General features: G+C 44.9%; 1 protein-coding gene across 1 annotated transcript; it reads left to right on the top strand.

Moving 5' to 3' along the window:
• Nucleotides 1-53,608: 53,608 nt before the first annotated feature.
• Nucleotides 53,609-59,316, top strand: Smim23 (small integral membrane protein 23). Its single transcript, XM_027424818.1, has 4 exons — nucleotides 53,609-53,695; nucleotides 56,052-56,103; nucleotides 56,229-56,296; nucleotides 59,104-59,316. The coding sequence occupies exons 1-4, from the start codon at nucleotides 53,609-53,611 to the stop codon at nucleotides 59,314-59,316; spliced, it is 420 nt and encodes a 139-aa protein (XP_027280619.1).
• Nucleotides 59,317-72,089: the final 12,773 nt, after the last annotated feature.

Raw genomic sequence — 72,089 nt, 5'->3', positions numbered from 1 at the left:
TCAAACAAGGTGGAAACAAGAGCCAACAGCTAAAGTTATCATCTACTTTGCACATACATGCAGACACATTCATGCACCTGCACCCCCCCCCTCTCTCTCTCTCTCTCTCTCTCTCTCTCTCTCACACACACACACACCTAATCCAAAATGGAATGGTGGTGCACGCTTTTAATCGACGGATCTCTATGAGTTCAAGGCCAGTCTGGTCTACAAATCGAGTTCTAGGACAACCAGGGCTGTTGCACAGAGAAACCCTGTCTCAAAAAACAAACAAACAAACACCTAGTCAGAAGTAAAATAATATGTGTCTGTAAACCCTAGATACATTAAAAGGACAATAATGGCTGGGTATGCCGTTCAGCGGCAGAGTGCTCGCCTAATTTGTGTAAACCCTGCAGTTTGATTCCCAGCAGTATGTAGACCCAGTGTGGTGGCACATGCAGTTCCAGAACTTCAGATGTGGAGACAGGATTGGAATTCAAGGTCTTCCTTGGCTATATAGGGAGTTTAAGGCCAATTTAGACTACTTGAGATACTGCTTCAAAAATAAATAAATGATGTGAGATGTCCTTCTGTATGAGAATATGCATTGTTTTTATTGGTTGATGAATAAAACTGTTTCTGCCAATGACCAGGAAAAATATAGCTAGGCAGAAAATCCAGGTAAAGATGCAGAGAGGAGGAAGGGTGGAGTCAAGGAGACACCATGCAGTCACTGAAGGAGTGACATCCCAGAGCATCACCAATGAGCCATAGACTTGTGGCAATGCACAGATTAATAGAAATTGATTAATTTATAGGTAGAGCTAGCCAGTAAGAAGCCTGAGCCATTGGCCAGACAATTATACTTTAATATTAAGCCTTAGAGTATTATTTCATAAATGGCTTCGGGGACCAGGTGGGCGGGAGAGAAACTGGCTCAATGGGACCAGGCAAGACAGAGGAAAACATTCACTACAAACAAGTGCTAATAAAATAGTATTTTGAAAACCTTTATTATAATACATTTCACAGTCCCAGAGATGAAACTGAACAATTATTTAAAAAAAATAAACAGTTACCCAAACTTCCACAGAATGCAGTAGAATATCTATATCCTTATATGTACATGAAAAGGTTTAATCCTGTCAAAGCCCTTCACACAGGCGCTGTCATGGGTACACTAATAGCCACGTAAAGAAAATTCATCTGTCACAAACTCTAGTTGGATAAAACTGAATAATCCTGATAGCCAAATCTACAAAATATTCTAAGGTTATCACTGACCACTATCTTATCTCTCATGAGCATAACCCACATATCTTTATAAAAAAACTAACAAGTGGAATCCAGCAATACAGGAAGACAATGTCACACAATAGCAGATCTGCATTAGGAAAGGAAATTTTAAAGTCTGTGTTTATGTTCTAATTCTAGCTCCATTTCTGTGGTTGTGAGAAAATACCCTGACCAAACACAACTTTAAGGACAAAAGTGTGAGACGAATAATAAAAGACCCAGTGACTGATACTGGGGTTCAAGCTTCAAGCTGAAGATCAGAGAAGTGAAGCAGCCACCTGCTAGCTCTTCCCTCTACCTCAGGCTGAAAGGGCTGTTCTGTCTCCACAGATCCTCAGAGACAATGTTTTATCCACAAATCCTCAGAGGCAAAAGCTCTGCGTTCCAGTCTCCTCCTGCTTTATATTCCTCTCTCCACCCAGCCCTGTCACTCCTGTCTCCACCTCCCTAGTGCTGGGATTAAAGGCGTGTGATCCCAAGTGCTGGGATCAAAGGTGTGAGCTCTGTTACTCTTCACTCTTGTGTAGGTCAGGGTGGCCTTGAACTCAGAGAGATCCATCTGCCTGTCTCCTGAGTCCTGAGATTCAAGGTGTGTGCCACCACCACCTGGCTCTATGGCTAACCAGTATGGCTGCTGGAATTAAACGTATCACCACTGCCTCACCTCTACGACTTGTGGCTAGCTTTGCTTTCTGAACCCTCAAGCAAGCTTTAATAAATCATAAATAATATATCACCATATAAAGGGTTTATTTGGCTTGCAGTTGTCATCCATCTCTGAGAAGTCAAGGCAGGAACTCAAGCAGCTAATCACACCACACCCACAATCATTAGCAGAGAGAAACAGATGCACCCAAGATACCTACTGCTTACAAAATAGCTTTCATCCAGTGTTCTCCTATCTCATCATGTAGCTCAAGAACACCTGACTAGGGAATGATGCTACCCACCATGGACTCAGGCTTCCTACATCATAAACCAACAAGACAAAGGCCCCCAGACATGTGCACAGGCCAACCTGATCTGGGCAATCCCTCCATTGAATCTTTTCTTCCAGGCAATTCCAGGCTATGGCAAGTTGACATTGAAAACTAACCATCACATCACAGAATGGATAAAATTACACGATCAAAGGAAACTGGCAAAATTAAACATTCATTTGATATTGAAACCTTTAGCAAATGAGGAACAGAAAAGGACTTTTGGAATCTGACGGCCATCTATGAAAACTTTACAAGCAAAATTCCTGCTAATGGGCAAATATTAAGCATTTTCTACTTGAAGTCAGGAATTGGGCAAAGATGTTTGCCACAGTATCATGTTCATCCTGTTTCTGGATATCTTCACCACAGCCATAAAGCAAGAAAATAAAAGACATAGGGAAGAAACAGGACATTATAGCTATCCAGAGATGATGATTTGTTTAGAAAATCCTAATAAAAACACCAAATGACTGTGACCACTGAGTGAATTGAATAAGGCCAACAGCATGAAAGATGAATATTCAAAAATCAATTGAATTTCATGTGTGAATGATAAGTATCAGATGTGAACACGATAAGAACTGTTTACAACAGTCCAAAAATTGAATACTTGGGGACAGTCTTGAGGACATGTATACCAGACTGTTACACTGATGACAATAACCAAGCATTGGTGAGAAACATTTCCAACTAAGTGATGGAGAGAGATGTCACATTTATAGATCCCGGGTTCAATCCCCGGGTCATCAAAATGTCAGTATATCATCTGGTCATTGATTTGACATAACTTCAATAACAAAATAGTGACATCATCATATTTTTCAGACTGCATTGTTAATTCATTAACTGCTGAGTAACTGTGTGTAAGCAAAATAAAGACATAAAGTTTTAAGTAATCTCAATCTTAGAGAAAAGCCATAAGACTAAAAACAGTATGTGGTGTCTTCATGTACCCCATGTACCCTTTCCTGTACTCACTCTCCTTTGTCCTCCCTTCCTCCCCACCAAATTTCCTCTAGAAACACTCTGAGTATAGGTTGCACACATACCTACATTATGGCTCTCTAACCCTAAATATTTCCATGTTCTTTCCCACGTCGAGTCTTATATTACATTTTAGTACATTTAAAATTGGTGAATTACAGGCCGGGCATTGGTGGCACACGCCTTTAATCCCAGCACTCGGGAGGCAGAGGCAGGCAGATTTCTGTGAGTTTGAGGCCAGCCTGGTCTCCAGAGCGAGTGCCAGGATAGGCTCCAAAGCTACACAGAGAAACCCTGACTCGAAAAACAAAAACAACAACAACAAAAAAAACAAACCAAAAAAAAAAAAAATTGGTGCATTACCTGTGTTTCACTAGTCCTAACTTGGCCTTGATAGAAATCTTTTGTCTCACTGATTGACTCAGTAGGGAACTTAGTGCATTTTCCCCTCAGTTTGGGATACAGAATGGAGTGAGGGATTGCACTTTAATTGTCTATTTTAATATGAAATATACATCATCTCCTACCTTCTTGTAACATTTATATTCTTCTCTTCAAAAACAAATGTTCCTTTTAAAATTGTCTCCCATATCTCCCCATGGTTGGATCAGACTTAGGACCCTGGGCTGTGATGCTGTACCCTTGTTATGGGAGGGGAACAGTGCCCAGCTCAGTGATGACAGGTGCTTTGATCACAGATAGATGGTGTTCCCAAGTTCTTGCAGTTATAACTGTTTTCCTTTCCAAGCAGTGTTATGATGGGGAATGTTTTTCTGTGTATATTTGTTTCTCTTATTGGCTAATGAATAAAACACTGAAAAGAAGATGGGCATTGAAGAAACTCTTTATGGAATTGGCTTTCAATATGGTGAGACTAGTCATTTGGGCAAGAAACTGTTCTTTCTTAGACTGACTGTATGCTGTATAAAGTGGACATACAGGACTCATAGGAAAGTGACTGCTGAACTTGCAAAACAAAATGGAACAGTCCCTGAAGGGTTCCTGCTTCATGGAAGAGTCTTCCAGACAGGACACAGAGAAAAAATGACTGACTAACTGCCAATACAGGTGGGACAGTTTCAAATTTCCTGCTTTGCTGAGAAGTCTGTCAGATACACTGTGGCCTATGGACTGAAGATGGATTCTCCAACGTTACAGAGGAACTTTGGGTGACTGTCCAGGCAGCAAGATGTCTCTGTCAATTCTATAGTTTATATATTATCCTTCTGTTGTCTTTGCCTGAGTTGAAGATAGATAGTTATGGTTATAGTTTCATTAGTTATGATATAGATAAGTTACATATAAGACTTTAGACTCACAAAGATAGGATAGATGATAAAATATTTTCTTTAAATTTTGCTAAATGTTAATGGACTAAATATTGTAACTATAGTTCCTACTTGATAACTGTTTTGTTATATATAATTTTACTATGTTAAAGTTAAAACCCTTCTTTTTGGTTTATAAATAAAACACTGATTGGCCAGACAGGAAGTGACATAGCTGGGCAGAATCAGGATCTAAGCAGGGACAAACAGGAAATTGCTCTCTTCTCTGCAGGGATGCTGAGCAGTCATCATGTAGTAGGCAAAGGAGTTGCAGGTCCAGCATTCCCAGGTAAGATAAGACAACCTTGAAAAACTTAGATTAATAGAAATGGGTAAATAATTAAGACAGAGCAAGCCAATAAGAAGCCCAAGCCACTGGCCAACAGTTCCATAATTAATATAAGTCTTGTGTGTTTATTTGGGCCTGGCTGTGGGACCAGGCTGGTGGGAAGAACCATCCGTAACAGTGCTATCTGTGGCGGGGCGGGGGGGGGGGGTAAGCTTAATACCCTGCTTTTCACCCAATAATAAATGTCTTCTGTACCTAGACCAGGCTATCCTAGAACCCACAGAGATCTGCCTATTCTGCCCTACCCCACCTCAAGGACAGAAACCAAAGGCATGCATCATCCCATCCAGCCTTGATAAAATATTCTTAAAAGCATCAGATGCATGAACAGGAGAGAAGATAGTGCTTTCTTACAAGAGGTCACTTAATTAGCATAAAGGGAATCAGAGCTGGGGAGCTAGGAATGATGACAAACCTATCCTCTGATGAGGGACAACAGGTGACTTATTAGGTGTAAAATGACAGAGAAATATAACCATGAAGAAGGGTAGATAGCACATCAGCCGTGCAGAGAAGTAACAAAGCCAAAACGGATGAACCCCAGGTAGCACACACTGGTGACCTCACAGACATGCAGCATGTTGACTGAGTGTCGGCCGTGAATGTGGGATGTGGGCCTATTCGAATCGTTAGAGAACATACTTCGCACACAATTGGGCCATTAGTCTTTAGCACAGTTACGGTCTTGAGAGACAAAGAAAGCCAGGGTCATTCTGTGTTAAAGAACACCAAAAGACCTGGTTACAAATGCAGTCTTGGTCCTGGACTGAATCTGGACTGGAAAAGTGCGTCTGCGAAGAACTAGGCTGTTTGGCAGGACATAGTTCATGTGATCTAGTCCCCATTACTCAGGAAGCTGACTTGCAAGGACTGACATCCAAGAATGTTCTTTGATCCCTAATGTACACTGTGGTGTGCACACTAGTACACACACACACACACACACACACACACACACACACACACACACACACACACGTTATACACCATACACTCACAAAACAAGGGCTGGGTTGCAGCTCAATATTAGAGTCTGTGTTTCCAGTGTATCAGAGGTCCTGCATTCAATCTTCAGTACCATAGGGGTAGAGGTTAGATTTTTAGGTCAACTGATAAAATTTGGCAATAGTCTGGATTAGAAATAGAATTAGGAGCTGGAGGGATGGCTCAGTAATTAATAGCTCTCCTGTAGAGAGCCCAGGTTCAGTTCCCAGTAGCCCACAACTGCCTATATCTCCAGTTCCACAGAATCAGACATCTTCTGGCCTCTGTGGGACTGCACATACATGGTGCATTTACAGCCAGATAGCTACACCCATACACATAAATGAAAATGAATTTTTAAAATAAGAAAATGAATTATGTTCCTATTCATTGTCCTGATTTTAATCCTTGTATTGTTGGTAGGTAAGAGTATGATTTTGGTCATAGGTGAGCTATGCTAAAATAAAAACTTCATTCACATAGTGTGTAAGGGCATGTATGCAATCAATATACGTATATACATGCAATGGATAGGCAAGGAATTAGTGACATATGGATTAATGAATGAACAGTAAGATACAAACAACTGAGGAATCAATCATGGTCAAGGATATTCAATAATTCTGTTGTTCAACCAACATTTCTACAGATTTGAAGCTATAAAAAAATGAAAAACATCCAGGTAGGGCTTGAGAGATGACTTAGCAGTTAAGAGCACTTGCTACTCTTGCAGAAGACCTAGGTTCAATTCCCAACACATACATAGAGGCTCACAACCATCTGTAACTCCAGTTGCAAGACATCTGGTACCCTCTTCTGGCCTCTGTGGGCTCTGCATGCACATGGCACACCTAAATGGCAAAACCTACACATAAAGTTTTAAAAAACTCAAAAAATAAAGTAAAAACATCCGGTCACAGTTCAATAATAACAATAAAGAGAAAATATATGGAAAGCACGGAGCCTGGGGCAAGTACACCATCACAGCTGTTCTTGTCCTCTATGAGACTAAATGGGAGGGAGTTGAGGGTGTAGACAAGTGTGACCCAGCTAGTTTTTCATTCAGCTCTTTCTTCACCAAGATGGCCACTATGACCAAAGACTTCTCTTTTCTAGGACCCAAACCCAGCAAGAGACCACCAATGGTTTGATTGTTTCAATTTAACGTGGTTCAAACCCCATTTCTGAATCAATTAATCTACCTAGAAACATAATGCCCACTATTTGGCTCAGGCAAAAATGAAATATCCTATTCTTAGAGTTGCTGAAGAGTCCACATCCAGTTTAAATGGATTGTCCAAACTCAAAATGGGAGCTGCCTGAAGAGTAAATGGATACAGCCGTTTCCAAGCCAGCCTGACTGAGTACCAGGTATCAGTGATTAACAAGGATGCACCTGTTTCTCTTCTCATGCTCCCTTTACTCTAGTGCACTCACCCAAACCTGGGTACCTGAACCAAAGGGAACCTGTCTACAGGCTTGGCTGAGAGAGAGAGCCAACGAGAATCTGCCTGTGACCTAGTAATGGCACAGGCAACCAGTTCTTCACACCCCGGTAGCTGGGCTCTCTTCAGTGTGACTTTATAGCTTATTTCCTTCTCCCCCCGATTCTGGGCTGGCCTGTGACCCAAACATGAAAACAGAATGCAGAAGCCATGGCATAATCCTCAAAGCCCCTCCTCCTCTGGTTGTTACGCTTTTCCTGGTGACCTGACCTCTACAACCTCTTGGAGCTGAGACACACAGAACAGCATCAGAACAGCCTGTCTAGCCCAGGAGAGGACCAGCACATGAAAGCCTGTCCCAGGCTCACAGAGCCACCCAGCTAGCCCAAATGACCAGGGCCTTGTGAGAGACCTGCTGTGCTCCACCAGCCCTCCCAAACTGCCTAGCAACCCAGGGGCTTTTTCACCCAGATTGGTGCTTCTCCTGCACTGTTACTGATTGCAGCACTACTGTGGTTTTAGATAGCTGATGCATATTCCCTGCCAAAGTCAAAGTCTCTGAGACAACAGCCTTTGGCAGGTGTTGTCCTGTGGAGAAGGGCTTGGAGGTGGTATTAAAATCCTGGTGTAAGCCAAAACTATGGGGAAACAGAAACTACAAAGTGGAAAAGGCTAGCCTGATCTTCCCATAGAAAGACCAGCCAGCCCATGAAAGGCAGAGGAAGAAGCCCTGTTGGCAGCCTCCTCCTGGGTTCTACAAGGGCAAATGTCACCTTGTGCTCTCTACCCCAAGCTTCCCTTATCAGTGCCCCATGCACTCCCTTGATTGGAGTCACTGTGAAGGGGTCCCTGTTCCTCCTGCACTTTGTCACTGTGAAGAAGCTAGATCTCAATGCATCCTGTGGCAAACAATGGATTTACGTGTGTATTTGTGAGCCCAAACTGTCCAGAGCTCAGTCATGTGGACAGAAGTATCAGGAGCTAGTACATCTAAGGTCAAGGCCATGTGGCCTCTGCAGAGGCACCTTTCACCCTGTCCCATCAGGCCTCCTGGGGACTCAGCTGCACACACAGCCAAGGCTTGTTACCATTCTTACCCTGGCCTGACTACAAATGCCTCAGCCAAGAGCCAAGCATCCACAGAAACTCAGATACTATCCCAGAAGTTGCTATTTCCTCCATCACGGTTGTGGATCCTTCCAGACCTGCAGAGGTGGAGGGGTTCAGACGGCTGCCCTTGAGAAAGCAAAAGACCAGAATCTGAATCCAACCAAAGAGAGTGGGACATAGTTTCTTTATCATGTGGTCGACAGCCTTACTTGGATGTATCCTGTTGAAAAACATAAACTTGGGGAGCCTCCAAAGAGGCAGAATGGAGAGGAGATTCAACAGGTCAGGTCTCTCGAGGCTCTGAACTCCCAAATTCCTGAATGTGTTGTATTCGTACTTCCTCTGGAGCAGAATGAACTGAAATGGTATCTTCACCAGCTCAAACATCCCCAAGTGTGACAGGATAAAAGGCACAAGGCTGACGATTTTGTCTCAGTCTTTCCCGTGAGTCACAGCCGCCTGGCCACAGCCTTTGCCATGGCCAGGGCAGGAGGCTGGTGCCTTCATTCTCTCACTGGAGGGAAGGGTTAAAACATGCTTCCCCTCCCCACAGGTGCTCCTCTGGGGCAAGTGAACTCAGCTTTTCCGTGTTTAGACCATACGCCTCAGATTCCAGCCTGGCAGGTGTTCGTGTGCATGAGCAAATTTTGACTCTGAAAGTTGTTTTTTCTTCCTGCCCTGAGTCTTAGGCCAGCAGTGCAGGTTGCAGGCTAGCTCTGGGTTAGCCAACACTGCCTCTCTGCGGCACTGCACTGCAAACCCGAGCAGATGAAAATACACAAGAAAAAAAAAGGTGGGATTTGGAATCAGAAGGTACTGGGTTAAGCACCATCACAGCCACTTGGCAGCTGAGCACATCCAGACACAGCTTGTGGCTTCCTGAGCCTCCGTGTTCACCTTTGGAAAATAGGTACAATGACCCTTTCTCACCAGAGTGTCAGTTGGTGCAAGGAGATGCCCCATGCCAGGATCTGGCTTGTTTAACAAATGGTTGTATGGCAGTCAAGATTCTTGATTGCAAGCCGTGTGGTAATCAGATGGAATTTACTGGAAGGCTATCAGGGGCTCATGGGATTGGCAGGGACTAGTGATGAAGTCTGGAAAATGGCCAGAGACCAAGGAATTGCAACAGGGCCCTTCTCGAGGTCATGGGAACGGGTGGCCTACACGCCACCCGCTGCCTCTGGCTTGGAGAGCCTCCCACCAGCCATCTTTCCCAAGCTCAAATCAATAACTCAAGGTTCCAGGCTGCTGGAGGTAGGATCTGGTTGCTTTGCCTGGGTGATGATCACTGTTTGCTAGCAGCTGGGGCAGAGAAGGGGGCAGAGGCTTCCACAGAGGAGGTGCCCATGGTGACCAATGATGGCACAAGGAGGGTAGCCATTGAAAGGTGAATGCCTTGAGGAAGGCATGGTGGCCCCTGAGGCATCCCAACCCACAGATGCTCAGCTGTGGGCACTGCTATTCTGATCAAGGAAGGAAAAACCCCTTATTGATTAGGCGGAACAGGACAGGCAGAGTAGCATGGGAACCAAGGGATAGGCTCAGGTTTCTGTCACTAAGGGCGTAAGGTTTTCATCACTAAGGGTGAGGGATGCTGAAGAGAGGCAAGCGCCCACACCTCACTGATCCCAACAGTGACCTTGAACAAACAACATCCCTCAGAGTTTCTGTTACAGTAAGACAGTACCTCTCGGGTGCACGTGGAGTGGAAATAGGGGCCTGCCAACGTATACAAGAGCCAATGTTGGTGATAGGGTGCCTTTTGCACATTAAAGAGGTGTCCCCTGCAGCCTGGGTCCCTGAAGCCAAGGATCAGAATAAGCAATAGGTCCTGAGTGGGGTGACTGCTGGGGAAACAGTTTTCTCAGTGAGGCACCACCATCCACTAAGGGAGTCCAATCCAGGATCCTCCAGGGCTTCCAGCAATAACACAGTTGTTAACCACTGGGCAGCCTGGGCTGTGTACTTCTCCCCTAACATAAAGATGGCTCCGCACCTAAAACACCCACCAATAACAGCCTTGTCCTCGGAGGCCTTCCAGGGACATTGAGCAACCTGCCCACTCTGCAGCTCCATACTACGTCTCACCCACTCGTGACTGTTGAAATGTCAGAGAAATCCCAGCCCAGCTTCAGTACCCGCCGGCTGCCAAGGGCAGCCACCCTCCGGAAAGGGAAGGTGGTTCAGGGAAAACATTCAGAGCCTGAGCAGACATACACATCTCTCTTTTTCTTTTTTCTGGAAGATGCTTTTCCATGGAGAGCCTCAAGATCCATTTTCTAAATGAGAAAATGATGACTTGTATGAAACGGCTGCAAGCCAGAGCATCTATCATTTATGAACTCCACAGCGTTTATTGGGCCCGTCGTCTAGAGAGAGCCCTGCATTACATGCCTTTAAGAGCTGGCAGGGGAAGGCCAAACAAACACAACTCTGCCACTGGCTTTCTCTGGATTTCCAGGTTTCCCACCCTCCCTGACCCTTCCACTGTAATACACTGATGACGTCAGTCTCGGTTTGGTCCTTTTGCTGATTTTCCAGTTCTTTCAGGAGCCCCTCAGCACCACAAAGCCCTGCAAGGCCCGGCTCCTGCCCCCTTTTCCAGCCCATCTTCTCTCTTCCCACATCCCTTCTGGGCTCTAGCCGTCATTCATTCATTCCTTTTTCATTCATTCCCCCAAATACTTCCTAGGCGACAACTCCAAATCAGATGCCAGGGACACTGCCAGAGGGACAAGATGAATGAGGTTCCCTTCTCGTCAGAAGTCCCAGACATAAATGGCAGAAAGAGAATGGAAGAAACAGGAACATGTCAGACTTTGAAAAGCCCCACAAGGCAAATGTCTCCGGGTGGCTAGAAGGAAGGTGGGGAGGGGGTCCAGTGGCTCTGACTGGGTGGTCAGGGAAGACGGCCATGTATGAGTTGAGACCAGCCATTCTAAATTACTTGCAATTCTGAAATGGATCAGTTCACAGCCTGTCTTGGGTACACAGCCTCCAGAGTGTCTGCCCATCCCTTGCTTCTGTCTCCTCCATACAAGGCAGACAACTGACAGCATTGCCACAAGGAAGCTATGCCCAATCTGCCAGAGCTTGGCTGACCTCCCCTGTTCTCTGTGCTCTCCTCATGTGTGGACCCTTTTTCCAGCTTAACCTCCACCCCACACCTGCTCCATGACCTGGATGCCTACCCTCTAAGAGAAGCCTTCCTGCTTCATTGGAAGAATCAGAGAATGAGAGGGAGGAGCCAGAGAGCTCAGGGGACCCAACTAGGATCTAGGGTTGGTGAACATCAACAATTTTTCCAGCATTTTTTGTTTGATTAAATCCCAATGGACATTTTCTTCCCTTCAACTCTTTCCCCTTTAACTTTCAAGCCATATGGTTCTGATTCATTTATACTTAACTAATTACAGCGTTGGTTTTGTAAGAGCTATTTGATGTCCCTGAGTCTTCTGAGCCTTTTCATACAATTTTCTAACCCTTTTTACTGTGAAACCCAATGTGCTCTTTTGCCAGCAATAAACAGTGAGCAGGGCCAGGAGGCTCTGGTTTGGTCTTGGTTTGGTCACCAGTACCCGGCCCTGTGGTTACAAGCAAGGCCTCCAAATTTGGCAAAATGTGTTTTTTTTTTTTTTTTTAAACTCCGAATGAAATTCTAACAAGGGCCTCTTGAAGGGCCATCCTCCACCATGGCCTCCACCAGCCCTCCCCCAGAGATGTGGCCAGCAGTTTGATTGCTCAATGAAGTCCAGAGGGTTTTCCACTTCAGGGTCCTGCCCTGTCTTGTCAAAGCTTAGAAAGTGGCATTTGTGTAAACAGGTTACTACTTTATAAGGATGCTAGCCTTCTGGCCAACTTGGCCTTGAGGCATCTCTATTTTTGTTGTTGTTGTTGTTGTAGGAGATGAAAGGCAGGCCCCTGGCTTGCCAGCCCTCCTTGGGTATGAAGGCCTGAAGCCCCTTGCACTTGTGGGGAGAGGTAGAGTTCCCTGTCATGACAGGCTCTGAGATGAGCCTTCTAGAACACAGCAACTGCTTGGAGTTTGTGAGAAGTAGTCTCAGTATCTCCCACTAGCACATGAAGAAAGTGAATCTCTGAAGATCTAAGTGACATAGTAGGGGAATAAAGACCTGCCATGTCTAGCATGGCTCCAGGGACAGACCTGACTGGGACAGAGAAGAAACAAAGAAAAGACAAATACAGACAGACACACAGAAAAGCTGGGACTGAGTGGACTGGGCTTTTTCTCTAGCATCATTTATCATATAGAGTTAAACACAGAGGTGGGTTAATGCATACAGACGAACAAGGAGGTGTGGTTGTAAGGGAGCCATTTCATGTCATTAATATCCAGCAGAGAGAAAGCTATGGGGGATGTATCTCCACACAGACCAGAGGAAGGCTTTGCCATCTTTCTGAACCTCATTTTCTTTGCCATTTTCGCCTTAGGTCTGAGGCTAAGGCCTTAGATGTGGCTGTGCCCATGTCAACATTATGCATTCATGGAAGCCTCCACACACTCAAGCCTTCCTCTGCCACCCACAGGAACCCAGACCCACCTGGCCTTGATATGGTTTGGAGGAAAGGCTTCTGTTTGGGGAGCTGGTCCCTCAGGTGGTGGCGTTGACAGGTATAAGAACTATTGTCAGTGGGGGCCCTGCCTCATAAAAGAGTAAGGCTTATTGGTTCTCAGGAGAAAGGGTCATGATAAAGCAAGGCTACCCCATGGGCTTGATCTCTTCTGCAGTTGGCTAGATCCCTTTTCACTTCTTTACTGAGCTGTGACTTAGCCAGGGAGCCCCTTGCCAGGACAGCGGCAACACACTATATGGACTTCCCAGATACATGTGACTCAAATAACCCTTTTTTCTTTATAAAGTACAGCACATTTGGGTATTATGCTATAGCAACAGAAAACAGACTAAAATAAACCCTGAGATCACATTCTGTGGATCATGGAAAGAAACTTACAAAAGACTCTAAAGAAGGGACGGTGCAAGCCAATTAACCTATAAGTGTCGGAGTCAGCGGAAGGCTTAGTGTTCAGAAGCATGAATCAGTATTACTGAACACCTATGTGCCACACACAAATAGCTCACTGATTATTACACATGAAAGAACTGGAGTGTGGGAATGTGTCAGAATGGTGTTTTCACTTGCCTAAGGTTTGCTGGTCACAACAGAAAGAATCTAGAATTTGGACCCTGCTATGTCTGACTCCAAGGTTCCCTTCAACATCAACTGAGAGTTGATCTATCTTCCCCATGAAATAAAGGTGGTGGCGCATGCCTTCAATCCCAGCATTCGGAAGGCAGAGGCAGGCAGATCTCTGTGAGTTCCAGGCCAGCCTGGTCTATAGAGCAAGTTCCAGGACAGGCCCCAAAGCAATACAGAGAAGCCCTGTCTTGAAAAACAAAACCAACCAACCAAACAAACAAAAAGTAAAGTGGCTATCAACAGAGGAAAATATCTGACATTAACATCTGGCCTCTACATGCCTATTAACTACATCTGGCCTCTACATGCCTACACACACACACACACACACACACACACACACACACACACACACACACACAAAGTACTTTACCAGAGTCCAGGCATTCTCAAGCAGGTTTATCTCACTCAGCCCATTTTCTCACTTATCTCTGCAGCATCTTTCAAAACTTGACTCAGTTCCTCTCTACGCTTTGCACGGGAGAAAAAAAAATAAAGCTCAAAGACATAACATGACTTCCCCCACAGTGCATGGACCCTGGAACAGAATGGGAGCCCATCTATTGATGTCTTGCTACTCAAGCTCAGAATAAAATGCAGAAGTCATACCAGGACCTATGTGTGAGCTGTGCCCTGCTGGGGTCTCTGGCCACAGCTGGGATCCTCCCACCCTCCCCTGACAGCTCTTCAGACACACCAAGTTACTTCCAACTTACTTTTTTGAGGCAGCATCTTTCTGTGCTCAAGAATGACCATACTGGCTGCTTACAACTGCCTAGGCTTTAGCACCAAGATTCTTCCTTGACTCCAGAGTCTGCAACTGCCCTTCCACTGCTCCCTGGGCAGCAGACAGTCCTATATGGCCATTGTGGCTCTATGAAATCATATTTTCTCTTGTCCATCTACCCCACTTAGGCCACCATCGACTTTATACCTTGTGTCCCCAGAAGACCTATGTGTCCACAGTCTGTGGTGATGTTGGGAGGTTAGGGAAGCTTTAAGAGGTGGTGTCTATTGACAAGAAGTTAGGGCACTGAGAGGGTACCTTTGGACCCTGGATTTTCCCCCACCCTTTCTGGCTTCCATGAGGTGAGCAGCTTTGTTCCATCAAATGTTCCCATCATGCTGTGCTGCCTCATCACAGGCTCCCAACAATGACTCTATCAAAGAGTCAGCCCCTGTTCTGTTCTCAACCCCTCCTGAGGGGTCAGATGACTGACCCCACACCCACTGAACATCCAGTGGCTGTCAGCAGCCATTGGGACCTGAGTCAAATGGCGGAGCTAGAAACCTGCAGGCAGACCAGCAAGCCAAGGAGTGTCAGCAAAGGATGCACTGAGCCCATCTCTTCCTAGAGACTCTGGAGAGACTGGAGGCTGAAACATCATGTGGGGGGCGTCAGTGCCTTGATGGATCAACTGCCCTAGAACACCAGAAGAAGTGAAATTCAGGAGGCAGCCCTGGTGGGTAGAACAGAATAAAGTCTCTGCAAGAGAATGTCCATGAGCCCATCCCCAGGCTGTTAAAGGTTTTGCCTGCCCTCCAACCCCAGGTTCCATCGGGGTCCCTTCATGGCCCTCCCTTTCCAGTAGTAACTGGCAGTTACTTGTATCAAAAGAGCCAAGCTGAAGCTCCACCAACTCCTCCCCGCCAAAGTTCCATACCAAAAATATGTTCCAGCTTTGGTAGGAAGATGGGATGCATTTCACGTACGTCCTTACACACGCAGACGTCTAGGAAAAGATTCCAGGAAACATGGGGTGGAAACCCTGCTAGCATGACAGTCTCTGTGGTCTCTGCCCTCGGATGCTATGCGACCACAGGCATCTCCTTGCTGGAGACAGGTGGCTTCAGGAACAGCTTGGTGCTCCAAGTACACCCCAGTGTCTGTCATTTGTGCTTCTCTGCCACAGCCTCTCTAGTTGGCTTTGCCATCTGGAAGCTCAGGGCCTGCTTATGGATCCACTTTCCCAAAAGACTCCCCCAGAGTTTCCCCCCAAAGATTGAGGATCATTAGACAACTTGAGCATTTCACTTTGAACTTTGGTGAGATAGGAGAAACACCAGTTCATTGGTCAATACCAGATCATGTGACTATCTCTAATAATGGTCAAGAGTCAGTCTCCCCAAACACCAGACTAAGTGAAGCGGAACTGATTCCCGTGAGAGGAAAACTGGGGGTTCTGTCACTAAAGAGAAGGGGATGGATCTTGAGCAGAGGTTCTGACCCAGTCCATGGAACTTGAGCTTCACTCCAGTGCATGAGATATTTACAAACAATCAAGGAACAGAGCACATCTCAACAAGAAAAGGCCAGACTGGAAGTCCAATCTTCCACTGGCCACCTGCTACTTAGGTGTCAAGGGCAAACCCTGTCCCCATTGAGACTTAGTCTCCTAGTCTAGATGTTAGCAGCAACCCCACCTTCCAGGTGGCTCAGTGGGTCACCCAGGTAGAAAACTGAGAACATATCGAGGACAACGTAACACTCAGCATAATGATGGAAAGGAACTCACAAGAGACAGTAATTCTGCAGGTAGGCTCTAGTCTTTGGAAAGGACCTTGGAGAGTATCTTGGTCACCTCCTGCAATCCACACCCTGAGAGGTAATATTTAACTTTGGCCAACCTGGGACAGCTGAGGCTCAGAAGCTACAAGACCTTGCTAAAGGTCTGTCAGTCATGGAAGTGTGTGACAGCGATGGGAGGGAGTCCTAAGCACAAAGGCCTGCATTGTTTTACTGCCACCCAGGATAGTGACAGCTCCTCCAGTCGAGCAGAATGAATTCAGTGGATCCAGGCAAGCATACCCATGACCTTGTGTCTCTGCACCCATGCTCTGTGGAAAGGAGACATCACAGCATGAGACCTCATCTCTTCCTTTGGGCTGTCTTTCTACCCTCTGAGAACCTAGCAAAAGAAACAAGCGCCACCCACATTCCAAAAACAATTTCATATCTGCACACACACACACACACACACACACACACACACACACACACACACACACATACACACCTACCTTACAAACATCCATAGATAAGAACAGAGCTGGGCAGGGAGAAGCAGGTCAGTTTGGCCAGCTCCTGAAGATGGCTCAAGACAGTCATGTGTATCCAATGCAGCCTTGACCATGGTGTTATCCATTAGTGTCAGTCCACAGGCTGTTTAAAGAAGGGTCTTCTAGCCATGGAAAGAAGAAAGTCAAAGTGAAAACATCTTTGGACACTTTTCTTCCTTGAAGAGCTGAAAAGAACCAAGAGAAGCTAGAGCCTCTGCCAGCACACCATTGACTCTCCAAGAAACTTGACCTTGCCCAGACCCACAGTCTGTGATGGCCTCATGTACAATGAAATGTCTCCTCAGGCTTCCAAAGAATAGGGTTTGAGCAGCCTTTTACCCATAAACTTGTACATGGCTTCTGAATTTCCAGGGCCACCTACAATGATGCTGTCTAGCGACAACTGTGTCTGCCTCTCTCCTGCCAGGCAAGGCTGGTGTCTACCCCATGGCCATTCTTCTATACTGGTGAAGTCCCTCTCTGTTCTAGTTTGCTTTCTGCTGTAATAAATGCTATGACCAAAAATAAACTTGGGGGAAGAAAGGGGTTATTTCAGCTTGTACTTTCAGGTCACAATTCATCACTGAGGGAAGTCAGGGCAGGTACTTAAGGCAAAAGCTTGAAACAAAAACCATGGAGGAATACCACTAAATGCCTCACTCACTGGATCATGCTCACCCAGCTTATTCATACAGTCCAAGGCCACCTGCCTAGAGATGATGCTGTCCACAGTGGGCTGGGCACTCCTACATCAACCATGAATCAAGACAATCTCCCATAGACAGTCCAATCTGATGGAGGCAATTCTTCACTTGAGATACCTCTTCCCAGGTGACTCACAGTTGTGTCAAGTTACAATGAAAGCTGGCCAGCAGACTCTCCCATAATACAAGTTGAAACAGTTGTTTTCCCAGGTTCCCTTGCTTCTACAGTGCTCACAGATGAAATACAAAAGGAAATATCTAACTCATTCCTTGGCCGAAGATCCTTGCAGTAGGAGAAGCCATGCCATCCCTGGTTTGGAGGGTATCCTGTGAAGGTATGGTGCCTGGAGCTGCTGCAGCTACAATGCAACCACGAGATAAGAAGTCTAAAGACAAAACACAGTAGGCTAAAGATGGTAGAACCAAAGGCTAGAAAGACACCAACCTCACACAGCAAGACTGATACTCTTGCCTTCTTGATTTGTAAGAAAATACACATATTTGACAATTAAACCACTGCTACCTAAAAACACTCACACTAATCCACCTATGAAGGTACTTTGTACAGGTAAGAACATGAGACACAGGCAGAGGTCTGCCCAACCCCCTCACCAAGGATAGGGCTCCTATAGCCATTTTGTGTCACATGTCACCTCCTGGCGGAAGCTGCCAGGGCCAGGGGCAGACTCCTCACCCAAAGAGTTCAACTGAGGCTGTCAGCTGGGGACTGAGAACTAGGATTCCAGAAACATCAAGATCATTGCTGCCTATGAACTTGGAGATCTGTGTGCAGACAGGCAGGGGGCTGGTGGCTCAGTCGGGGAAGAGTTCTCATCTCCTGACCTACGGTTGCACAGCTCTATACAGCTGCCCCAGCATGAGCAAAGAGTCAGTCCAGCACAACTCTTCTGAGCTTCAGAACTATCCTTCACAGAAATGCCCCCGACCCCCACATAATTCCATTTTCCAGAGGAGGGAAATGAAGGTCAGTTGGAATTGCCTGCTTCTAAAATCACACAGCTGGTACATAGCTGAGCTAGGATTTGAACCCATATCAAAACCTAAGGTCCCCAACCCTCCCACCCCATAGACTTGACCCATGTTCTCAGTGCTCATACTTGAACTCTGCCTCCACGAAGCCTCATATGCACTCAGGAGCCTGGGTGTTTGGTCTTGCCAAGCAATGACAAAAGGATTCCTGGAAGAGGGTCTGAGGTTTATTGATGACCTGGAGTTTGCCAAATGATGGAAGGCAGCAGATAGAATCTTGATCTACCTTGGCTTTTGTGCTGAAAACCATAGACTAGGTGGTACTAGGCAGCTTGTGAACAATAGAAACTCATTCTCACAGTTCTGTAGGTTAGAAGTTCAAGAAGAAGTCTCTCTTCCCTGGCCACCTTCTCGATGTCTTCATGGGGCACAAGGAGAAAGGCAGCCTGACTGTGCCCCAGTTATCTCCAAATACTGTCACACCTGGTTCTAGATTACATCACAGAAATGCTGGTGATACAAACATTTGGTCTGAACAGAGTTAGTGTTTAAGTCTAGGAGCTCTTCAAAACAAACAGTTTGTTGAGAGGGTTCTGGGAGCTTGCAGGATGCCTGAAAGGTAGAGACAAGCACATTCCAGGTCACACAGAGCATCACCCTTAAGCAATGGTTCCCAACCTGTGGGTTGACACCCCTTCGGTAGTTTACAAGGGTGGCTTAAGACCAACAGAAAACACAAATATTTGTATTATAACTAATAACAGTGTCAATATTACAATTATGAAGTAGAAATGAAAATAATTCTATTGTTGGGGGTCACGCTATGAGGAACTGTATTAAAGGGTCGCAGCATTAGGAAGCAGTTGAGAACCACTAGTCTAGAGAATACTAGAATTCAGTCCAACAAGTATTCACACTCCCACCTGCCACAGCACGGGACACCAGTCTCCCACCTCCACCCCAGAGAAACCCAAGATTTCCTCAGACCCCCATTACTCTGCTTCAACAGCTCCTTATGGCAAGGTCAGATGAAGACAAGTATATACAGGGGGTTGTGGGGGCTTGGCATGCCCCAGCCAAAAGGGGACCTGGGAATGTAGGATTTGGAACCACGGGATGCTGTTCTGGAGGGTGGGCTTTGTCCTCTTCAAGACTCATAAGACCACTCAGATGCTGGTGGCCAAAGACAGTCATGGCCACATGCCCACTAAGGAAGCCTCTAAGGCAGGGAGAGAAGCCTCAAAAAGGTGAGAAGCACTGTGTATTTTGGCACAATGCCGGGAGATGGCCTGCTCCTCGGAGTGTGTGTTTGGGACTGAATTACGACTCCCAGGGCTGTTTGGACAGCTTGCAAAACTTTGCCTTTTTGTGTCTTCTGTCTGCAAGGGCAGACTCTACTCTTGCTGGACCTTGGAAGGCCTGGAAGGATGCCAAGACTGCATCGCTGCTGAGGAGGAGGCAAGTGTGGTGGAAGGCCACAGAGACAAGGAAAGGCAGGCCCAGGCAAAAAGTCACCAACCCCCCCACCCCCCATCCCCGCACAGCAAGAGTCCTGGCTGGCAGCCCACGCTTAGCTCCCTTCCCCCACACTATATTTACAGAGGGTCCTGCCTCTAGGCTTTGGCCATGAGAGGGCCTTCTGCATACAACCTGCCCTTTCCCAGGTAGCAGAAGGCAAGAACCACAGGCTTCATAAGAACTGTGGTATCTTCTTTTTCTTTTTCTGTGTGTGTGTGTGTGTGTGTGTGTGTGTGTGTGTGTGTGTGTGTGTGTGTGTGTTCTCGAATACACACGTGCATGTGTGTATACATGCATGTGGAAGCCTAAATTAATGTCAGATGTCTTCCTCCATTACTCTCTACTGTCTCTATTGAGGCAGAGGCTCTTGCTGATTCTCACAAATTCTGCCTAACCAGCCTCTGTCTAGCTAACCAGCCTCCTCTGGGGGATCTCTCGAGTCTCTCTGCCCTCTGAGTGCAAGGATTACATATTCACTATCCCTTGAAAACCCCCAGGGACCCACAAGACTTTATCCGCCACTGTGCCACCATTACTGTTCCTGGTTTGGGGTGGCAATCCTGCATGTGCTGTCATCCAAAGTATCATGGGCAGATACCACTCAGAGCAAAAAGGCAGGGTCCTGGCCTGTGGCCCAAGGACTGAGCTGTTCTAGCAACCTCCCCACAGGACCTGTCACCACCTCAGCTAGTGTTCCTCATAGATCCAGGGAGACCTTCCAATCCCTCACCATCCAGAATCTGGGTTGTCCAGAGACTCAGCAGAGGCGCCTTCACTGGTGCCAAGAGACAGGGCCAGGCAAGGGCTATTCTCTGGGAATCACTCTGCTTTGGGGAAAAAATATACTAAACAGCAACAAAGCCTGAGCCATTCCTCTGTCTCCCAAGGCCTGGTGTCAAACTTGCTGCCAGGAAGGTTAGCCAAGGCTGGGGCCACAAGTGGTGGGAGTGTAGTGTGTGGAGCAGAAGCGAAGATGGCCTGACCCATTTCCTAACCTTCCCTCCAGGAGCCCAGAATCCTAGGGTCCTGTCCTGGAAGAATGGGCTCACACTGGGACCCTTCGGAGTCATGTCCCCTACAGCTCCACTCCTCCGGGCCCTGCCAGTTAGTGCTGCAAAGAAGACCCCCTTCTCCCCTGCACTGGAAGGGATTGCTGCATTTAGAAGCATATTCCCTGCTGTGGTTTCTCATGCTAAGTCTCACACATCAATATGCATACTCCTGGGGTGCTGCCCAGGCCACTCTGGGTCCTCAGTGTTAGTACAAGTCTAGGTGCCCAGGAGTAGACAGCTAGTGCAAAAACATACACCTCATCCAGCCCAAGATCTCCCCTTCCTGTTTGCCTACTCTTCAACTGGTCTCACCATCCATCCCCATGGCCCATCTCTGTACATTGGCTTCACAGGGCCCCTTTCTGGAGATAGGAAGCACACTGTCACATGAACCACTTTCAGCTGTGTATCTCCTTTCCATTGCCTGGCTGTCTTACCAGACTCCACTTACTCACACCCTAAATTAAGAAATATTTTCCATTCCCCCTGGGTGAAGTAGTCAACCATTGCCCAGGTGAAGCAGAATGCTCTTTCCTGAAATCCCATCATTTCTTCCATACTGCCTTACTTTCCCTAAACAGAGGCCAAGTCCCTTTAGAGAGGCTAAAAATGCTACTCACCAGTTTTCTCAGCCTCCCTTGCAGCTAAGGCACAGTCATGTGACCAATCCTGATCAATGGGACCTCAGGTGAAGGGGACTCATGGCTTATAGAAAAGGTTTTCTTTGGTTTTGTTGTTGTTGTTGTTGTTGTTGCTGTTGTTGGAAACAACTGTCTGTGTGTGCTAACTGCTAGAAGTGAAAGCTCTAATGGGGAGACATTCCTAGTTCTCTACTGGCGGTGGAGCAAGATCGATGGGAAATTCTGTAGTTTTGAGATACTGCTGTGTCCCTGAAGAATCTCAAAGGCTTCCCTGCCCCCAAATGTCTTCCTGTATGAAATAAGAGATGTCTGCCTTGTCTAAGCCACCGTTTCCCACCCAGTGACTGCACCCCATTGTTAGTGTGTAAGGTGACTTTGATGAATCACAACCAGCATGTTTTCCAATGGATAGAAAAGTCCAGAGCTGGAAAACACCAGGTATCATAGCACAAAGCCAAGACTGTAGTGGAAGTTTGTCTTCTGTGGAAATTACTTTCAGTTCATATGCCATGTCTGTGCAGTCATCCTGAGTAACAGCACAGAGCATCTGTCTTAATACATGCCAGGAGCTTTTGCAAAGCCAATCTCGAGATGTTAGTTTAATTGTAGATTCTGTTACTTATAGCAAAATACACCTTTATCCCAGGCAACCTTGCCACCCTGCCCACAAAAGTTCTCCCATCAATCCAGTAGCTTACCAGCTAAGAGACTGTTGCATTTCTTGTCTTAGTTGCTGATGGGAGTTGTCTCTGGAATTATAATTACATCATTGTTTAATTCACTAGTAGGCAGATAACTGAAATGCAAGCACTTGTGGTGAAATGCTGTTTCTAAGTGGTCTGTTTTCCAAAGAACCAGCGTAAACAGGTCCCAGAAAACAAGTGTGTTGGATAGAGTGAGGAGAAAATTCCCCAAACCAGTAAAAAACTTCCATAAAACTCTAGAGGGATCATGCACTTGTATTCATTCATTCATCTGTATCTTGTTTCACTTTATGCTAGAAAAACAAAACAGGACTCACACTGCAAATTCAGACCCTAAGGAAATATCCTTCCACATCACATATGTGTGAGTGCTTTTGTTAATATGAAGTGCTGAGACAGACGGGTATCATTGGTTTTTAAGATTTATTATTTTTATTTGTGTGTAACTAGAGTGTGCAGTACCTACAGATGCCAGAGGAGGGCATCAGATTCCCTGGAGCTGGAGTTATAGGCAGCTCAACACGAGTCCTTGGATCTGAGCTCAGAACAACAAGTGCTCTCAACCACTGAACTATGCCAAATGAGCCCCAGGTGTCACTTATAATGTCCTTGTCACCAGGGTTCTTTGTACTGGCCCACTATTCTGGCCACCTGCACAGAGAGCTTTGACACTGATCTGAATCTGTTGGGTAGTTGATGGCAAACTCCACAGTAGCAGAAACCATGGCTGTTCTCTGTATTCCTTCATGCTCTAACAGAACCAGGCACAGTTTCTTAACAGAGCTCACATGAATACATTACTAAAGAAAGGAATAAGCAAAGCCTCTATGTATCACCTCATGTGAGCATCATGAAGAAAACCTGGATGGATAGAGTTGACCTACTTTTATCCTGATGTATTGGACTTCAAAACACAAGCATGTTGACTTGTCCTACCATGCCAGTAGTCAGGGAGCCAAGTCCAGCACCAGGGCCTGAGCTGGAGAAATGGCTAGGCAGCAGGAGGGTCACGACGTAAAGCCATCATATTATCAGGGGGAGCCTAGGACACTTCCAGTTCCAACGCTTTGGTTTTTGATTATGCAATTCTGAGTGCTGCTAACTTTCAGAGGGCTCTTGATGAAGTTTTTAAAATGTGTGCTTGTAGCCAGAGGCTAGAGTTTGTCTTCCCAAATATAGAGGTTGCTTCCAATTTTATAATGGAAGTTGGCAGCAAAAGATTATGTTTCACACATACCAAAAAAAAAAAATCACTTTTTAGCAGCCTTTGCTGGGCTGCATTCCTTCAATTAAGTAAAAATTTCCTGATCCTAAATCATCAATCAATTTAATAACAGCTGTCAATTATCACCAGAGGTGTGAATGTCCTGAGTTTAGCTTCCTGACCACCCTCCTTAAGTATCTCCTGTTTTAAGGATGCAGAAGTCATGAGGAAGCAGAAAGGTTGAGTCAGGTGTAGATTAGAAGAAAGGACATGTTATAGGCAGGATTTTAGCTGGAGAGGTGGTAGGGGAGGAAGGGAGGGAGAAGGGAACTAGGATTGTCATGTAATTCAATCTTGTTTGTAATTCAAATATATAAGAAATATAAAAAAAAGACTTAGAAAAAAAAGGAAAAAAAGTATCTCCTGTTTTGTTCTAGGACACTGATGGCCAGTTATGAAAGAAAATGTCTGATAAAATGTCTTGCTATTTGTGTCATATGCTCTACAATGTGTAAGGAGCAGGGTGTGAAGGAGCCCTCTGAATGCAGGGCACTGAGTAGTGACCCAGGACATGCGCAGAAAAGGGAGTCAGTCGGGACCTGCGTTCTGCCCCACACATAAGATAACCTAACTAGGAGCTCAAGAGATGCCTCAGGATCCGAGTTCAGTTCCCAACATCCACATTAGGAGCTCACAGCCACCTGTAACTCTCGCTCCAGGGAACCCTTCTTCTGGCCTACAAGACCACCTGCATGTATATGTACATAGAAACACACACACACACACACACACACACACACACACACACTCACATGCACACAGACATAAATATGAAAATAAATAATAAAATGTTTGAAAATAAACATTTAAAAGAGAACAAAATTTTAAAATAGTTTGAAATATATCTGGTTTTAATCTTATAGAGAAGCAGAACATTTTAGGGTACTTTAAGACTGTACACGTTAACTGGTGCTGAACATCCCCAAGAAACTGTCCAAGGCCCCAGATATAGCAGATTATAGAATTATATTGTATAGAATCTATATTATATATAGAATTATATATGTAATTGATATAATTATATCAATTATAAGTGACCCATGGCACAGTATGGGCCCTCAATAAATGTTGTAGAATAAACAATTAAGCTAATTACTACCTAGCATAGGAGGAAGGATTCATTTTAAATAGGGCCAGCGATGCTGAGAAAAGAGAGACAGAAAGTGTGAATACACTGGGTACTCCATGTATCAGGGAATAATATATCTAGAACTTTAGCATTCAGTTATTTTTATAAAAAGATAAACTCAAGACTTGGTATGTTTCTGTGAGTCAAGGCTGTCGACAGAGACAGCAGACAACAGGCCATTCTCAGAAGGGAGTAGCTATCGATAAGGAGAGGGCCATTGGCTAGTAGTCACAGGGTGGCTGGAGAAACCATCAGCACTGCAGAGAGCCAGACAGGAAGCTAAAAGTCAAGCAACAGTTGATCCATTGTTTGAAATTCTGTACTAAAATAGAAGAGACTGAACTGTATCTAGGAAGTTTCAATGAACACAGATAAGAAGACAGGTTTGTTTGTAGGAGAGATTGGATCATGCACGTGGCCTAAAGAGAAGGGGTGGAAATGAAGGTGATGGAGGGTGACAGCTGTGAGATAGTCTTGCATAAAGTGGGAGGAGATGTCAGAAAAAGACTTTCATGGAGGTTTACCTGACCTCCTACCCAGTGAGGGCAAAAGGCTCCTGATGGCCTCCCTGTACCCACTTCTTCCTATAGCCCACTCTTCCCAAGCAGACCTGGCAGTCTTCCTAAGTGTATATAACACTCCTGATTCAAACCTCCAAAACCATTTTAGTCCTTGATGTGAGAATCCAATTTCTTTGCTAAGAACTTCAGAGCCTACCTTGGGCAGCCTGGCCTCTTCTAACTTCAGCTCTCTTCATTCTCTCTTTCCCTCTACATGCTCCACTCATGTTGATCTACACCTCAATTTCTGAAATGCACAAATATATTTCCTGCCTCAGAACCCACCTAAAACATTGTTACATTAAATGTAAATGGGCTGGAAAAAGTCTTTCTGGAAGGAGGGAGTAAAGACTCCAACTTAGCTATACCAGAAGAGCAGTAAGAACACTGGCAAAATTTGTCTAAGACAAAGCTTTCAGGAAACGTGAGATTAACTGAAAGCATGCAACAACACAAAAGGAGAGCAAGAGAGAAGCAGCAAACACATAAAGTTCTGAAACTAAAAAAATTATCAACTAGGATTTCCATATTCAGCCAAACTGCCTTGTAAACGGATGAACAAAACCCAGACACTGTCAGATCAACAAAAGTGGAAGAGTGCATTACCAAAGGCTTCATGTTGAAACAAAAGGACAACAGACAGCAACTCTGGCCTGCATGAAGGACAAACTTAGTTCAAGAAATATGCAGGAGCTCTGAAGATCTGGAGCATGGAGTTACATCAGCTTTGCAGCCCCATGGCTTAGCAACTCTTAGAACACTGCATGAGAGGCCACTTGTTGAGAGAAAAAGCAAGAGTCAAGAATGCCAGACATGCCAGGGTTCTTCATCCCAGAACCTTGGAGACATTAGCCATGCCATTGTGAGTATACTGTATTTTGTATCATAATTGTGCATGACTTTATTTATGAGCTAAATAAATGTATGGAAAAAAGGGCAATTCTGGAAGTAAAATACAGTGAGACAAATTTATGAAAATCATTTTGCACATTAAAGTTATAAAAAATAAAATCAAATATTCTCTTTAAAAAAAGAACCTTGGAGACAGAGGCAGATGGATCTCTGTGAATTTGAAGCCAACCTGATCTACATAGTGTGTCCCAGGCCATTCAAGGCTACACAGTGAGACCTTGTCTCCAAAACAACAACAACAACAACAAATAAAACCAAAAAAGGAGACCAGTGAAGAATGCCACACTTACTTTAAAGCAACCCATTCTTGTGGGAATTAATCAAGTTCCATGAGACTTCATGCTCCAAAAAAAGGGCATTAATCCCTGTCAGGGGGTGGTATGTTCATGAAAGGACAACTTCTGCTCTGGGATGGGCCACAACATCACACAACTCATAGGCAAGTCCAGCCTTTCAACATGTGTCACGTTATCTTCAGAGAACACTACAGGTGCTCAGCAAAGACAGATCCAGATGGAAAAAACTCTAAACAGGTTATAGTGTGTTTTAGAAATGTGCACATACTTAAAAAAGAAAAAAAATGGGTATAGACAGTCACAGAAAAAAAATTAAATAGTTTATAATAAAGTCTTTAAAGAGAAAAATAAAATAATAAGGATAAGCCACATAAAGATGAAAATACACAGAGAATCTGGATCCTATAATTATTAATTTTGAAATTTTTGAATACTAATGAACAGAGAATGACACCTGCTGAGAGTCATTGGTTTATGGAAGCTACTACTAATTAAACCAGCCTACATACTTAGGGATGCCTTAACATTAAAATGGAATTCAGAAAATGTATTGCTTTGGGGAAGAGGTCATGCTTTTGTTTCCACAGAAAAACAAAAGGCTGTGGATTCCTTTAAGATTGAAGAGGGTCAGACTTGATTGGGGGAGACCTCCTGAAAATCTTGGCTACAGTCATAGAGAAATAAACTACAAGACAGGTGACATATATTTTTCCTGCTTAAATATAAAATAGAAAAATCATCTTTGGCTGACTTGTTTATAACACACAGTCCATACTTATGTTAACATGTATATGTATGTTACCTTTAGAAGTTTGTGTGTTTTCAGAGCAAGGGGACCAGACACCAATGAAAATAGGTGGCCCAAGTGATCCAGCCTCTCAGAGTGACTCTGTTACAGTTTCTTCAGAGTTCTATATCCAGAACAGCTTTGAGTCTCCTGGCTGGGATGGTACAACCTCAGACTATTCTAGCCAGGACAGCAGATAACCATTGCACTTTCCCATTACACAGAGACTGAACAACAAATGTTACATACAGCTGGCTCTCCCAGGACTTGACCATTATCCCAATTTTCTCAGGGTTCCCTAAAGATTCCAATGCGTCCAAACAACAGGAAGCAATCAAGAGAACATAATGCCCACATTCCCAAGAGGTGGCATGGCAGGTTTTGGTCATTCATTGCATTATGGATGTTTGTCATCATTAGTTGGTTGCAAATTGTTACTGGTCATGGTAAGGGAGAAAGCTAAACAAAGAAGATGAGGTTCCAGGATCTTTCTAAAAGGAAAAAGGGGGATATAGTGTAGAACTGATGGATAAAAGGGTCAATTGTTGACTCTACTTTTGAACAACCACTAGTCTCTAATATTTTACATCAGTATGGACTTTTGTATATTGAGACAAATTTAAGTCATTTTGTTGCACTATATATGTGTTTCTATTTTGTTTAAAGTCTTATACCTTTACATCTCATTTAAAAATATAATGTAAAGTCTTAGTCCTTGAAAGCTATTTAGGATATTAAAGAAATACAAGTTAATAGTTAGTCATCTATAACAATCAAACTTTTATATATATAGATGATTTTCAAACACTTCAAAGACCTACAGAATATGGCATTTAAAATGTTATAATAACATAAGGCTTTCCATAACAGTGAAGCATGTCTGCTCCTGGCAACACCTATCTACTTCAAAAATGGATGATGGACACTGGAGAACTTCCATATTGAGTTTGCTTTCTTTGTAGTAAAAGCTATCCATTTTGGCAAGGGGCTGCCCTTGTCTTGACTTCTGACAGGATGCTGTCTAAACTGGACAGGGAAGAAAGTGACTGCCAAACTTTGCCAATACAAGGTAGAACAGTCCTTCAAAATCCCTGCTTTATAGAAAAGTCAGTCAGATATTCTAGGCCTGTAGGCTGAAGATGAATGACTCAACATAACAGAGGAACCTTGGGGTGACTGCTCAGGCAGCCAGATGTCTCTGTCATTTCTATAGTTTTGGAAGTTGCTTTCTTTGCGTTTCCTGTTTATTCGAGTAATATTTTATACTTAGGTCTCTGGTGGGGAAATTGAAGACTAGATAGTTATAGTTTTACAGTTTCCTTGTTGTGGAATTCTGAAAAGAAACATATATAAGAGATGTAAAGTTTTTAAGGTTGAGAAACATAAAAGCTTAAATTGTTTATCTAAAAAGATGTTTTCAGGTCTAAAAAGATATTTTTAGGATGGTAATACAAGTTATGACAAAAATGGTTTAGGTATAAGACTTTGGACTAAGAAAAGATAGATAATAGAGTAGTTTCTCTTAATTTGCCAAATGTAAATGGACTGGAAATTGTAAATCTAATTCTTATCTGATAATTGGTCTTATTGTTTACAGTTTTATTATGTTAGAGTTAAAACCTTTCCTTTTTAATTAGCCAAAGGGGGGAAATGTTGCAGAATCCTCCTTTACACTGGGTAAAGATGTGTCACTGTGGTTGGTTTAATAAAAAGCTGAATGGCATTAGTTAGGCAGGAAGAGGTTAGGTGGGACTTCTGGGGACAGAGAGGACTCAGAGAGGAACAAAAGGGAGTCACCAGCCAGACTCAGAGGAAACAGGATAGGCTGTACAGAGAAAAGGTAACCTAGCCATATATATATATATTATATATATATATATATATATATATATATATATATGAGAATTAATTTAAGTTGTAAGAGTTATCTAGGAACAAGTTTAAGTTAAGGCTGAACTTTCATAATTAATAATTATTCTCCATGTCATTATTTGTGAACTGGCAACCCAAAGAAAAATTTGTCTACAGGAAGCTGTGAGACGTCCCCTGAAGGTTTCCACAGATCTCATGATGGGGCTGTGGAGGCTCTGAGGTATCTGCAAAGGGTGTGGGCGACTACACTGGAGAAAGGCAAGAAGAAAACTCACCATCTACAGTTTTCACAATGATGACATTCACAGCTACATGAGTTCTAGTTGTAAGCTAACTGGGAACTCTTGAAGGGATAAGAAAGCAACTGTATCCCTGAGCTGGTCATTGGCAGGTGGATGCGCAGGGCCACGGTGCAAAGGAAGTGGAGACACTGGGGAGAGAACAAAAGAACTCAGTGATCAGAATGAGATTACAGTGATAGAAGAGCTAAGAGGTGGAGAGAGAATGGTAAACACCCAAGGACTGGAGGGATCTCAGTGAAATTCACAACAGGCATGAGGCATGAGGACCATAGTGGCATGCTAGAACATCTCCAGGCTGTGACCAAGTCCAGGGAGTGTTGGGAATCATTGCCAGAGTTCAGATACCAAGGGAATGCTAAGTGTCACATACATGGCTTGCTTCAAGGAAATGAGATCTGTCTTAGGGTTTCCATTGCTGTGATGAAACACCATGACCAGAAGCAACTTGGGGAGAAAAGAGTTTGTTTTGCTTTCACTTTAGCATCACAGTTCATCCTCAAAGGGACTCAAGGCAGGATCCTGGAGACAGGAGCTGACGCAGAGGCCATGGAGGGGTGCTGCTTACTGGCTTGCTCCTTATGGCTTGTTCAGCCTGCTTTCTTATAGAACCCAGGACCACCAGGCCAGGGTTGTGCTGCTCACAATGGACTGGGTCCTCCCGTATCATTTTTCAACGAAGAGTATATACCTCAGTCTTGCCCACAGACCAGTCTTGGGGGGGGTGCATTTTCTCAACTGTGATTCCTTTTTCCTAAATGACGCTAGCTTGTGTCAAGTTGACATCAAACTGGCCAGTACAGTATCTCTGAGGTGCCAGCGGGATCTGAGAGGAAGGGAAAAGGAATTATTTTCCAGTAACAGTGCTGTCTTTATTTGCATATAATTTGCATACCCACTACTTTGGGTCGGATTACAGCTTGTTCCCCAAGAGTTCTCCTGTGGACTGTCAACAAACATGCTCTTCTGAGTCTCCAATTCGTCTCGATAGCCAAGGAGGCCATCACCAGAAACCAAATGGATAAGGTCACCTATCTTGGACTTTCAGTTGTAGTTCTCTAAATTAGTCTCTTTCCCCGACAAAGTATCCAGCTTTAGGTATTTTGTTACAGCAGCAGAAAACTGACTAAAACGGAGAATGTCTGTAGATGGTGCCTGGCTTTTGTCTATTCTCCTCCCCACCCCCTTTTTTTGAGAGCCATCCTTCCCCCAGTGCTAGTTGGAGGGGTCATGTAAGGTTGATAACACCCAGATTCCATGGTATGTGTAAGACAGGACCTTAAAATTATCAGCTTCACATTCTTGCCACAGTGGTTGGGTGGACATAAGACCCAAATCAGGCCAATGAGAGCCTTTCCTAGGACTTCTGTTGAGTCTATTGAGAGAAAGAAAGAGAGAGGAAGGGAGGGAGGGAGGGAGGGAGGGAGGGAGGGAGGGAGGGAAGCAGTGAGTTTCTCTTCTGCCAGCAATGTTTATGTGCTACAATACAAATCTGGAGCAGGTGGAGATCTTCCCTACAGTAGCGTGGGCTACAGAGTGAGGTAATGAAGGAGAGAGACAGACAGGCAAAGACAGAGACAGAGACCAGCTTCAGGGCACTCTGGATCCAGCTGCTGAATTCTAAATCTACCCTTCGAGGGTTTGGGTACTGTCAACCAGACACCCCTGCATCCAGTGTGGCGAGCAGACACAGCAGGTCTGGTCTGTGCTCCCTCTCACAGCAAGAGGAATTCCTGGCTGCACATGCTGCCTTCTCAAGAAACTAAGTTAACAGCCTTGCAAACCTGAGCCACAACTGAGGCCGGAGGTCCGGGGCAGGGCCTATGTTGGTTCGGAGGACAGGAGAGATTGTAAAAGTTCACTTTCCCTGGGTAGAGCTCACCACGAGTAACAAGCAGCCCTAGACTCTGCGCCTTTGGCGCAGATGTGTTCCCTCTAGTCTCTGCTTGAGGACGGAGCTGGGTTCAAGCCTGGACAAGGAGGGAAGTTTCAGAGAACACACTGGTGTCTCCACTAGAAGTCCTGAATCAAGGCAGAGCCCCTCAGGTCCTTGGGTGAAGTTGAGGCAGTCGACCCCCAGGTGACCTGATATAGAAAAAAGTTAATGAGGGTCTATGGCCGAAGATAGCATCACTTAGAGACTCAATAAGTGTTTTATAAATAATGTCTGACACTGAAGCAAAAATTACTAGGCATGCCAAGAGATAAGACCACATAACTGAAAACAAAGTGAAATAATGAGACAGCTGGGAGAGCTAATAATTCTTTTTCTGCTTAAGCCATGGGAGGGTGAGGCTCAACCACTCATGACAGATTCCTCACAGACACACTCAGAGCCTTTCCCCACCTGCAGACGATCCCCTTCAATTCCATATGCTTGAGCCAGACTGTTTCCAGTAACACTGCCTTTTACTGAGATACTATCGAGTGAAAAACAACGTCATAATTGTTCTTACTCTTGTCATACCTCATTTTGGTTGTTATAACAAAATACTTCATGCTGGAGACCTCAAGAAAACAAAAGTTATTTCCTACAGCTCTGCAGGCTGAGAAATCCAAGCCCCAAGCACAGGCAGAGCCTGTGTCTTCTGGGAGCTGCTTTGCTTCATGGATGCCACCTCCTTGCTGAATTCTCATAGCAGAAGGGACAATAAATCCCCCACAGGGCTATAAGCCCTTGTCACCTAGTCCCTTTCCCCTTCAACACCAGCACAATGAACACTGACTTCACCTTGAGAATTTTGAAGGTAACAAATATTAGAGCATGCAGGCTCTTTCAACAGCAATTTGTAACTTTGTAACTACAGACCACAAGTAATGTAAGATACTCTACGAAATGTGAGGTGCTGACAGTAGCATCTTCCACCACAGGTGAGCAGTCCTAAGGTAGAGATTAGAAAAATGTTCATGCAAGTTCAGAGACACGTCCAGGCTTATGCAAGACAGGCAGAGCAGTCTCTAGAGCCCAGGCTTCCTGATTCTACCAGGCCAGGGTCTGGCAGCCCTGAGTTCTGGTCCTTGTTCCAGCGTTTACTGGCTCTGTAACCTTGAGATACTTACTCTCTGGGTCTCCACATACTCATCTGCCTGCCAAGCATGAGCTCACTGCCCTCGACTTTGTTCAGAATGTACCTAAGATTTTCTTAATGTGAAGTCCCCGATTGCCCATTTCCATGGCTCCATTAACATTTTAAAATCACAAGTAACTTCCACGTAAAGGTATAGCTGTGCATTTTTGTGGCCCACATCAGACATAAGGGATTCCATGTCCCCTGAATACCTAAGAGCCATGCTAGGTGAGCAGCCACTTTAACAGGCTGCTTCTCTGGTAGGATTTATATTTGAATGTGAACTTTCAAAGTTTAACCCAAGGTGACAAATAACCAATAATTTTAGACTCTAGGCAGGGTCATTACAGAGGCAGCTTGTCATACTGAAGTTTTTCTTCCTTCAATGACTGGTTATATTTACCATCACAATCACTTTGTCCTTTACAGCTGATGTTCTGTGTTTGAGCATGGTACGGTCCCAAGGTGTTTCAACTGTCATCCAAGTTAGATAGCTAGTACCTGCTTCCTGCTTTTTCCTTCTTCTTCATATAGCCAGGACTTCAGATTGGGAATTTCTGAATGCTGCCTGTGGGGGGTCTAGATTCCTATCAGTGGTGCAGTCAGCATGGTGAGGAGGGCATGTCCATCTTTTTCCTGTCCCCTGGGCCAGTCTGTCTTCTACAACCTACCTTCTGCAGACAGGCTGCACAGCACCACTCCAAGATGCTGTTCTCAGTCACAGAGGGGCAGGAGAAGGAGCCGGAGCCACAGCATGGCGATAACAAATCACATTTACTTAATAATATGCCATCCCCTTGGTCACATGCGTGTTAGCAGGCATGCTGGGGATCAATAATCAAATGCAGCTGTCCTCATGCTGACGGCCAGGACACACACATGCATACACACACAGATACACACACACACACACACACACACACACACACACACACACACACACACACGATGCCTGCTGCTAATTTCTTGCCTGGCAAAACAGAAACATTTTAGTGGTTTATAAATATGGTCCCAATTCGTCTTGGGACACTTCTCGGGTTCAAGCCCATCTGTGTCAGGTGCTCCCAAGACTGAGAGTCTTTTTCCATCCATACCCACGCTCCACCCACCAGCTTCCGTGTCCCATGATGCACAACAAAGTCCGAAGCCCCAAATATGTGTGCTGGGCAATGTCACTGGCTGCACCCTCCTGTCTCGATCTGTTCTCTTTTTTTCCCCCTTCTGTGTTATTGAAATGTTATTTTTTCCATTTGTACGCCACCACCTCGAACCCCTCCCAAACTGGCCTGTTGGAAAAGATGTTTATTTTGCTTTTGCCTTGGCATAATTTAATATCAGACAAGTGCATCCTTGGTGCAGACAGTATATTCTTGGGGCATATATTTGAGATTCTGGTTGATTTAGAATTACAAATTTGTCATGCAATCCCAGCCAATTTGGAACTTGGCTTCCTGACATCATGTTTATGCCCTCTTGGCCTTGACGGTGGTTATTGGAGGGGCTTTTTTTTTTTTCCAGCAATAAGTTAGGATTTCATAAATCGTTGGCGGAGCTCTCAAAGATGCCTGCTCTTCAACATGTATGTTTTCTTTCTCCTTACTGAGAGTGGGTCATATTGGGTCTCACCCAAGTCCACTTTTAAATCATTTTTCCGCATGCCAGACATGGCTTTTGAAGTCGTCTGCACCAACCCATTAGGAAGCCCGCGCCCTGGCCTCTGCCCGTGGCCCCACTGTGTGCCCCACCGCCTGTAACAGGAAGCATGTCAGAGCTGGGTGGATTGGACAGACCCACGGGGCTCGGTTACACCAAGCGGAAAATCTTCTGACGTGTCCTCCGTGGATACATCTGGAGCAAGAGCAGGTCAGATGTCACCCTGGCCTCCAAGTCTCAACACGCCTTTCTGGTCTGCCCTGCTGGCCTTCAGACGCCGCACATGGTGGAGCAGCAGGCTTTCAAAGTCCAGGCCACAGGAAATCGCATTTGAAGTGCCTGGCGTGAAGGGTATTTTTATACCGTTCACTTTTTCCCTTTTCTTTTCATCTGTTTTCTGTATTTTTTTTCAGGTTGCTTTTTCTTCTTGATTTATTGTTGTATTATTCTATTTTTAAACCAACACATACTTTCCCATCAGACTCTCTAATATAAGTCATATGAAAATTAGAGATGGGAGGACCTCAGCTGGGGCAGGGGCTGGGTTCAGTAGAAATCACCTTCCTGAAGAGCCATGTTTATCCCACTCAGAGCCATCTAGGGGTGGCGAGCAACAGGAAGCAGTTTCCCCATCTCCCCTCCATTTCTAGCCATGAGGTGAGCTCCTGAGGCAAGGCAGCCGCTTGAGTAGGTAACAGATGGCCCACTGCCCATCTATGGCTTGGAAACATGGGTAATCCAGTCAGGGTCCCAGAGAGTCCAAGACAGAGAAGAAGCTGACAGTGGCTCAGCCCAGCTTGCCCACCTGACTACCAAGGCACCTGAGCCAGCCTCTCAAGCAGGGTAGGTGGTGGGTCCAGGTACTCACAGTGACAGTCCTGGGAGCCAGCTCATCTCCGAAGCCAAGAAGCTTTGGCAAGCCTCTAGTGACTATGAGAGCCAGAACGAGCCTCTAACTCCCTGTGGTCTGGGTGTCTATGATCTGAATGAAATATTCTCAACCCCCTGAGTCTACAAGTCCAAACCCAGGAACTCAACCAACTGTGGGCCCAAATATTCAGGAAAAAAGGTTTGCCATAAGAATAAGTACAAACTGTTTTCCGTGCTCAATATTCCCTAAGTGACTTGTGGTGGGGATTCAGTCACATTTGAGTGGCATTAGGTAAAGAAGTCATTTGGAAAGGACTTGAAGTATGTGGAAGGTTGTATGGAGGTTCTAAACAAATATTGGGTCATTTTATACAAGGAACTTGAAGGCCTGCGGATTTTGGTATTTGGAGGTTGGGGAGGCTCCTGAAAATAGCCCACCATGACCCTCCATTGATCCCAAGGGGTTACTACTTTTGATCTAGCATTAAAAAATTAGAGACTGTGGCCTGGCAGTATACTGTTTGTTTAGGATGTGTGAGGTCCTGGATTCTATCCCCAGCAACACATGCATGCATGCGAGAGCGCATACACACACACACACACACACACACACACACACACACACACACACACAGAGTTAAGTTGTTTGATAAACAAACAGCAAGTGCTCAGGAAAATGGTAGCGAGTCTTTTACAGTTCCATTCAGTCTGAGTTCATCTCTTTTCCCCTAAACTTCTAGACAAGGACTTTTCATAACAACCTCCCCCTGGCTCTTCTGACTTCTCTCACTGCAGCCACAATATCAGATGTGTGGATGCAGCTTAAGCTTACAGCAGGCAGGTACTCAGAGACTCATTCTGCCTCCTGTCCTAGAAACAAAGTGACCAAGCAGGACCTTCTATAGATTAATGTGGAAGTGTGGCAAGGACACTCCCCAGAGCTGCCCTCTCCTGGTGTCCTCCGGTGGGGCGATAGCTGGCAGGCAATCCTCTAGCCTCCTGTCTTTTTGCAGACACAGGAGCCATCTTATGCAGCAGCCCCCACCCCCTTGTCTGCAGCCCTGCTTGCCAAAGTTTCATAACAGCATTTTTCCAATTCCCAGGAATTAACAGATCTAGCACTGGGCAACAATATAGCAGCTCTGCATCCTCAGGAGAATTGCTCTCACCTCTATCCCTGCCAAAGAGCTTGAACCTGAGTCTGACCAGGTCTCTACCAGCTGCCAATGTGCAGAAAACAAGAGGAGAGAGAAATGCAGGCCCCTGCCCCTACGGGATGCAGAAAGCAGACCCCAAGTGAGAAAGAGCACACATGTCAATTGAATCAGGTTCATGAACATAAAACACAGAACAAAGAAAAGGCCTGGAGGCTGGAGAGATGGCTCAGAGGTTAAGAATACTGGCTGCTCTTCTAGAGGACCTGGGTTCAATTCCCAACGACTACATCGTGGTTCACAACTGTCTGTAACTCCAGTTACAAGAAATCCAACACCCTCTTCGGGCTTCTTCAGACACCACATGCAAGTGCTGAACAGACATGCATGCAAGCAAAGCATCTATATACATAAAATAAAAATAAAAAGATATAAGGAAATGTTGGAGATCTAAAGAGATTTTAAAAGGCACCTTAAAAAAAGAGCAAAACTAAACTTAGTCCATTTTCTGTTACTATAGCAAAATAACTGAAACCAGGCAATATATGAAGAATAAAAGGTTGCTTGGCTCCCAGTTTAGAAGTCTAAAGCATCAGGCCAACATTTCTCAGGCATGTGATGAGGGCTTCCCTCTGTGTCCAGATGTGACAGAGGGCTTCACACAGAGAGACAGAACAAAATGTGAGTCTTTCTTCCCATCCTCACAAAGCTACTGTCAACATGCGTAGGGCTCTCTCATGATCTCTTCCAACCCTAATTACTTCGCCAAGGCCCACTTTCAAATTATAACTATGCAGGAAGTCTTACACAATTTTTAAATCTATATCTTACTTTATAATTTAAAAGTCTAAAAAAGAAAAGGCATTGTCAATCCAGAGCAGTTGGGTTGGTTTTCCATCACTGGGAAATACTATGAGAAACAACTTTAAGTGAGGAAAGATCTGTCTTGGGTCATGGTCTCGGAGATTGCAATCCATGGCTGACCTGGCTCTATGGCTTTGGAACTAAGATGAGTCAGAAAATCAGGAAGGGGCAGAGCTAGCTGCTTGCTTATGGCTACCAGGAAGCAGAAAAGGCAGAGAAGGAGCCAGGGACAAGACATGCCCTTGGGGTCACAGCCCTGTGACCTACTTCCTCCAACTAAGCTCTACCTCCTACAGCTTCTACCAGCACCCAAAACTGTCATCAAACCGGTTACAATGAAGCTATCAATAGATTACTCTGTTGGTGAAGTGCGCTCACTTCCCAGAGCTTGTCAACTGGTAGCCATGCCTTCAGCACACAAGCCTTTGGAGGGGTATTTCACATCCTGACCCCGAAATGGTGATCCTGTTGGCTGAATGCATGACTGCCAGACTGACTGGAGTGGAGTCAGCTTGCCCTGCTGCATCTCCCACTCAGAATCCCTGTGATGCTGATCATACAAGTGGCTTCTCGCCAGCCCTGCCCACCTCATGTTCCTGAGCAGTTCAGGGAGTGTGCTGGTGTGTCTTCCTGTGTCTTCCTGCAGCCATTTCCACCACTACTGAGCTGGTCTCCTCAGATGCTCTCCTGAGCCATGAACACCTAGAAATTTCTCCAGAGTACCATGTCTCTCACACCAGACCCCTGTGCCCAAGCCTTAGCTCCTTTAGCTCCTCCCATTCCTCTGTCTCTCTCTCTGTCTCTCTCTGTCTCTCTCTCTCTCTGTCTCTCTCTCTCTCTCTCTCTCTCTCTCTCTCTCTCTCTCTCTCTCTCTTGGGCTACATAGTAAGAACTGGAACTCACTTTGCAGACTAGGTTATCCACAAACTCACAGAGAGCCTTCTGCCTTTGCCTCCCCTGTGCTGGGATTAAAGGTATGCACCACCATGCTCAGCCCAATGAGTTCTTTTAAGGGTTAACTCTTCTTGTTACTGGAGTAACCAACCATTGTCTCATTGGATCTGAGGACACTCCACAGAAGGGACTTCATGCTGGGTCCGGTAAACTTAGATGAAAGCCCATGGCTGGGGAGGCCACAGGCTCTAGTAGGAAAGACACTCCTGAGGCTTAGCTGACATGTTGTGTCCATCAAATGACCTTCTAAATAGTTATGCTTCTGCCCAGAGGTTGGAGCTGCTCTCAGCCTTGGTTAGGGAGCTTCTTTGTACAGTGAGTGAGTTACTGAAGATGCTCATAGCTGGCCAAGTGGTGAGAATAAGTGACTGTTGAGTGCATAGCCCCCTCTAGGATGATGGAGTATTGTGGACCACTATCTTCCAGATAGGGCATGCCCATTGCACTCTTGGACTCTCAGCAGCTGTGATCATCTTCCAAAGGCCTGTGTAAGACTGGGTCCATCAACCCTGACATGGATAGGGGAGGGGTCGTGAGGCCCCATCTTTCCCTGAGGATTTACAGGCATTAAGGGTTGCTGTGGAGAGAGCACATTGTCTTCCATGATGTTGCCCATGTTCCTGTAAACAACCCCTTACTCGTGTTCATACAAGCAACCCTAATTAAGCAAGCTGGGTCAGACACTGTAAATGGAGTTGTTAACTGGTATAGATAATAAAAAGCCAGAGTCAGATACTGAGGAAAAGCTGAAAGATCAGAGAGAAGAAGGAGCAAGCCATCGTCACACCTTACCTCCTTAGCATCTCAGCAGACAAGAGATCAATTTCCTGTTTCTCCCTGCTTATATCCTGTTTCTGCCCAGCTGCCTCACTTCCTGTCTATCTGTACAGACCTCCAGACCTCTATGGTTAGCTAGTGGCAAGCTCCATTCTCTGACCCCCCCAGACAGACTTTATTTATACAAGCAAGATATCACCACAACACACAGAGAAAGATGTGTAGGTGAAGGGAGATCAGAAACCAGCTGGGTCAGTGCGTGGGAGGAAGGAAGACAAGAGAGTGTAAAGGACACTATGATCAAAACACATTATGTATCTGTATGAAATGTCACAATGAAGTCCAATATTGTATAGAACTAATAATATGCTAATAAAAAGAAAATAAATAGAGTCAAATCCTCCTTTGGGCTTGTTCTCCACAGGCTCAGACTGGGCCTTCTTCCTTGCTTCCTAGTGTCCACCAATATCTTCCCACTAGAGTGTGACAGTCTACCCACAGGGTTGACACCCTCTGCAGACTATCACCTCCCTAAAGTCAAACTGGCATTTTTGAGTCCCTGTACTTCAAACAACACTCTTAAAATGTCCATTTCCCAAGTCTTTATTTTCCCATTTTGAGACTGAGACTCTCTCAGAATGAGGCTCATACTTGCTCAGCAAACTTAATAAACCCAGATTGGTAAAACCAATACACCTTCCTGGCCAGATTTACAGGGAGCTTCGACAAAACCTAAGGTACAGCCTGGGCTCTCCAAGATCCCATCTCAAAATACAATAAATGAATGACCTAGGCCCATGCTTGGCATGCAGTGAGCACTTGGGTAAGTATTAATGAGAAGGAAAATTGGCTTGGTGGTTCAATATTGAATTCACAGAGGTGAAGTCTGGCATTAGAATGGATGACTTTGCAAAGGACACAGAGAGTGGGTTGGTAATATGGATTTGCCTCACTTCACCATAAGATGGCTAAGGTACCCCAGCTTAACTTTCTACTACAGAGGCAGAAAAACTAAAGCTGATTATCCCCACTTACTACATGCACACGTGCACACATATACACACAGACATACACACAGACATGTGCGCACACACACACACACACACACACTTCCCCTTGATAGCATACAGCCACCGACTTTTGGAAACAGGCATTCCTTTCTGCTTGAGAGACTGCATTTGCTATTCAGGGAATATTAGCCCTTTCCTTGGACTCCAAAAAGTATTTTCTCCATTCCAGTCTAACCAGGGTGTAGTAATCATAAAACCCAGCCGCTCTGCTAGGAAGACGGATATCCTCAAAGATTTATGTCTGGCTGTCTCAAACCAAATGTGTAAGATGGAGGTTTCTCAGAGACTTGCTGGCTGGGCTCCACCCCACACATAACTTCTATTTGTACAAACCTCAGATCAAAACTCAGGAAGGGTTAAGGGAAACCTTTGGGAACTGTGGGTTATGTCTGCTCAACACCCTCGGCTGACCATTCAGATTGGATTAACCAATCCCTAACCAGTTCACAGCTGGTTCTTGGGTGATAGTAACTGACATTAGCGGTACAAACGGCGGGACCATTTAGGGTCTCCAGTTCTGTACTGATTTGGGGTTGAGGGTTTCAATCACAACGGCACCAGGCCATTTGCTTATCCCCATAACTGTGACCAGAGGTAATGAAAACACCTGCACTGTGAGAATCCAGGATAGGGTAGGGACCACTGGAAAGTTCAGAATTTGAGAAGGGGTGGAGGTGACTATTTTGTATGAACCTGAAAGAAAATACTTCCTGAAACTTCTTTCAAATGGCCAGTTCAGCTCTAGTTTTTCCTAAGGTTGGAAGAAGTTAAGCAAATGAAGGCTATAGACACTTGTTTATAGAAGGGTTTTCTCTTTAATTGCTGTTTTTGTTTCATGAAAGAGAAGTCTCATAAAATAAAAGCCCATTTGGGGTTCGGTGAGGCAGCAGACTCCAAGAATGCCACAAAAAGGCTGGCTTGCCTCTGACCAGCCACAGGGTCCTGAGGACTTGACCGTCCATAGTGCCTTTCCCACCCTCCACCCGAAAGGTCTCTCTGTATGTTCGAGACAGCTTTAAAAATCTGAACTGCAGGAGTGTCTGGTGGCTGGCACATGTTCCAGACGAGTGGTTTTCTAAGAAGCCAAGTTCGGGTTTGACTCTTTGATTGGAAAAGTATCTATTTCACTAAGGGCGATAGGCCCCTGGCTGCGCTCTTACCAAAACCCATAAACCAATACTTGGAATACCGGCTGCGAGCAGGGAATTCTTTTGGTTTGCCTTCAAGGACACAAAACATCGAAAAGGTCTTCTCTTTGGCAGAAAGAAGCCTGGCATGGAGAGCTGGCACAGGGTGTGTATGGAAAGAGTCAGACGTGGGAACCAACAGACATAGGTTCGAAACCTGGCTCTGATACCAGCAAGGCAGTATTGACCTGGGAAGCAGATGGGGGGGGGCAGGTCATTGCATCTAAATCCACCCTTCCTCAGCTGTAGATTAACCAATCTGTGTAGTCCCTTCCTTCCTCATGCCTGGTGTACAGCCGGCACTTAATAAGTATGTTTCACTCCCGCAGCCCACAGTGTTAGCAGAGCAATAGAAACAGCTCTTCGGACAAGTCTAGGGCCTTCCTCTGAGGTCACTGAGTCCTGTCCAGCTTTTGTCCGGGGTTGCTTATATCCACTGGCCAAATCAGCAGATAATCACAGGTTCAAGACACGGGGCCCACCCAGCTCCAGACAGGAGGAATTCCTTTCAGGAGGTATTTCCCCTATAGAGATGCTGGGACTTTCCTAGGGATCATCAGATACATGGAAAGGGTCCACTAATAATCCAAGGCAGTGGAACTCTGTAACTAGGTAGAAGATACAGGGTAGGGATGGCAGCCAAGGACCATCAGGGCCAACAGGAACAACCAGTCTCCACCTGAAGAAAGCCTGAGCACCCAGCACAGGGCAAGTGTGTCACACAAGAACTTGATCCAGGTCGGATGTGTGGGAAAGCAGCTGATGTGTGAAGCTTACACCTGCGATTCCATGCATAGGGAAAGATATCTGTGGCTGCTCAAGGGAGATGGGGCTCCAGTCGGCCTTACATGCATGGTACATGGAATTTCAGCTTGGCTATGTGTGTTCACTGTACAGGCCCTTCTCAGAGGTCTTGGTAGCTGTGGAGTTTGAGGCTGAGTCCTTGTGTGCCAAGCAGAAAGAGAAACAGCATCAGTCTAAAAGACAGTTGTGAGGAACGAATGGGACCAAGGTCATCAGAGTTTGGCTGTATCTGTTGGTTGGTTATCCGAACTGTCCTGACTGCAGTGGTTAGCACTAGACAGCTCTGTCACTTTTCATTCCAGCCCCTCCCACTCAAGGCCATCCCTACCTTGATCAACTTGCCTTGTGTCACTGCTATCACCTGGGCAGCAGGGATATAGGCAAAGCAACCCAGACCTGTGCAGAGAACTGGTGAAGCAACATGGGGCCCAGGTCCCCAAACATATATCTCCCTTCCTGCCTCTCATGGGTGGCTGAGGGGAAACCAGGGTCCAAGTTCCGAGCCTCTTGAAACCCCTTCTGGATTTAGGCACCCTTCTCCTGCCCTGCCTCACCCGGGTGCCTTTGAACTTGGTTCTGAGTCTCATCCACCAAGCCTGGGGAGTGTCCTGACCACAGTGAAGAGTTTCATGATGTTCCTTGTAAAATCACAGCCTGACACACAGCTATTGTGTCCGAGATCCTTCTGTTCCCGGCTGCCAGAAACCCAAAGAGGCTTGAAACAAAACAACCTGCCTTGAGGTCTGCAAGGGCCTCTTTCCAAGCCATGACACACCCACTATTGCTTCGTGAACCTGGCCTTGCCCTGCCATCCAAGGCAGGGCTCCTCAGCACCAATGCAGGCCTCCTCCAGAGAGCTCGACAGCCTCCAAGCCTCTGAGGAGGTGGACATGAGGGACAATTTAGTGGGTAGGAGTGGAACAGCTGAATGAGTTCAGAAATGCACCAGACATAGGTGTTTGGATCTTGTTTTGAAGCCATTTCAACCTCCAGACACTCACCCTTGGCCCCATTCACTTGTTAGAGTTCTCTCCATGTGCTGGGGAGGCCATACACTCCTAGCACCTGCACAGAGTCTGCAGGTCCGCCTTTCATGGGCTCTAGCTCATCTTTCCCCCTCTCAGTCACACATGTGCAAGTTGAGAGAAGGACAGAGATTGGCAGAAACTGTGGAAACCATATAGTGTCATTGCCCAGTGCCAGGAATGAGCCCCAGCCCCTTTCCCTTAGGCTGTGCTGTCACATGTTTCTCCTAAAATTCTCTGTCCCACTTCTGTGAGGACCTTGGAATTCACCATGTTCCTGTTACAACTTCAACACACGCTCAGAAGAAGACATGAAGCCTTGAGAAAGAGCAGGTCCAACTTCTTGGGCAACAGTCTCTTTCTGCTCTGCTCACACTCTTGGCACACATCTTGAAGACCCAAATCGTCATGAAAAGCAGTAGATATTATACCCTCGACTTCTGGGGTCTTGAATGAAACCAAAACTTCTCATATGTAGAACAAGAAGGACATGGGATTCTGCCTTCCCGAGTTGTGGGAATGATTCCATAAGACAATGAATGCTCTGACCCCAGATAAGAAAGTGCAGTACAGGGGACAGCTACCACTGTCATTGTGGGCAGTGTTTTAATCACAGGCAGCTTTTGGTTCTTATGACATGTTAGATGGTGGGAATTTTAAATGTCTTAGTTTTGTTCCTATTGCTATGATAAACTCTATAACCAAAAGCAACTTGGGATGAAAGGGCTTATTTCAGCTTATAGTTTTAGTCTACCACAAAGGGTAGGGACTCAAGCAGGAATCTGGAGGCAAGAACTGAAGTACAGACCATAGAGGAATGCTGTTTACTGGCTTGTTCCCCATGACTCTGCCTTTTTTTTTTTTCTTATAAACCTCAAGACTACCTGCTCATGGTAGCACCACACACAGTGAGATGAATCCACCTCCCCATATCAATTATCAATCAATAAAATGACCAACAGACTTGCATGTAGGCCAATCCTACAGAGGCATTTTCCCAACTAAGATTCCCTCTTTCCAGAACAAAATGACAAAACCAATGGTCACAATTTATCCCTTGTCAACTTGATACACATGCACATCTCTTATTAAACTATAACCTTTCCTTTCTTATTCATCCCCAATATTTCACATTAATATCACACATAAACATAGTATGACTATAAAAGTCTCACAGTATTTAAATTTTTCAATACTTTCAAAGTCCAAGTTCTGTTTAAAAAACCATCTCTTTAAAAATCTGAAGTGTCTCAACCGTGGGCTCCTGTAAAACCAAAGATAAGCTAAATATTTTATTACTCTAAGAGAGAATAACCAGGGGGGTGGAGAGATGGCTCAGAGGTTAAGATCACCAACTGCTCTTCCAGAGGTCCTGAGTTCAATTCCCAGCAACCACATGGTGGCTCACAACCATCCATTATGAGATCTGGTGCTCTCTTCTGGTGTACAGATATACATGGAAGCAGAATGTTATATACATAATAAATAAAATTTTGAGAGAGAGAGAGAGAGAGAGAGAGAGAGAGAGAGAGAGAGAGAGAGAGAGTAACCAGGGCACAGTCGCAATCAAGTCAAAGCAAAATCCAAAAGTGTAAAGCTCATTGTCAGGCATCTGAGACTCATGATCTTCTGGGCTCCAAAGGGCTTTGGCAGCTCCACTTCTCTGGCTCCTCCCTCTGCAGCATACACAGCTTGCCTCCTAAGCTCAGACTAGCTATACTTCACAGTTACTGCTATGCTTGACTGTCATCCTATGGTACTAGTATCTCCAGTATGCCGGGGTCTCTACTGCAACTGGGCTGCATCTTCACCAATAGCCTCTCCTGAGCTCTCTTTAAAGACTGTGGCCCTAACTCATAGTCCCAAGCCTCAACTTCTCTCTGTGAACCCCTTCAATCCTGGGGCTTCTACTGCAACTGAGGCTTCATCTTCACAGGTGGCCTCTCATAGTGTCAAGCCTCAGATGCTCTCCATAACCACTTCGTGCCTTCAAAACCAGTTCCACCTGGAAAATTCTTATACATTGCCAAGCTCAGCACCAGCACCAGGTACAAACTTGGCCATCCCTAGAACACAGCTTTTGTGTGCTGGCTCTGAGGAAACACTTTGCAGAAGAATTTGCCTCAATGGTACCTCCCCTCTCTTTCAAGGCATGCTTTCTCTGTGTGGCCCTGGCTGTAGTAGATCAGACTGGCCTCAAACTCAAAGATCTGCCTGCTTCTACCTCCCAAGTGTTGGGATTAAAGGTGTGCATCCACACACTGCTCTGTACTGTTCTCTTCTTAACCACAGCTAATTCTTCAGCCCCACCATGAATTCTTAATTCAAAATACTCAATGGCCCAATGGCATCTTTTAAGGGATTCTCCAATTCCCTTTGAAACTTCACAAGCCATGCCTCCATCATCTACACTGCTCTCAGGATTATTTTCTAAGTTACTACAATAGCTCCCTAGGCTCTGAACTCACAATGGTTTCTCTAGCCCAAATTTCCAGTCTTTCCACCATCCTTCCCAAAACAGCATGGTCAGATTTGTCACAGCAATACCCCACTCCTGGTACCAGTTTCTTTGTACTTTGTTTTCTTCTGCTGTGATAAAAGCAACTTAGGGGGGCATGTGGTTTATTTCATCTTAGAGTTTACAGTCCATCATGAAGGGAAGTCAGGGCAGAAACTGAAGCAGAGGACATGGAAGAATGGTGTTTCCTGGCTTTCTCTTCATGGTTTTTCTCAGTTTACTTTCGTATATGCCCCGAGAGCATCTGCCTAGGGATGGCACCACCACAATTGGCCAGGTCCTCAAGAAAATGCCCAATAGATTTGTCGATAGGCCAATTTTATAGAGGCATTCTCTCAATTAAGATTCCCTCTTCCCAGGCATGTCTAGGTTTGCATCAAGTTTACCAAAACCAATCACCACCTTATTTTCTTCAACACATAGATGGGGAAACTGAGAGCTCATTAAGTACAGAGTTCAGCCCAAGGTCTCACAGTAGAGAAGGGTGGGGTTTCTTTCCCTGCTGCTTAGCTAAGCAGCCAAGGTCCCTCCCCACAATGCCATCCCAGAAAGCCCAGGGCATGTTACCTATCCCTTCCTCTTTGCACATTGCCTCTCTGGACTGCTTCTGCTGCAAGCACAGAGCCCACCTCTTTCCTTCACACGCCCACAGAAGCCACTCTGGCTGCCAAAGTCTGTGTGTGCTCAGCCAGGGTTCCCAGGAACAGCAAAGCCATGGATTTCACACTGACTCCCAGCAAAAGATCTCTCATAGCAAAATAGACATCTGGCCTTCTTTCTGGTCTCGGGAAGAATACTTACACTATCCAGGGACACCCCTTCATCATGTCTCCCTCCCCCACTGCCTGGCATCATATTGCTCCTAAGAGCAAATGTCTCTGGACTGTCATGCCTCAAGCCCTATCCCTAGGCTAATTTCCTATGAGGAGTCTCAGAGAGGAAGCAAATGGCCTTAGGAACTCAACAGCCCCACTGAGCTTTCTCCCTCGCCCTCCAACTAATTGCAGTATTTTCCACTCCTACTCCCGCAGGTGGCCGCTGAAGTCATGTGCAGAAGGACTCAGGTGTCGGGAACTCTCAGCGCCCTGTCTGTAGACATTCTAGACTCTCTGTCTCCGAGACGGGCCACAACACAGTGCGTGACGAGGTGAGCCTGCCTGATTTTTTTCCCTCCAGCTCTCCCCTCCACCCAGCCCCCCCTCCTTTTCCTTCTTGGCCTCAGGATCCACAGTGTTCTGGACATAGTTTTCATTTTTCCAAATATCAATTGCTTTTTTCTTCCCTCTCTGAAGCAGTGAGTAATAAGAGTTGTGTCTGGTCCTGAAATTCCGACTGAAATAAATTAGCCCAATGACCAACGGGAGGTGCCTAGAACAATAACACAGGGATATTTGGCTGGTTACAAAAGAGCCCCTGGATGTTGAAGTACAGTAAGTCTAGAAGCACATTGCAGGGCAATGTTGCCAGAGCAGGGGTGCAATGAGCCATCCAGGCAGCGGAACGCCTCATAAATTAATCCTGCATTTTCTTTCCTTTTTGGTCTGCTCTTCAGTTCTCTTGGCCTTTTGATTAATGGGGCATGCAGAAGGATTTTTTTTTTTTTTGGTGTGGCTGTCCTTGGCAGGCAGCATATGCCAGAGCTGTGTATAAACGTATGCATTTGTCCCCTCAGCTTTGTGGCATTGAGGATCCACTTGCTGCATTCACAGAAGAAAGAAGATGGACTGGGAGGAGCAAGGGGTTAGCAATAGTGAATGCTTACTAAATGCCAGTGAGGGGAGAGAGGTGCTGTGAGCTTGGTCCTCTTGGATGCAGCTGATTAAAGAAGCAAGCATGGGATGTTCACCATCCCGAATGCCCTCACCCCTGACATAGTCACACATCCAGGAAGACTTGAAGAGTAGCACAACCCTGAGGTGGAACTGGGATAGCCCTGGCATCCTCTCCATCACCTGCTGTTAGGGGTCAGGCCTGGGGACAGGGCAAGGGTCAGCCTAGAGACTCTCACTACTCAGAACCTTGAGTCTTGGGGAACTGTCCCAAAAACACAGTAGAGGGCTGGGAAAAGTTCTCCCAAATAGTCCCACATCCTGTTCCCCAGAATGTGTGTTGCAAAGTAAGAATACAAATGTCTTCAAATTAAGAATTTTGCCATTAAGAAAATTGTCATGAATTCTCTGGTGGGCCCCAGTACAATACTCTTTTTCCTTATGAAAGGATGACAGGAAGCTCCCACACCCCAAAGAATAAAAGTCATGTGAACACAGGCAGAAGTGAGAGTGGCGTGGCCTGAAGTCAAGAAACGAAAACATCCACCAGAAGCCCAAAGAGGCAAGAAAAGGGTCTTCCCCCAGAACCTTCAGAGGGAGTGTGGTCAGGCTGGCTCCTTCATAGCTGTTCTGGCTAGTTTCATGTCAACTTGACACAAGCTAGAGTCATTTGGGAAGATGGAACCTCAATTGAGAAAATGTCTCCCTAAGGTTTGCCTGCAGGCCAGTCTGTAGTGCATTTTCTCAATTAATGATTGATGCAAGAGAGCCCAGCCATTGTGGGTGATGACACTCCTAGACTGATGGTCTTGGATACTATAAGAAAGCAGACTGAGCAAGCCACAAGGAGCAAGCCAGTAAGCAGTGTTCCCTCATGGCCTCTGCTTCAGTTTCTGCCTCCAGGTTCTTGCTTGAGTACCTGCCCTGAATTCCCTCAGTGATTGACTATGATGTAGAATTATAAGCAGAACAAACTCTTTCCTCCCCAAGTTGCTTAAGGTCATGGTGTTTCATTCCAGCAATAGAATTCCTAATAAAGACAGTGATTCAGCTCAGCAATAATGACCTAGGACTTGTGGTCATCAGAGCTAGAAGAAAATTATCCCTCTTGTTTTAGATCATCTAGCTGCAAGAATTTGAAACAGAACTCATAGAATATAGGCACCATGAGAGTTTAGAATTCCTCCAGGGCAATGAAATCCACCCACCCAGAGCAGAAGGCTGACCAGGTACCAAGTTCTGCATCCAGAAGCACCCTCCCTGGAAGCCACCATTTCTCCTGGGTTCTCAGCCTTCCATCAGGTCCATCTTTGGGCTGGGTGTTTTCTGGTTTCATGTAACAAAGCGGGTGTGGTGGCTTGCCATCCTGAGCAACTCCACCTAGTGGGGCTGTAGTGAAGATTTGGGACAAGCCACGTATGGGTTCAGCACTGTACCTGTCACAGCAGACAGGCAACCAAGCAGAGTTCACACACACCACCTGTGTTTAGTCCACACTGTTTTTCCTTCTGAAGTTAGGGTTGCTGCCAACATGCATGAGTTAGTTGATTTTGCATACAAAACTGGGTTTCTTGTCTCTCTTGAACATAATCAGATCTGAGGACACTGGGTCTTCATTCTTAGAGCTACAGCTGGCTGCTCTCCTAGAGCTGTGCACTATTGACCTGCCTCAATCCCTACCCTGCTCTTTTGTGCCCCATGTCATCTCATGTATCATTCCACACATCCATACATCTGATGGCAAGGCTCGAAATCTTTGTCATCAACATTAGCCTTCATCCACAGACCGCTGCAAGGCACCAGGCCCAGTCGAGGACTAGGTTCTATCTTAAGGCTCCCAAATCCCCTTCTTTCTCCCTTCAGCTGGTCAGAATGCCCCTTCCTCTATGAAGCTACCTCCCTTCTCTAGTTCACTTGTCCCATAACCCCTACCCAGGCTTGGTCACACTGTCCTATCAACTTTCTGACATGGCATTGGTTTGCCATGTCAAGGCCTTTAGAGCCTTATTTGGAAAGTTGAATTGTCCAGGAGAAATCATAGTATTTGGAGAAATGAGAGAATGAAATAATGGGGGGGGGGGAGAAGGAAGAGGCTGAGAGAGTTCATCCCACTAGGCCTCCCAGTGACTTCCCAAGACGTAAAATTAGCCTGCCATACAAACTCAGAGACATAAGGTCATTTTCCCAAGTGTCCTGTTACAGTGGCTCCAGGAATGGACCCAGGTGCTTTTAGAAGACAGGGCTCAAGCCCAGAGACCTGTTTGGTTTTGTCTTGTTAGGCATGAGGCAGATTTCTCCCTGGCTTGTGTGTTTTCAAGACTAGTTATTTACTTGGCTCAGCATATGCATTCACAGGTTTCCCATTCATTCCTTTCCTCCCTGTTCATCCCTGAAGTCACTTAGGAAGTCACTGGGTCCCTATTTCCCCCTCCCATTGCTCCTCCTCCTGGGCTCTACCCTTAGCCTTCATCTAAGCCAACTGCTGGGCATGCTTCAAGGGAAGAGTGGGCATGCTCTTCCTACCCTAATGCCAAATCCCCATAAAATGACCCTCAAAGTTAATCCCCTGAGCTCTTCAGTGAGGTTTCCTGGACTAATCCACCAGGTTTCTAGAATAGGTTTCTGTCAGATTCCTCTCTCTGTAACCCCTTAGTTACTGTAACCCCTTAGTTTCAATGGCTTTAATGAGCTCAGAGGGCAATCCTTCTGTATCTGTACTTGACATTTGAAGTATTTAAGACATAACACCCAAGAGGTCAGCAGCTATATACATAGACATATATAAAGTCATTGTGGTGGCTTGAATAAGAGTGGCCCCTATAGTCTTGTATGTTTGATTGCTTGCTCCTCAGCTGATGGAACTGTTTGGGAAGGATTAGGAGGTGTGGTCTTGTTGGAGGAGGTGTGTCACCCGGGTCAGGCTTTGAAATTTCATTCCCAGCACTCTCTCTCTCTCTCTCTCTCTCTCTCTCTCTCTCTCTCTCTCTCCTCCTACTTGTGAATTAGAAGTAAGTTCCCAGATACTGTTCCTGTACCATGTCTGCCTGCTTGTTGCCATGCTCCCCAACCTTGATGATCATGGACTCAAACCCTCAGGAACCATGAGCCACCAATTAAATGCTTTCTTTTATAAATGGCTTAGTCTTGGTGTCTCTTCACAGTAATAGAACAATAACTAAGACAGTCACAGACATGATGAAAATGGCCTTTTAAAGCCTGCCCCTGGGTGGGAAGCAAGAGCCTTGAATTAAGTCCCCTTCATTTAATCGACTTGGGAAGGTCTCATATTTTTTCCACTGGCTTGAGTTTTGCTATGTACAGGGCAGAGCTGGAGAGATGGCTCAGCTGTTAAAGGCTAGGGTCACCACCAAAAATATATACTGTAAGTCAGTTTGTGCATTAGAGTTAGATCTTGGACCCACTGCCAGTGGCCTCAAATATTGTCCCAGCTGCACCATTGTCACCTATATTAAGGGAGTCTAGTTCATTCTTATGTAGATTCCCTATTTGTCAGACCTGAGTCAATGATTTCTTACTAGCTGGGGTCAGCCAATTCTGTGGGTTACCCCATCATGGTCTTGACTCCTTTGTTCATATTATTGCTCCTCCCTCACTTTGATTGTACTCCAGGAGGTTGACCCAGAGGAAGCACACTTTTAGCAAAGGCGGCTGGAGCCATTGGACATCCATATGCACAGATGTGTGCACACACATGCACTATATAAACACATTTCTTTCTTTCCTTTTTTTGTTTTTGTTTTTCAAGACAAGATTGCTCTGTGTAACAGCTTTGGCTATCCTGGAACTCACTCTACAGACCAAGCTGGCCTCAAACTCACAGAGATCCATCTGCCTCTGCCTCCCAAGTGCTGGGATTAAAGATGTGTGCCACCATCACCTGGCTCACATTTCTTTTTTTAGTTTAAAGTTTATGTGGGTGTTTTGCCTGTGTGTGTTTCTGTATACCACATGTATACAGTGCTTACAAAGGCCAGAAGAGGGCATTGAATCACTTGGAATTGGAGTTCAGATGGTTATGAGCCACATGGGTGCTAAGAAAAGAACCTAGGTCCTCTGGAAAAGCAGCCAGTATCCTTAACTGCTAAGTCATCTCTCCAACACATGAACTTTTTAAAAAGAAAGAAAAGCACAAAATTCTGAAAGGAAAAAAATTAATTTGGACCTCACCAAAAGTTTAAATTTCTTGTCTATAAAAGTCCATAATAAAAGACCTTTTTTAATGGTCTGTAGACTTGAAAGAAATCCTAGTAGACCATCTATCAAGAAAAGGACTTGTTACCAGAACATACGAAGAACTTCTAACACTCAACCATGGGAAAACCAATCCAATTAGAAAACAGGCCAAAGACAGAAATAGATATTTCACTAACAAGATAAGCACACAGAAGATGTTCAAAACACTACCTACTAGGAAATGTGCTTTAGAACAAGAAGATGGTACCTATAAGAGAGCTAAGATTTAAAATAATGGAAGCACTGGCTATTGTTGAGGATACGGAGAAACTGAGCCCCACATGCATTGCTGCACAATGGTTCCATCTCCTGAGAGACACTCCTGTGTTCCTTCTAAAACCACTAGGCAGGGGCTGCAAAAACAGCTCAACAGGCAGGAGCACTTGCTTTTGCAGAAGACTCAGGTTTGGCTCCCAGCACCCACAAAGCAGCTCACAACTGCCTGTAACTCCAGCTCCAGGGGATCTGAGCCTCTCTGGCCTCCACAGGCTCTGAGGGAAAGCAGGCGGCACACACATACACACTCAGGTACACACACTTATGCACAAAACAAATTTTTTAAAATCATGCAATTACTGTACTTCCCAGCAATTTTACACTTAAGCATTTATCCCAGAGAAATGAAACCTTAACATTTATATAAAACCCTATATAAGAATGTTCATATTACCGTTATTCATAAGAATTCCAAGCTGAAAAGTCTGTCTTATAGTGTGTATGGATTATAGTGTATAGTGTGTATAGTGTGTATGTCTTATAGTGTGAATGGTTAGGAAAAAATGCAACACATACACACATGCACACACACACACACACACACACACACACACACACACACAGATAAGATAAGTGAGTGGTGCCACCACTGTGGTGATGATTCCTGTTGCTATCAGAAGCAGTCTGAGCAAGCTAGTATGCAACATTCCTCCATGACCCTCTACTCCAGTTCCTGCCTCCACTTTCCTGCCTTGAGTTCCTGCCCTGACTTCCCTGGATGATGGACTCTGACTGTAAGCTGAAGTAACCCTTTCCTCCCCAGGTAGCTTTTGGTCATGGTGTTTTATTACAGCAACAGAAACCCTAACTAAGACAAGGGATATGGACAATAATCTAGATGAATCTCCAGGGAGTCACACTCGGATCACCTCTGTAACCATGGGTCAAAACCACCCATAAATAAGAGTACTCAGAAAGCATGGCGTCTATGCTGGATGCGTAGACATTTTCCTTGCCATCATCCCCTCTAACAACCATTCATGCCATATTAATGTGGCATTAGGGATTGCCAATGATCTAGAGATGACAGAGTACACAGGAAGCTGTGTATTGGTTACACAGAGGTTCTGTGCCATTTTATACAAAGGTCTCATGCATCCTTGGCACCCACATGCTTTTAGAATTCTGTATCTTGGCAGGTACTAAACCTATAGATGTGATATCAGTATTGAAAATTAAACACAAATATATATATAGATAGATATATAGATATATATAGATACTTATAGATAGATAGATAGATAGATAGATAGATAGATAGATAGATAGATACACATATATGCAAGTACAAATAAAACTTGGAAGCCTGAGTAAGACTGGTAGATTAACACACACCCCAGCCATGAAGCCTCCTACAGCAATGCAAGATGATACCATAAATAAAGACTTGGAAGCAGGTAGCCCCATATCTCTGTGTTACTCCTTCCATCTGGGTGGGAACTTATCGTGATCTCCATAAGTTTTTCAATTTATTTTCAAAATGGCTCTTGTTGGTATTTTTTTCTATTTAAAGATTTACATTTTAATAATAACTTGCAAGTCTATATAAAAAGATGGAGGAAAACTTATTGAAAATCTAAACATTCACAGCATCTCTTTCTGACCATTGCTTTCTCTCTCTCTCTCTCTCTCTCTCTCTCTCTCTCTCTCTCTCTCTCTCTCTGTGTGTGTGTGTGTGTGTGTGTGTGTGTGTGTGTGTGTGTGTGTGTGTGTGTGTATGCTTATGAGAGGCAGTGATAAGACTCAGAGTAGTGGGCTTTGCTGTCTTCTGCCTTCTGTGACATCAGAACTCATGCTTGGCTAGTGACCAGGGGTGGGGGAGGGGAGGAACCTGCCTGCCTGTCCACTGAGAGTACTTCCATCCACCCAAACAGTCTGACCCTGAGCAGAGACATGGCAATCCAGAAGATGGGTGGCAGGGGGCAGGGGGCAGCTGAGCTGCTTGAACAGAGAAGCAGCCACAGTGATGACAGGAAGCAGGTAAGACCAGGGCACATTCTGTTTCCTCCTGTCCCTCCCTGCTTCAGATCCAGCTCCCCTGGAGCCCACCACAGGGACTCAAGTGTCCCTTCCCATAGCCCTCACACAATCCCTTCATTCTCATTCAGACCAAACAAGAGAGTGTCAGATTCATACATTAAAGTCCTAAGCCCCAAGTGACTCGACTTGTAGACAAGGCTTCTAAGTGGGTGACTGCTGTTAAGTCTCTGGTCTCATGGGCCAGGCTGTACCCTTATCGAAAGAGGTGGCAAGGAGCACCATCTGAAAAACCATCTGAGGACATGGTGAGAGGTGACACCTGAAAGCCCAGCAGAGAGACTGCATCCAACAGCATAAACTGATAGAAAATCTGTGTCTGCTGTTCAAAGCCTCTAGTCTGTGGTGTGATGGGATGGTGGTGCCAGTATGGCTGGTGGCTGGCAGATAGGGACTCATACACATTTAGCATTGACAAATAGATGTGCAGAACAATAAAGCAACAGTACCCAGGAACGCCCATGTGACACATCAAAGGCATCAATATAATTTAATGAGGAAAAAAGAGTCCTGAAAATAATTGTAGAACTGAATATCTGTTTTTAAAACTCTCCAGCCATATTTTACATTATATGAAAAATTTACTCTAAAATGGATCATCCACATAAATATAAACAATAAATGTAAAACAATAACATGTTTAGAAGAAAAAAATCAAACTTTAGAAGAGACATGTTCTAGACTTCACATGAAAAGCACACCCCCAAAAGGATGAATTGGGCTTTATAAAAAGAAACTTGTTTGCTGGGCGTTGGTGGCACACACCTTTAATCCCAGCACTTGGGAGGCAGAGGCAGGTGGATCTCTGTGAATTCGAGACCAGCCTGGTTTCCAGAGCGAGTGCCAGGATAGGCTCCAAAGCCACAGAGAAACCCTGTCTCGAAAAACCAAAAAAGAAAAAAGAAAGAAAGAAAGATAAAGAAAGAAAAGAGAAAAAGAAACTTGTTCATTTTTCAAAAAGATACTGACATAAAAATGAAAAGGTAAGCTGCAGAGTCGATAAACTATTCACAGAGAATATTTTTCCAATTACTTAGATCCAAAACATTCAAAGAACTCGACAACTTAATCAGAAAATAGACAGTCCAATAAAAATTGAGCAAATGACTTCAATAGGTGTAACAAAGATATGTAGATTAACAGCCACCAAAAAGCCATGATGAGAGGCAAAACCTCCTGGTTGGAGGGATGTCTCTGCAGCTAGGAGCACTTGTTGCTCTTGCAGCGTTCCAGGTTTAGTTCCCAGCACCTGCATGGTAGCTACTAACCATCCATAGTAACTCAAGTTCCAGGCGTTCCAAAGCCTTCTTCTGACTTCTGCCAATATCAGGCAGGCACATATTTGCACATACATACATGCAGGCAGAACAATTATAATCATAAAAAAAAGTCTTTAGAAATCAAAAATATGCTAAACCTCATTGATCATTTGGGAACCACTTATAAAGTAGGTTGAGATGTCTCTACATAATAGCAATAGAATGCCTAAAATTAAGATTGGCAATATTCAGACAAAAATAGAGAACAAAAGGAATTCTCTGACTGGCTGATAGGATGAAGTAGAGTAAACGGCTTGAGAAACAGTCCTGCATACTGTTCTAGAATTAAGCATACATTCACCTAACGTCTGAGTAGTCGCCCAGCAGAAATGAGAAACATGTCTACACAAAGACAGGGTACATGCATGTTGAAGGCACTTTTGTACATGACTGTAAACAACTCACCAGGAGGTGAGGATCAATTGTGTTAGGCTCATGCAACATATTCATCAATAAAGTTGAACACACAAAAGCATGGAGCCACATCAAAAACATTATATGAAAGACATCAATGACTCATTTCCACAAAACTCACAAATGGACACAATGTGACTGTCGGTGTCCCAGTGGACTGACTGAGCGAGGCATGGGGGACCTTTCAGGATGATGGATGAGGTCAGATGTACACTTGTCAAAACTGATCAGACTGTATGCTTTTAAAATGTGTGCATTTTGTTGTATATGAACTACACCTCCATAAAATTGGGGCGTCCCACAATTCAATTGGAATAAAAAGATTTTAAGTGATTCAGAAGGACAGCAGAGTGGGAGAGGAGGAAGAGGAAGTGGAAGACATATATGTCAAGGCATTGCCCTGTCATCCGTTTCTGCAACAGTTGGAAGCACGTGTGACTTAGACCGTGGGAAATATCTACAAATGAGTGATAGCTTCCCCTATGACTGAACTCCTGTCAGGGGGATGGAGCCTTCTGCACCCTGGAATTCAGCTTCCTGTCTCCTTCCTCTTCTTCTCGTTGCAGACACTGTTAGCTCTGCTGGTCTTGGTGCTGTATCTGGGCACAGGGATATCAGGTGAGTATTCTGAAACCCAAGAAGGGAGAAACCAAATCCAGAGAGTGGGGTGGAGGTCTCAGGAGGGGTCCTGCAAGGCACCCTATACCCTGCCCACTCCTACTTCCCCTCTGTGCCGGTTTCAGGAAGCGGCTGGGAAGTATCAGGACGGATCAGGGACTGCAACCATGCTCAGAATCCTGTGGCATCCCAGGTGACACTCAGAGATGTGCTAAGGGGCCCAGGAAGGCTTCTCAGAGGAGATATTATCAGCTAGCAAGTTTGGGAAGGATAAATAGGAGCTAGTCAGTGGAGAAGGTAGGATGGGGAAATCCAGGCAGAATGGACAGCATTTGCAAAGACATAGGGAATTTTGTCAAACAATGAACATTGATGCAAAAATTCTCAATAAAATATTGGCAAATCGAATCCAAGAACACATCAGAGAAATTACCCATCCCGATCAAGTAGGCTTCATCCCAGGGATGCAAGGATGGTTCAACATAAGAAAATCCATCAATGTAATCCACCATATAAACAGACTGAGGGAAAAAAATCACATGATCATCTCACTAGATGCTGAAAAAGCCTTTGACAAAATCTAACACCCCTTCATGATAAAGGTCCTGGAGAGATCAGGGATAACAAGAACATACCTCAACATAATAAAACAATATACAGCAAGCCGACAGCCAACATCAAATTAAATGGAGAGAAACTCAATGCAATTCCTCTAAAATCAGGAACAAGACAAGGCTGTCCACTCTTTCCATACCTCTTCAATATTGTCCTTGAAGTTCTAACTAGAGCAATAAGACAACAAAAAGATGATCAAGGGAATACAAATCGGAAAGGAATAAGTCAAACTCTCACTATTTGCAGATGATATGATAGTCTACATAAGTGACCCGAAAAACTCTACCAGGGAACACCTACAGCTGAGAAACACCTTCAGCAAAGTGGCAGGATACAAGATTAACTCAAAAAAATCTGTAGCCCTACTATATACCGATGACACATTGGTGGAGAAAGAAATCAGAGAAGCATCACCCTTTACAATTGCCACAAACAACATAAAATACCTTGGAGTAACACTAACCAAAAAAGTGAAAGACCTGTACCGTAAGAATTTTGAGTCTCTAAAGAAAGAAATTAAAGAAAATACCAGAAAATGGAAAGATCTCCCCTGTTCTTAGATAGGCAGGATCAACATAGTAAAAATGGCAATCTTGCCAAAAGCAATCTACAGATTCAATGCAATCCCCATCAAAATCCCAACACAATTCTTCACTGACCTTAAAAGAACAATTCTCAACTTTATATGGAGAAACAAAAGACCCAGGATAGCCAAAACAACCCTGTACAATAGAGGAACTTCTGGAGGCATCACCATTCCTGACTTTAAGCTCTATTACAGAGCTATAGTCCTGAAAACAGCTTGGTATTGGCACAAAAATACACAGGTAGACCAATGGAATAGAGTTGAAAACCCTGATATTAACCCACACACCTACGAACACCTAATTTTTGACAAACAATCCAAATATATACGCTGGAACAAAGAGAACATCTTCAACAAATGGTGCTGGCATAACTGGATGCAAACATGTAGAAGACTACAGATAGACCCAAGCATTTCGCCCTGCACAAAACTTAAGTCAAAATGGATCAAAGACCTCAACATAAACCCAGCCACACTGAACCTACTAGAAGATAAAGTAGGAAATACCCTTGAATTAATCAGTACAGGAGACCGCTTCCTGAACATTACACCAGTAGCACAGACACTGAGATCAGTAATTAATAAATGGGACCTCTTGAAACTGAGAAGCTTCTGTAAGACAAAGGAGACAGTCAGCAAGACAAAATGACAGCCCACAGACTGGGAAAAGATATTCACCAACCCCACTGACAGAGGGCTGATCTCCAAAATATACAGAGAACTCAAGAAGCTATTCTCCAAAACACCAAACAATCCAATTAAAAAATGGGGTACAGAACTAAATAGACAATTCTCAATAGAGGAATCTAAAATGGCTGAAAGACACATAAGAAAGTGTTCAACATCAATATTCTTAGCCATCAGAGAAATGCAAACCAAAACAACTCTGAGATACCATCTTACTCCTATCAGAATGGCTGAAATTAAAAACACCAATGACAGTTTATGCTGGAGAGGATGTGGAGAAAGAAGAACACTCCTCCACTGCTGGTGGGAGTGCCAACTTGTACAGCCACTTTGGAAATCAGTTTAGTGACTCCTCAAGAAAATGGGAATGAGTCTACCACAAGATCCAGCAATTCCACTCCTAGGCATATACCCAAAAGAAGCACATTCATACAACAAGGACATCTGTTCAACCATGTTCATAGCAGCATTATTTGTAATAGCCAGAAACTGGAAGCAGCCTAGATGCCCCTCAACTGAAGAATGGATAGAGAAAATGTGGTACATTTACACAATGGAGTACTACTCAGAGGAAAAAAAAACAATGGAATCTTGAAATTTGCAGGAAAATGGATGGACCTCAAAAAAAACATTCTGAGCGAGGTAACCCAATCACAAAAAGACAAACATGATATGTACTCACTCATGTGGATTTTAGACATAAAGTAAGGGATTATCATCCTACAATCCACACTGCCAGAGAAACTATTAAACAAGGAAGACCCTAAAAGAGACAAACTTTGTCCCCTGGAGAAGGGGAAAGAGTCACCATCCCCTGAGCAAATTGAGAGCATGGGAAGAGGAGGGAGGAAGCTATGAGAGTGAGAAGGGAAGAAAAGGAAGGATGCAGAGGTCATGAGGGAGCAGAAATTTTGAGTCAGGTGTAGATTAGAAGAAAGGGCATATGATAGGTAGGATTTTAATTGGGGGGTGGTAGAGGAGGAAGGGAGGCAGAGGGGAACTGGGATCGTCATGTAATTCAATCTTGTTTGTAATTCAAATATATAAAATAAAATAAAAAAAGAAACCCTCCTGAAAAGTCTGAAGATACAGCTTTGGCATCTGCCTTTCAGGGCTTTGAGTATCAGACTTATGAACCCGCTAAAGAGCCAATAAGGACCCTCAGGAAGTGGCTGAAGATAAACTTGCATGATTTTCTGGAGAAGCTAGAGAATGAAGTGAGAGAGCTGGAACAGCTGGTACGTGATCTGGAATTCTGGCTTGATGCACTTCTGGGAGAGCCACACCCAGAAGATCCCTGCTCTACCCACAAGGGTCATTTGTGAAGGGCAGGTGCTGGGACCTGGGGATCAGAAGAGAGGTGGCAATGATCAGGCTCTGACACTTGCTGCTCCAGGCAGGCTTGAGAAAATAAAGTGGTTGAGAGGATAAGTGTAGACATAGTTTCTGTTCCGCCCTGGTCCCACAGCCTATTAGCCCCAAATAAGCACACAGAGACTTATATTAATTATTAAACTGTTTGGCCAATGGCTCAGGCTTCTTACTGGCTAGCTCTTCTCTTAATTATTAACTCATAACTATTAATCTAAGTATTGCCACGAGGCTGTGGCTTACCCATACATAACCCGGCAAGTTACTCCTTCGGCAGCTACTTGGTGTCCCTTGTGCCTCTCCCTGGGCCTCTCCTCAGCATTCTCCTCGTCTGGTAGCCCTACCTATACTTCCTGCCTAGCTACTGGCCAATCAGTGTTTCATTCATCAACCAATAAGAGAAACATATATACAGATAAGTGTACTGCTCATGAGAACTGGGGAACCATGGGGACAGGGGACTATGGGTGGGGAACCATGCCTGTGGCCAGTACAGTACAGACCAGTACAGTACCCAGTGGCTTCAAACTCATCTCTTTTTCTTTTTTCTTTCCCCCCCCCTCTCTCTCTCTCTGTGTGTGTGTGTGTGTGTGTGTGTGTGTGTGTGTGTGTGTGTGTGTGTGTGTGTGTGTGTCTCTCTCTCTCTTGGAATTTTTGAGACAGGGTTTCCCTATGTAGTTTTGGAGCCTGTCCTGGAACTAGCTCTTGTAGACCAGACAAGTCTTGAACTCACAGAGATCCGCCTGCCTCTGCCTCCCAAGTGCTACAATTAAAGGCGTGCGCCACCACTGCCAAGCTTAAGCTCATCTCTTCTTTTCCATTCACAGGATACACTGGGAAAATTTCCTTAATCTCTCCCTTTTAAAAAAGTATGTATATATGTATGTTCATGTATGCAGATTCACATGCTTGTTTGTACGTGTATGCATAGTCCCTCGTGTTCATGTATGTATATGCACATACTCACATGTGTGTCTATACACGAATACATATTCCCATGTATATTCATGTGTGCATGAATGTTCATGTGTGTGTTCACATGGGTGCTCAGATCTATATACAAGAGATGTGCAAACAATGAGTCTCAACAGACATTGCATCACAAGTGCTGTTAGCAATACACTACCATTGCATATGAACTTCCAGACTAAGGGATTTTTGCTGTAGCTGCCTGAATGAACTGAGACATTTTCTTCCACCTTATATGAAGAAGCTCGCAAGCCATGCTGTAATGCCAAGTAGGTGGACACGGTGCAAGTGTCCTGTGAGTGCTGTTGTTGACAGAGTTCCTGAATAGGCACAGGAACTCCGGAGCAGAAAACAATCAGAATCAAGTGTAAGAAACAAAACTGACAGGACAATGATGATGAAACCATGGGCAATGGAGACTTGAAAACCCCTCTCTTTCAATTTAGAAAGATCAAACAGCCTTTGTTTTTACCCAGGATTCCCCCTTCCCGTTACCTCCAGGAAATTGAAACATTTGGTTGCTTCTAATTTGAATTATGTCTGCCTTGGTGTCCTGGGCTATTCTCAGTACCCTTTCTGTGATTTCTGTTTTCCTATTTTAATACAGTTGCTACATGTGTACCAATTGTTAAAACCACTCAACTCTTTGGGAAATCGTAAGGGCTCCAATTAAATAGCCCCAGCAGACAGCTGTCATCCAGGGAATGGCACTGGAGTTGGTTTGCCCAGAGGAATTAATCAATTGCCATTGGGGATGGAAAGTCTTGCAAATTACGATCATGATGTTTTCACTTTGGGTGTCTGGCAGGGACTTGGAGTCAGAGTCTGTGTTCCCTCATTTGCACTTATTTAGCGAGCATTCTCTGGGAAGGGATTGGTCCCACTTGCATGTATAGCTGCACACTACTGTCCAGAGTTGTAGCTCTACCAAAGCATGTTCTCTGCAGGGACTTTAAAAGACTCTCAAGCCTAATCTCAACTACATACACCTTACACTCAGGTCTCCATCTGAGTACAAATCTGACCATATCTGCAACACATATGTGCATATGCTCATATTTGTCTGTCACTTTATATGTATTTACATTACATAATCCAGATATTTTATATTATGTGCCATGTAATATTGTCTATTATTCAACTAGATTATTTCTGAATCTGAACATTCCCTTATCTGAGCCTTTCTGCACACTGACACAGCCACAGGCAGAAACCCCTGCCTGTATGTGTTTGCAAATGTGTGTTCATGTGTGTGTATGCATTTGTGTCTAGGTGCTCCAGAGAATAGCATGCCATGTGGGTGGGGAACCTGGATCAGGTAGGTCTTCAAGTACTCAAGATGGTTCCCATGGATCCAATAGTAGGTGCTCCTGGAGCCTCCCCACCATGACACCTTCACCTCAGCTTGTCCTCTCTCTGCTTTCTATTCCTCTAGAGTCTATCCCAACTCTTACTGCTTCAAGCTTTCCTTAGGTCAGCACTCTGCCTCAGACTCTACTGTTGGCTCCTTGCTCCCTTACTGACCACATGACTCCATCCATGTTTCCCAGGCGAAATTCCCAGAGGATGGGCAGTGGGTGAGTAAGCCAGTCTTACATACCAGCCTGCCTTTGGATTGATACTGTGGTGCCCACCTTTGATCTAATTGATAGGAGGGACAGAGAGACAGAGAGGACCCAAGTACAACCAACTCACCTACCCACAGAGGCTCTGATCCATGTATTGAAAGTATTCAAAAAACTCAATGTAACGGTTGTGGACAGCCCTGTCCTCGTCCTCTAAATAGCACAGTATAACAGCTATTCACATCTGCTTTCCTTGTGTTGGTACAGTAAGCCATCTAGAGATGACAGAAAACAGGGGTGGGGCAGCTTAGATTACTTACACTGTACCTACTTTACATAGGGACCTGAATATCCTCAGGCTTTGGTATCTAGAGGAATTCTAAAATCAGTCCCCTGTGAATACTAAGGGACCCTTGTACTTTAGAAAGAGCTTACTGATGAAAGAAACAGTCTGGGGTCATTCCCCTCCAGGGACTCTGAACTCTGCCAAGACAACCTGACTTCCAAGATGGTCAACCAACCCAAGAGTCACTACCAGGGCTACAGACATATGTGAGGCAAATGCTATGTGAGGACCAGGGCCAAGGAAGCTTCCAGAGCTGCCATGAATGCTCTGTATCAGAAAGAGATGAACATTTCTTTCCACAGTGTCAGAATTTATACACACACACACACACACACACACACACACACACACACACACACACACACACACACACACGGTACGGAAGCCCCAAAGGTGGCAGCAGTTTGCCATATAGTCCTACTTTCCTTGATGGTCCCAGCCAAGGCAAACATGGCTCTTTTTCCTCCAAGCTTAACTACTAATATCAACTCTCAATTACACTCTACCTATCACAGTAAACACATTGATATACACCTGTGTATGAAGTTGTAGAGTGCCTATGAAGGGCTAGGTAGTCAAATGAGTTTTAAAGGCGCTGCAAAAGCCAAAGCTAGGAAACTGACAGAAAGGCAAAGGGGTCTGTGGAGTCTCAGGACTCCCTTGAGTAGGCTGAGAGGGTCGTGGGTTTGAGCAGAGCTGCAGAGCTGAGTCCAGCTACAGAGTCAAGACAAAGGAATGAATGGGGAGGTAGACAGACAGCAAGTTCAGACAGGCAGACAGAAATTCAAATAGGCTGCACCAACAATGAGCTGAACTGAGCTAAGCTGAAGTCCTGGGACAGTCGGGAGCTCTCTGTCAGCCCCTTGATAGGATGATGGGTTGGTAGGGGCCTTTGTCATTGCTGAACTAGGTGTCCACCTTTTAAAAGCATCCAGGACAGGGAGTTACACCCTTTCTCTGATATGGTTTTAATATGCACATGTGCCCATACAGTCTCAATTCATACAGATAAATGTATATTTATTCTACTCCCAGGAATAAAACATTTATCCGTCTGTGCTGCATGGGTGATGCCCAACAGATGATGCCAGTCATGTGTCTACTCATTGGTCTCAGCTAGGGTTCCTATCGCTACAACGAAACACCATGATCAAAAAGCAAACTGGGGTGGAAAGGGTTTATTTGACTTCCACTTCCACAGCCTGCTCATCATCACAGGAAGTTAGGACAGGAACTCAAGCAGGGCAGGAACCTGGAGGCAGGAGCTGATGCAGAGCCCATGGAGGGTGCTGCCCACTGACTCCCTCCACATGGCTTTCTCAGCCTAATTTCTTATAGAACCCAGAACCATCAGTCCATTGACGGCACCACAAACCATGGGCTGGGTCATCTCCCATCAATCACTAATTAAGAAAATGCCCCAGAGCGGTGGTTCTTAACTTGTAGGTGATGACCCTTTTGGGGTTGAAATGTCCTTTCACAGTGGTTACCTAAGACCATTGGGAAACCAAGATATTTATATTATGAGTCATAACAGTAACAAAATTACAGTCATGAAGTAGCAATGAAAATAATTTCATGGTCAGGGTTCACCACAAAGTGAGGAACTGTATTAAAGGGTCACAGCATTAGGAACATTGAGAACCACTGCCCTACAAATTTGTCGACTGCCTGATCAGATAGAGATATTTTCTTAATGAGGGTCCCTCCTCTCAGATGACTTTAGCTTGTTTCAACTTGACATAAAGCTATCCAGTACAAGTGACCCCTTGTCAACTTGACACACAAACACATCACCTTTAAGCCACAACCTTTCCTTTCTCCTTCATCCCCAAGATCTCAAACTATGAAAGTCCCACAGCCTTCACAAATTCAATCTCTTTTAAAGTTCAAAATCTCTTAAAAATTCAAAGTTTTCAGCTGTGGACTCCTATAAAAATCAAAATTAAAATAAAAACCTTCTCACTTCAAGAGGGAAGAATCAGGGCACAGTCACAATCTGAACAAAACCAAACCAAACTCCAACCGCATAAATAAGTCAACATCCAATTATCTGGGATTCACTCAGGATCTTCTGGGCTCCTCCAAGGAGCTTGAGTCACTTTGGCTCCACCTTCTGCAGCACACACAGCTTGTCTTCAAAGGCTCTGACAAGCTCCACTCCACTGCTGCTGCTGTTCTTGGTGGGCATCCCATGGTACGGGATATCCAAAACACTGGGGGCTTCTGCAGCAAGTGGGCTGCACTTTCACCAACAGCCTCTCATAGGCTCTCTTCATGGTGCCAAGCCTCAACCTCTCTGCATGACCCCTTCAATCCTAGGCCTTCAACTGCCACTGAGGCTGTACCTTCATCAATGGCATCTCCTGGACTCTCACAGTGCCAAACCTCAGCTGTTCTCCATGACCCCTTCATGCCTTCAAAACCATTACAATCTGGGTGATGCTTATATATTACCAAGTCCTGTTGTCAACACAAAGTACAACCATGACTGCCTCTGGAACACAGCTTCTGTGTGTTGACTCTCAGGAAACACTTCCCAGAAGATTTCACCTCCGTGATGCTGGTCTCTTCTTAATCATTAATTTCCCAGCTCCAGTCAACAAGCATCAAGTATCCCAGCAAAGCAAAGGTTTCACTTTAGTAGTTCTGGTATTTTGTTCATCAGAGTGGATTCTTCAGCCCCAGCTAACCAGAACTACAGAATCTTAATTCAAAATAACAAATTGCCACAATAGAGTCAATATCCCTCTGAAACGTCACAAGCCAGGCCTCCATCTTCTGCATTGCTCTCAATATTCTTATCTTCCAAGCTCCTAAAGAACAGTTCACCGAGCAGTGAATACTTCTTACACAAGTTCCAAAACCCTTCCATAATTCTCCCCAAAACAATATGGTCAGGTCTTTCACAGTGATAACCCACTCCTGATACTAACTTGGCTTTGTTAAGGTTTCAATTCTGTTATGAAACACCATGACCAAAAAGCAAACTGGGGTAGGAAGGGTTTATTTGGCTTCCACTTCCACAGCACTGCTCATCATCACAGGAAGTAAGGACAGGAACCCAAACAGGGCAGGAACCTGGGGCCAAGAGCTGATGCAGAGGACATGGAGGTGTGTTACCTTCTAGCTTGCTCCCTATGGCTTGGTCATCTTGCTTTTTTATAGAACCCAGGACCACCAGTTCAGAGATGGTACCACCCGCCTTGGGCTGGGTCCTCCCCCATCAATCACTAATTAAGGAAATGTCCTACAGGCTTGCCTACAGCCTGATCTCATGGAGGAATTTTCTTAATTAATGCTCCCTCCTCTCAAATGACTTTAGTTCATGTCATACTGACATAAAACTATCCAGGACACCACTGCAGAGTCATCTTCCATCCTCAAAATGGAGTTAGAAGCTACTTGAAAAATGGAGTCATCTAAGACAAAGCAGTCAGAGAAACACTATTTGGTAAGATCTGGAGTAACTTAGAGCAGGGCAGAGCCTAGATGTTGTAAGGCCATCTAGGAGCACAACAGCTGACAGTTGCTGAGAGTGAGGTAGAAGGTGCTCACACACCAATGTCATCTGAGTGAATGGGTGACCTGCCTCAAAGGCACCCAGTAACAATCAGAGAAGCCTCCTGCTGTAGGAAATGGGAACTAATACAACGATCTACAACTAGGCAAAGAGCAGAGAGAGAGAGACCTTGGAACACTCAATCCTAAATGGGATGTCTTAAACCCTCCCCTCACAGATCAGGGAACTCTGTGGAAGAAGAGATGGAAAGATTTTGAACAGCAAGAGGTGATGGATGGTTCCAAGGTCACTTTCCTGTCACTTCTTTGATCAATCAGATTTTTAACCCCATATCTGACTCCCAAGTTTTTATTAATAATAGAATAATTTACATAATTGATACTGTTTTGTTCGGGTCTTTCCTCTTTTTTTCTGTTTGCTTGCTTGTGCTGCTTTATTATGGTTTGTTTATTTATTGGCCTGTTTGTTTTGGAAGGAAGGAAGGAAGGAAGGAAGGAAGGAAGGAAGGAAGGAAGAAGGAAATTGGATGAGTGAGAGATGGGAAGGATTTAGGAGTGTCACATTCACATCATACATTTATTTTTTTAATTGTTTATTAGGCCATGTGTGTCAATCACACATGGAGGAACAAGATCACAGGCTAATGAGAAATAAAAGACAAAGTAATTTCAGGGGGTAACAAGCAAGAAAACTATGGAGCAAGCAGCCACAATTTCCAGGGAAGAAAGTGAAGAATTGAATGGATGCTGTGCAATAAATAGTGACCTGGCCGGACTGTGTGAGAGAATAATAGTAGGATGCTCTAAGAAGCAGTAAAGGGAGCTGGGTGCAGTGAGCTACTCCCCAGGCCTCGGGACTTGCTTTCTTCTGCTCATAAACTGAGCCATGATTTGAGTTCCTGACCTCAGCACAGTGGAGCAATGGAAGAGATGTGCTTGGTCTTGTTGGGTTGAAATCGGTCAATGGGGAAAATGTCAAGACTCCCCAGTTACCTACATTCTTTTCTTTGTTTTGGAGATCTGGAACATGAGGTCAGCATCACATATAATTAAAACCTTTTAATTAGTTTCAACTGATGGAGTCTCCCCCCTCTTCACTTAATAGATACTTTAGGCAACCCTTTCTATCATCCACCTAACTCTTCTAGTTAGCTAACACCAGATAGTCTGGAGTTTTCTTCTTTGGGATCTGCTACTTTTTAAAAAAAATTCCTTTGACTTAGATAATGAGGAAAACTGCAGTCCCTCAGATAGTTCACTCTTTAAGAACATGAGTCTGAGGTGTTGGTGGCACATGTCTTTAATATCAGCACTCGGGCGGCAGAGGCAGGCAGATCTCTGTGAGTTCGAGGCCAGCCTAGTTTCCAGAGTGAGTGCCAGGATAGGCTCCAAAGCTACACAGAGAAACCCTGTCTCAAAAAACCAAAACCAAAACCAAAAACAAAAACAAAAACAAAAAAAAACTTGAATCTGAGGCTGGAGAGATGGCTCAGCTGTTAAGCACATTTGCTGTTCTTGCAGAGCAGTTCTCTGTACCACACCAGGTGGTTCACAAATACCTGTGACTCCAGTTCCAAAGGATTCAATGCCCTCTTCTGGCCTCCATGGACAACTTCATATGCATGGTGTACATATTCACATATAGACACATTAGTAAATCTTTGAAAAGAACAAGACTCTGATACTCTAGAACAGTGGTTCTCAACCTTCCTAACACTGTAACCCTTTAATAAAGTTCCTCATGTTGTAGTGACTCCCCCAACCGGAAAATTATTTTCTTGCTACATCATAAGTGTAATTTTGCTTCTGTTATAAATCATAGTGTAAATATATGTGTTTTTTATGATCTTAGGCGACCCTTTTGAAAGGGTTGTTTAACCCGTAAAGGGGTTTATGGCCCACAGGTTGAGAACCACTGTCCTGGATGAATTCTGTTTTGGTTCTGTCCAGCTGAGCATGGGTGTGTATACTGCCAAAGGCCATCAGGCAGGGGTGGTTAGCATTCAGAGGCTGTTTCCTGTACCATGGTGCTATGGTGGGGATCTCGTCAAGTGCTACTGATATTTCCGGTTCATGGGGTGGAAACTGAGGTAGGAGTGGTCACATCATTGTTAGCAGCTCCCACCTGTAAGTGAGAGGTGCATTTCAAGCCTGCTTGACATCGGAGCCCTTATGGAAGCTGGCATTCTCCAGGTTCTCCTTTCCATTCAGCCTGGCCAAGATAAGCTCTTTTCTCTCTTACAAATTTGCATTTTAGTGTTGAGTAATCGTACGTCAATTAAATTTATAAGGGCATAAATATTCATTGCATGCTACTACATGTAGTGCACACATGCAGCCAACTGGAAATCATGTTCCCTGCCCACTAATAGCTTGCCTTGCTCTGGAGAAGCCAAGAAACAGAGGTAGGGAAAATGAAATATCTACATTGATTTACAAGCCATTGGATAGAGTGCCAAAGTCGCCTAATTAATTACCAATGAGCTATATAAATATTTATTGGCTCAACTCAGAGTTCAGAGAGAGGATAGGGCACTGGGATTGACTCGAGCATGCCATATCTGTTAGTTCAACTACAGGAAGTGGCACATAAACCAGCTTACAACCCATGGGAAACGGTGAGAAAAGTAGAACTGAATGCAGGGTAGGGTAGAAAGCTTCTGTATCTCAGAGAGGGATGCTGGGTTCCAGGCTTGACCTGAGGACCATGTCCCAGCTCTCATGTAAGATTTGGAACCAGGTTTCCCAAGAATCTCAGGGAAAATCACCCTGCAAATAAAATTCTGGGAAGGAAGGGTTTGGGATTCACTGTGACTGTTCCAAGACTGGAAATGTCCATTTCTAGTCTACATGTCACATTTTTGATGATGCCAAATAAAAATGTGGATTTAATTTGTTCCCTTAATCCACAAATTTGTTCAACAAAATTGTGAAATGCATTAAATCCAATTTGGTTCCAATCCGGCTGTCAGGAGGACAATTGAGGGTGATGAGGGATAGAGTCAAAGACGCCTCCCCAAGGCACCAGAACCCCTTCTGTTGTGACATTTCTGTGAGCAAACACTTCCCTGCCTGAAGGCAGGGAAAGGCAGAAGGCAGGCACTCCCTTCAGACGCCAGCCTTCTGATCAGAGAGACTGTGTCCGTCCCACAAAGGGCTGGGAGTCACCTGTGCGGTCTAGCCAACTCACTCCAGACCTCAGTTCCTCCTTTAAGTAACTATTGGCCTATTGAGAGGGCATAATGTCTGCACACCCAGAGCTCGACACTTTCCAGGGCCTAGTACTAGGCAGAATCATAGAAAAAGCCAAGCCAGCAAAGGACCAGGGACTGCTTGCCTCCAGGCCAGCCCCATTCCCAGACAGGTTGTTCCTGCCACCTGAGACTTTCTTGAACAACAGCAAGAATGCTTCAAGAGCCCCAAATCTCCTCAGAAAAAGGGGAATACCTCTTCTTCAGTGGCTGTGGCCTGTGGCCCTCTCACACAAATGCCCCTGCTCTCTGATTAGCCAGACCTGTACCATGTGCTGTTCCTCAAGCCGGGGATGGAGTCAGAGAGAAATTGGGTCACTGTCGCCAAAGATGAAGAAATGAGAGTTAAGAAGCCATATTTGCTACATAATGATGTTTTGTGCACTATTCCTAAGTGACACTGAAGCCATCATCGGGCTATGGTTCAGTGTACTACTCACACTTGCGGTGACACAGGTCATAGGAAAACACAGAAGCACAGTGACGTGCTATGTGTGAACTTAACTACTGTACTGCTCTGCCTCCGTGCCACCACTTGTGATTGTCGTCATACAATAATCCTCCTGCTTATACCAGAAAAGTTTAAACACAGCCCCTTCACGCACCTCATGTTCACAGTGTCTCTTGACAGCACCAAGTGGCCATGGCAAATGATTGGCCTGGACCAGGGAGATGTATGTAAGTCGCTCGCAGTCAGAACATGGTCTAAACTAACAGATGATGCAGAGCTATCCTGGTCCATCGCCCTCATTTCCGTCCCACTCAGACAGGATAAAAGAGCTTTCCCAGCTATGCTGACCTCGCTCACATCTGAGATCATCTGGACAAATAATCCTTTTTAACATGCCAGTGCTTGGGTCACTGCAGTAGAATGTGCGTCTCTTGCTCGTGAGCCTAAGCCAAATGTACACCAGAGGAGTTGGTGTGAAGAGCTACGAGGGCAGGGCTTTGGGCTCAGGCAGGCCTGGTCCTAGCCCTGCCTCTCATTCCTACTTGTTTTCTGGGTGACCTCAGACAGGTCACACCATCATCTGTTCTCTATTCTGATTGCCTATAAAATTGGGTATGTCTACACATCTCCTGGGCCCATTGAGAGGATGAAGTAATAAAAGCCAACTTTTACTTAGTGTTTACTATGCTCCTGGCACTATTCTGAGTGTTTTTATAGGCATTAGCTCATTTTATCATCACAGGGCTACAGGATAGCCACGATCCATACCTTCACGGCACACCTAAGGAAACTGGAATACAGAAGCAGAAAGATTCCAGGGTCACACAGTAAGTGGCAGGGCCAGAATACAAACTCAGACAGGCAAACTCTTGCCTCCTGCTTGGACCCCACCCTGAGCTCCTTCCGGGAGCAAATGAGGTAATATGCATGCAAGAGCAATGTAAGCTGCAACACTGTATAAATGTCACTCATTGTTACTTCTCTCCTCCCACCTTGGTCATTAAAGTCATGAGAGAGCCAGTGAATCTATCTTTCAGATATTTTCCCATAGGTCTGTGCTGGCCCCTGAGCTTGCACATCCTTTCCGCCTTGACTCCAAGGTCTACCTGGAAACTAGGGTGGCCTCAATCATTTCTTGGTTGCAAGGGACAGAGGCGCTCGAGAAGCAGGTGTAGGAAGAAAGGACCAGTCAACTGCTAGGAATTCAGCTCAGGAGCTTTGCTGGCTCCTATGTGCACATCACCGAATAGCTCTGGTGACCACCAGGGTGAGTGGGGGCTACAATGGACAGTAGAAATATTTTGGAGACTGGAATCAACGTGGTCAGTGGCCTCATGAGCTCCCCCAGTGGGAAGGCAGACAAAACTGGCTCCCTGCCCTGAGCCCTGGCTAGACCCTGGACAGCTCACAGAATAGCAGACATCTTATCAGAGCCCACCTGCCCAGGGAACTAAGAGGCAGCTGTGAGCTATTGTCCCCAAATGAATCCTCCTCCCTCCCTCTGACTCGGAGCTCGGTGCCTGTTCCTCACACTTGCTTATGTCCTTTATAGAAAACATTCCTCATAGAACTTAGTTTCTATTATACCTGCACATGCTTTATAGCAAAATCCTGGGGGAGGGGGGGACAGGGGACCTGGAGGGTGGACCTTGGAGGAATTAGGGCAAGAATGAGGAGTGAATATGATCAAAATACATTGTACAAAATTCTCCAAGAATTAATAAACACACTTAAAAACTATTGCCCAACATTTACATTGTTAGGTATTATACATAAATAATTTAGAAACTTAAAGTACAAAGAAAATTGAGTAGGATATATGCAAATCCCACATGTCTGTGCACCTGTGTTCGTATGTGTGAATACACCTGTGTGTGGTTATGCATGTGTGTACCTTTGTGTGTTCCTGTGTGGGTGCATGCATGTGTGCAGATGTGTCTCAGTGTGGGTGTGCACATGTCTATGTACTATACACCGCCTAAGCCCTTGTATTCTGTTATCCACAGGGGTCCTGAAGCTAACCCCTCTTGGATACTGAGGGACAACTGTATATATGGAGCAAAATTGACAGTCAAAATTACCAAAGCAACCTTTCTCTTAGCACTGAAGCATTAGAGGCCATTCAAAACTTCTCAGAGCATATTGATAATATTCCATTCATTCATATAATGGTGTGCTAGTATACTGTGCAGGTGTCTAGCTCCTAACCTGGACAATGCACAGGTGTGCCCAGAATTAACTCATCAATCTCTTCCCTTAAGGGCCACACATATAGCTGGATCATATCACAATTCTCTTAGTAAGTACAATGAAACAGCATGCGCACATCATGGATGCTCATGGTAGATATTATCAGTGTTTGAGATGAAACTGTAGTGAGTCCTTCTCAGTGTGACGGTTGCATGCCTGCCTGGTCAGTTTCAGGCATTCTCTTACCTTTCCTGATGACTTCATCCAATAAGCCAGCCTTAGATGCTTTAAGCTGTTGGCTGTTCTCTCTCTCTCTCTCTCTCTCTCTCTCTCTCTCTCTCTCTCTCTCTCTCTCTCTCACCCAGTACAGACTATGCTATGCCACAGAGAAATGGGAAGCAGGCTACCTGGAGCTGAATGTGCCAGGACAGGA

Source organism: Cricetulus griseus, chromosome 7 (genome assembly GCF_003668045.3).
Source record: "Cricetulus griseus strain 17A/GY chromosome 7, alternate assembly CriGri-PICRH-1.0, whole genome shotgun sequence".
Lineage (NCBI taxonomy): Eukaryota > Metazoa > Chordata > Mammalia > Rodentia > Cricetidae > Cricetulus > Cricetulus griseus.
Note: the sequence above shows the minus strand (reverse complement) of the source record. Positions and strands in the feature narration are given on the sequence as shown.

Bases quoted from the DNA above. Each gene is read 5' to 3' on its own strand.
- Smim23 (XM_027424818.1), top strand. From the start codon at position 53,609: ATGGCAATCCAGAAGATGGGTGGCAGGGGGCAGGGGGCAGCTGAGCTG. The intron at 53,696-56,051 runs GTAAGACCAGGG...TTCTCGTTGCAG, and splicing joins ACAGTGATGACAGGAAGCAG to ACACTGTTAGCTCTGCTGGT. The intron at 56,104-56,228 runs GTGAGTATTCTG...TGCCGGTTTCAG, and splicing joins TCTGGGCACAGGGATATCAG to GAAGCGGCTGGGAAGTATCA.